General features: G+C 42.3%; 1 protein-coding gene across 6 annotated transcripts; it reads left to right on the top strand.

Annotated features, from left to right (window-relative positions):
• The first annotated feature begins 25979 nt into the window (after nt 1–25979).
• EFCAB1 (EF-hand calcium binding domain 1) lies at nt 25980–56449 on the top strand. Of its 6 annotated transcripts, XR_004435344.1 has the most exons (9): nt 25980–26155; nt 29682–29837; nt 30563–30667; nt 31335–31486; nt 32064–32168; nt 35692–35777; nt 49183–49267; nt 50507–50642; nt 55977–56449. XR_004435344.1 is itself a non-coding variant. In XM_033202978.1 (7 exons), exons 1-6 carry the CDS (start codon nt 26098–26100, stop codon nt 35749–35751), a joined length of 636 nt encoding a protein of 211 aa, XP_033058869.1. In that variant the 5' UTR covers nt 25980–26097; the 3' UTR covers nt 35752–35777; nt 36103–36180. The 6 variants fall into 6 exon arrangements, 4 of the variants coding, with proteins under 4 accessions (XP_033058869.1, XP_033058868.1, XP_033058871.1 ...); XR_004435343.1 differs by lacking the exons at nt 50507–50642; nt 55977–56449 and adding an exon at nt 50139–50455; XM_033202978.1 differs by lacking the exons at nt 49183–49267; nt 50507–50642; nt 55977–56449 and adding an exon at nt 36103–36180.
• The last annotated feature ends 15640 nt before the right edge of the window (nt 56450–72089 follow it).

The raw sequence follows: 72089 nt of genomic DNA, 5'->3' as shown, positions 1-72089 counted from the left end.
TGGAAATGTCCAGGGGAAAGTCTGCTTTACAAAGAGCAAGTTGAATTTTCCAGCCACGGATGTGAGTGAAAACTCTCTCTCTCTCTCTCTCTCTCTCTCTCTCTCTCTCTCTCTCTCTCTCTCTCTCTCTCTCTCCCCCTCCCTCTCTCTCTCTCTCTCTCTCTCTCTCCCTCTCCCTCTTTCTGGGTTCCATGGAAGAATCTCCAGAGCACAGATTCTTATCCAAGCAAGAAAAAGACAGTGTGTGAGAGGCCTTCACGAGCAAGGCCTGCGGGTTTGGGCCAGGAACAGGAATTCCCCGGACAGACACTGAGTCGGCGGCCTGAGACAGGAGCGCCGGCTCCACAGAAAGCCACTGTGTTCACTGCCACCAAGGACTGCTTGCAGGGCACACACACAGAGCTGCAGAAAGAAGGGATATTTGAAAAGAGTGTTTTTTTTCCCTAGAATACACAGTGCTCTTATTTCCTTAGGGGTGCAGTAAAAACTAGCCATGAATAGATGGCCAAATGCAGCTAAGAGTCAGTAAGGATGTTTATCTCTACAGGCTGGGGCTGCTGGGATGGGTCGCTGGGACAAACTTTGAATACGTCAATAAATCATAATGAAAGATTAAAATAAGAAAGAATTTGCTAAACATGTCTGGAAGGAGGCTTTTATGCTGCTATTTTTTCCCTACCAACTGCCACTCAGAGACTTCACTAGGCTTTTTGAATCCAACAGAAACTTTGTATGTGTTGGAGGCAGGAGGCAAAAAAAAAGGGGGGTGGGGAGGCAGTTCATACTTGGAGCTTTGGTTTACATGGATTTTTGAGGTCAAAGAAAATCCAATTGCTAAATCTCAGTGCAGATGTTATATTAAAATTAAACAAACAAAAAACAAGAACCTATCCTCAGAATTTGTGAATTCTTAGCAAAAGGATCTATTGCAATACATCATCTGTCTTCTATTTCATTAAAATTTAAGAATCTGTTTTCTTTTAAAAAAACAGGAAACAAAACCATCAATCGTTTCAAAAATTATGAAATATCCTTATGAGTACAGGAACTGTTGGATAACCATGGGCTCTAGGAAGCCTGCAGCTACCCCAGTGCACAGGAACACATGCCCCAGGCCCTCCGTCTCCTTTATTGTGAGAGAAAAATACCCTATTTGATTCAAGCAGGAGGTTGAGCAGAACAAGAGTGAGAGGCCTTCTCTCACTTAGGAGCCATCTTTTCCTGAAAACTGGCCTAACCTCCCTTGAACATCCAGCATAACATTTACCTCAGGCAGCCAGCCTCCATGGGCAACCTGGGCCTGGCTGACCTCTGAATCCAGGGGCAGCAGACAGGTAGCTTTGGTGCCGTGTCCTCCGTTGAAATAAGCTGTCTCAGAATCCTAAGTTATGAGCCAAACCCGAATTGTGTCCCCTAAAAACGCGCATGTTGAAGCCCTAACCCCTAGATCCTCATGCTGTGACTGTATTTGAGAGAGCCTTAAAAGAGATAGTTTAGGTAAAATAAGATCATTAAGGTGGGTCCTAATTCAATATAACTGATGGGTTTTGGTTTCTGTTTTTTGTTTTTTTGAGACAGAGTCTCACCCCATTGCTTAGGCCGGAGTACAGTGGTGCGATCTCAGCTCACTGCAACCTCCACCTCCAGGGTTCAAGCGATTCTCATGCCTCAGCTTCCTAAGTAGCTGGGATTACAGGCGTGCACCACCACACCTGGCTAACTTTTTTTGTATTTTTATTAGAGACAGGGTTTCACCATGTTGGCCAGAGTGGTCTCCAACTCCTGAACTCAGGTGATCCACTCGCCTTGGCCTCCCAAAGTGCCGGGATTACAGGCATGAGCCACTGCACCTGGCCAGTTGGTGTTTTTATAAGAAGATATAAGAAGATAGGTACACATAGAGAGAAGATCATGTGAAGCACAGGGATAAGACGGCCGTCTGCAAGCCACAGCGAGAGACCTCGAGAGAAACCAATCCTGCTGACACCTTACCCTTCAACTTCTGGCCTCCAGAACTGTGAGGAAATGCATTTCTGTTGTTTGAGCCCCACAGTATGTGGCACTTTGTTATGGCAGCCCTTGTAAACTAATACAGCTGCTTATTCCTCAATGACTCATACATTCACGCCTTGAGAAGAAGAGGAGCTCAAAGCCTCTTTGCTGGTATATCAGTTCAATTAACCCATGGAAAGCCAGGAAAAAGACACACCCCTCAAAAAAAATGAAAAACCAGAAGAAACAGAAAGAAAAATAAAATAGCAAGCTTAAGCTTTACCAATTCAATAATTACATTAAATTTAGTTTAAGTGGTCTAAATATATGATTTTAAAAGACAGGCAGGGCACAGCAGTCACACCTATAATCCCAGCATTTTGAAAGGCTAAGGCAGAAAGATCTGAATGCGTGTATCAAACAACAGAGATGCATGTTACACGAAGCAAAATCTGATAGAACTGAAAAAAGAAATGGCAAACCCACAATTGCAGTGGGAGATTTCAACACATACCCTGCCTCAATATTTGATAGAACAATTAGACAGAAAACCACCATGAATATGGAAGAACTCAATACCATCAACCAACAAAATCTAGTCATCACACCAAGGGAGACCATATCTTCTGTCAGAAAACAAAACACAACAAATTTAAAAGAATTGACATCATACAGCACATCACTTACAATGGAACCAAAATAGAAATCAATAATGGAAAATTATCTCCAAACTCTTGAAACTAATGACTACACTTTTAAATAATCTGTGGGTCAAAGAGGAAATCTCAGAAAAAGTAAAAAATACATCAAACTAAATGAAAATGAGACAACAACACATCATAGACATACAGTTTATATCATGGGTCATTGAAGACTCAGAAGGATGAGTAGGTGCAAGGGTGACAGGTGAGAAATTACCTCCTGGGTACAGTGCACACTATTCAGGTGCTGGTTACACTAAAAGCCCAGACTTCACCACTACAAAATATATTCGTGTAACAAAACTGCACTCGTACCTCTCATATTTATACAAATTTTTAAAAGAAGGAAAAAAGAAAAAAAAAATGTGATACATAGCTAAAACAGTGCTGGGAAGGAAATTTATAGCACTAAATGCTTTTATTAGAAAAGAGGGAAAATTTCAAATCAATAAGCTCCCATCTCAAGACCCTAGAAACCTAAACACAGAGAAAGCAGAGGGAAGGAACAGAAATCAATGAAATTAAAAACAGAACAAAAAGAGAGAAAATCAATAAAACAAACAAATAAAAAGCTTTTCTTTTGAAAATATCAACAAAATCTACAAACCTTTAAAAAGATTTACAGAGAAAAACAAAAGGACACAAATTATCAAGTATCAGGAATGAAATAGAGAATATAACTGTAGACCCTGCAGATATTAAAATGATAATACAGGAGTAAAATGATCAACTCTGCACACAAAAATTTGACAACTTATATGAAATGGACAAATTCCTTAGTACAAACTACCACAACTCAACCATATGAAATATCTAATTTGAATAGCCCTATAACTAGTAAGAAAATTCTATTTGTAACCAAAAGTATCCTAAAAAGGTAATCGTAGACACAGACAGTTTCCATTGGAGAATGCTACCAAACACTTAAGAATCAACAACAGTTTCATATAATCTCCTCTAGAGAAAAAGAAGGTACCAAGTCATTCCCAGGCAGAGAGAACCACAAAGTCTCAGCAAATCCCAGGATCCAAGAAGACGTAGGTCCCCTAAGCCTCTCAGTTTCAGAACACACCGAACTGAGCCATTACTGAAAGTAATCAGTGTGTGTTCATAAAGACCAATAATACATGTATACAACCACTATTTGTCAATTAAAAATAAAATTTTTAAAAAGAGAGCTGAAGAACAAGATACAGATCATCTCCAACTCACGATGATTTGATTTGTTGACCTTACAACAGGCTTATTGGGGTGGAGAATGCATTTTGACTTACAATATTTTCAACTAACAATGAGTTTATGAGACATAACCCCATCAAAATTAAAATAGGACCTGTTAAGCATTTTAAAATGAGTATACGGATAAAAATAATAAGAAAACAGAGTAGGCAGTGATAGGGTCTAAATAATAAATATTTCGGATTATAATACATTTTAATCAAATTTTGTGTCAGTTCTTTCAAGTAATTGCACATCTAGTAATTTGAACTGTTAGTTCACAAGAAGCTAAGGAGTAATTAATTCTACACTGTACTTAGTTACATTGATTTGGATATAAGGCATATACGGAAGAACACAAAAATGTTATCTTTAATATGTTCTATGTAAGCTTCAAACTCTGCTGGTATTATGAATTTAAAGCAAGTAATTGTTCAGGTATATTACAAATTTAAATTGTAGCCAAGCTAAGCTATGTGATAAGATGGAGTGTAACGATGCATTGCAGCTATAAACACAAATAAAATTTTTAATCGTTTTAAAAAAAATAATTCCGTGCTACCAAGAAAGATCAAGTCTAAGCATAATACTAAATGTGATAAAGTATACAAAGGAAACAAATACGCTCATACACCAATATATGTTATTTTTCAGACACTTGGGTTCTACTGTTCACCTTTAACTTCTCTTTGCAGAAAGAAGCCTGCTTTATAATGCATACAATATAAATTAAATCTTCACCTAAGCTAAAAAAAAAAAAAAAAAAAAAAAAAGGCAGTCTACAAACCTGACTCAGAGCAGAACCTGGTGCTCAGATCACAGCACATACACGTCTGCTAAAGACACCCTGCAGTAGGGCGTGTGGAAACAGAACATACGCTTTCCCCAAAAAGCCCTGTCCACATCCATCTTCCCAGGGAAATAGCTTTCCAAGGACTGCAGGCTGATAAGAAATGGCAAGTGATAAATGGAGCACTAGCATCAAAGGACAAATGGCCCCCTGAGGATGGGAAAGCCAGTACAATGTTGATGGAAGTTATGCAGGCAAATACATGCCTGCCAAAAACATCTCTCTCTCTCTCTCTCTCTCACACACATGTGCATATATGCAAGTATACGTGTGTACACACATACATGCACACACACGGCACAAAAACCATCATCAGTCCACTTGGGCAGGATACCATAGCCCCTCTGAAGTTAAAGATAGCCTTTTCTAGCTTGTAATAGTGAGCACCTTACTAATCTCTCTGAGCTTCACTTTCCTCAAATGCAGAACAGAAAAAATAATAGTGCCTACTTCTTGGAGTCCTCATGAGTATTAAATGCTTTAGTACATATAAAATGCTGAGAACAGTGCCTAGCATATAGTAAGCACTTGCTAAAAGTTAGCTTGTTCTTAGAACAAAATGTTCATTGTTCCTTGCCACCTTTCTGGTGTCTACTCTTTACCTCCAACTTTTTACCTGTTAAAACAGGAATCCGTTATTATAAATGCTGCTAAATTCCAATTAGGCAAGCTCAAAGTTTGTTCTTAGGACAAATCCTTAGCCTTAGCCTTGTCCAGTTTTTCAGCTGTGTTTTCAGATGCCTGCTCCACACTAACAATTCCAACTTTAGGAAAGGAAGAGGGGAAGCCCCTCCTGCTGCTCTCCAGGTCCGCTTTTCCCCAGGCCTGACAATCCCAGTCGCAGCAGGAATGAGGAAGCCGGCTCTGGCAGTCCCAGAGGCCGCCCTCCTCCCGCAGCAGCCCTTGCGTGTTGGCCTGGTGCAAATGCTGACAGAGCCAAGTTTCCTCTGGGAAAAGCCCCAGCTGTTTTCGAAACAAAGTCCTTCCTGGTGGCGAAGAAAGTCCATATTAGTAGAAGCATGGGAGGACCGCCTCTTGGCTCTTCCTTTAGAATCTCTCCTGGTTATTTTTAGGAGTTCTTCCTCCCTGTGGAGAGTATTCCCAGGGTAAGACCTCTGACTTCATGCCTTCTGGACTTTCTGGATCATGTGGGATCTCAGCGACCACAGAGGGTCTCGCGGACGCCTCAAGCTCTCTGGACACATGGGTGGGGTGGAAGTCCCAGCCTTGCCACATAGGCCTTCTTGGAACGCCCCTACCCCTCCTTATCTGCAGTGCTGCCCAGAATTAAGTGCAGTAATGGGTAGAAGGTCTTTCCTGGCGCCGGCAGAGTGAGCCATACAGGTTATCTGTTTAGCGATAGTTTTCTGCCTGCCACCAGAGTTCCTTGTTACATAGTGTTCATTCCATCTATTTCCAGTAATTTTTAGAGATTCTGTAAAATAGTTGGCCAAAACCTGAAGAAGGTATCTTGACTGGAATTCATAGAATCACATGGTTGGGTCCTGGTTCATTCTAACCTTGTCAGCCTCCTTTACTCTTGCAGTAGAAAGGCTGTCAAGAGGGCCACGGTGGTTCCCCCAACCCAGTCCCTCCAAAGTGGCCACTCCTACCACCAGAGGTGCAACTTCTGTACTCCTTGAGTCTAAGCTGGCTTTGTGGCTTGTTTCAACAATTAGAATGTGAGGTCTTCAGAAGCATGCCTTCAAGGGGCCAGTAGAATCCACTTGGGGTCATTCTGCTGTTGCAATGCCCATGGAAAGAAGCCGGAGCTGACTTCCTGGAAGATGAGGGGGATACCTGGTGAGAGAGACCAAGGCCAACAGCACGTATCCTGATGGAGTCATCTTGAGCCATCTGGCACCTGTGCAGCCTCTGTTCACTTGAGACCGGGAGAAGGACTACCTGGCTGAGCCCAGCCCAGATTGCCAACCCACAGAATTGAGAGCTAATAACTGACTGTGGTTTTAAACCACAGTGTAGGTGATTTGTTTTGTAGAAATAGATAACCAATACAACTGCGCCACAGGCACAAGGAGGCCTTTCCTGACCTCATCTGAAAATGCAACCCTTTTCCCTAACATTTTCATTTTCCTTCCTTAAGGCTGCTCCTTGACCCCACAGCCCTCACCACTATCTCACATTGTACATGTTTCAACTCTGGTTGTTTGCGTCTGTCTCAGGCAGGAGAATTCCATGAGGGAAGTTTTCATTGGCTAGGTCCTGGAATACTACCTGTATACTGCACTGTAAACTGTATTCGCTGGGGAGAGATCCAGCAGCAACCTAGTGGCTTAAAACAGGTAGGCAGGGCAACGGTTTGGATACTCAACCCTTCCAAATCTCCTTTTGAAATGTAACCCCATTGTGGGGCTGGTGGGAGGTGAGGCCTCATGGGAGGCATTTGGGTCGTGGAGCGGACCCCTTGTGAATAGATGAATGCCCTTCCTGAAGGTGGGGAGTGACTGGATTCTCCCTCTGTTGGTTCGTGCCAGGGCTGGTGGTTAAAAAGAGCCTGGCGCCTCCCACGCGCTCTCCTGCGTCCTCTGTTGCCATCTTAAAAAGAGCCCGGTGCCTCCCACTCTCTCATGCGTCCTCCATCGCCACGCAATCTCCTCACACACCAGCTCCTTTCACCCGCCATCAGGAATGGGAGCAACCCGAGGCCCTCCCCAGATGCCCGATCTTCCAGCCAGTGGAATCATGAGCCAAATAAACGTCTTTGCTTTATAAATTACCCTATCTCAGGTATTCCTTTGTTGCAACACTAAGCAGACTAGGACAAGTGGCTATTCCTCTCAGACCCAAGGTGAGTGTCCCAGGCCAGCAGGGAGCTCTGTGCCATGAGATTCTTCAGGAACTGGAGTTCTTTCATCTAAATTCTCCACCATCCCCTGCGTGGTTGAGGCTGAGTGACATGAGACACCCTCGTCTCAGTTCATGGGGGAATGAATCTGCTTCAATGTTTCACATCACAGGCCCTGGGATGCACAGATCCATTTGTTCCTATAGCCATCTGTACGCACAAGACAGGCTGAGCCAGGGCCTGGCAGGGCATTTGTGTGCCCAGCTATAAGCCTATGACTGGTGAGAGAAGAGACTTTGAATATCAGCAACTGACTTGGCCCCAGTTCCATCAGAAATTAATAGCTTTCCCAGGAATTGTGCTTGTGGAACTTGCACCAAAATAATTAACATTGAAATTTAAAATAAAAAGGGGAAATAGATGATATACATGCACCCCTCTTTCTAGAGCTCCTTAGGTTTAACTGAGAGACATGATGGATTAGCTGATGGAGTCTACCAAAAGTCAGTAAATAGAGGTCTAGCCAAACATCAGAAAAGAGAAAACAAGCATCCAATCTCAATTAGACAGGAAAGCAGAAAGAGACAGCCCCGCGCGGCTGGGGTGAGCAGCAGGGCCCTTCCCGATTAAAGCCCAACCCTGCCACTGGCTGGCTGGTTTGTGAACTAATCAATTCACCATTCTGATCATTGGCTTATTTCCCTAGAAAAGCAGGAAGTTGCTTCAGAGGGTATTGTTGAGGATGAAATTAAGTAATGACCAGTGAAAGCAGACTGGAACCCAGAGGTGGCACAAACGTTGGAAAGGACCTGGACCCATGTGGGGAGGCACACGGCAACCAGATAAGGGTGAATTTGGTCCTGGGGAAGTACACATTTCTCGGAATTAGCAAATTTTCCTTAGGATGGCAGTCATCCTTTTTACTATTTCGTGATAAGAAGAAAAATTAATGTAGGACATTTCATGACCGCCATAGAGGTAACACTTGGATGATTTTACGGTTTATTTTCTTTTTAATGCAACTGTAAATGTAAACATAGCTACTACATTTATTTGAAGCACTCACACACACACAGACCAGGCTTGGTTAAAGGTCTGTAAGCCCAAGAGAAAAAGAAAAGGGAATACCTCCAAACAATTATATCCAAATATGGCCCAAGAAATCAAAGGTGGCATGGGAAGGAGGAGTACTGACCATGCCCAATCCATTGTCTACATTGAAGAAACCCTACAGCCCTGTTTATGAAAAGGAAATGGTAACAGCCACTACAGCACCAACTGGAGTGAAGACACTCATCGCAGAGACCCTGTGGCTTAGTTTAAGTAACAATTGTTCAACAACTGTTAGGAGAATAACCCCCAAAGTACTGTAAAGTATATTTGTTTACACAAAACTCACAATTCTACTATTAAGGCTGGCATTATTTTGAAAGCAAAGCCTTAAAGAAGATCTTACGTGAAGACCCAAGCAAGGAAGGGGAGTATGTTAACTGTGTTCTGTTGCTCCTGGCATCATAAAGTGCTTTCATAAGTCAGTTACCCTTTGTGCTGTGTTGCTCCATTATCCAGAGCTTTTCTAGTAAAAAGGAAATACCAAAATGAGCCAATTTTTAATCTAAATAAGGTATGACTTGATTAACTGTTACCTGGTTATATCGATATATACACAGAGTGGTAAAATAAGTTTTAATATGTGTATTGTAGACATCAACAATTCAAACAAAAGACTGAAACAAGAACATTTAAAAACTTGAAATCCAGAACAAGAAACACTGTAGGATTCTGTCAACATAAGAGGCTTCTACAACACTGGCTCATTTTTGTTTACATGCACAGCTCTCTGACCACTAAAAGGAGACGATATTTAAGTTCATATATTGAATTTGAAATTACAGGATTCCCCAGTTAGCTTACTGCAGCACAGCCCAATCACAGACAACCTTTTTAATGATGAGCCATTGGTTGCTCCCAAGCAGACATTAAATTGAATCACTCTTTATACAGAGATTCACTAGTCTCCTCTAATTTCTCAAGTCCCTGCTAGTCCCATAATGATTCCTAAACTTAACAAAACCCACACTTCCCAACCTCAAAGCCAGCTTCTCAAATGCATCATCACTATCTACAGAAAATCAGCTGATGTCATAGTGACTATAAAACAACACTGCATAGGTAGGAATTTTGCCTTTCTCCCCAAAATCACCTATAGCAGTTGCCTTGTTAACTATGCCCTCTAAGATCAGAATTAGTCACACGTTGTTTCATAGAACCACGGGTCTAAATTGAATGACACTGCTTCAGGGGAATTCAAAAGACACATCCATTGCGAGGTTTCACTGACACAGGGTCAGTTGATACACATTTTCCACAGGCTGGATGCTTTGGGGGAAAGAAGCAGAAACAACATCAGCCTTTGTGCCATGACCCCTTGCCTACTATGACTCTTGAACAGTCATGTGTATGCCATCAGGGTTTTTTTTTTTTTTTTTTTTTTTTTTTTTTTTTTTTTTTTTGAGGCGGAGTCTCGCTCTGTGGCCCGGACTGGAGTGCAGTGGCCGGATCTCAGCTCACTGCAAGCTCGGCCTCCTGGGTTCACGCCATTCTCCTGCCTCAGCCTCCCGAGTAGCTGGGACTACAGGCGCCCACCACCTCGCCCGGCTAGTTTTTTTTTGTATTTTTAGTAGAGACGGGGTTTCACCGTGTTAGCCAGGATGGTCTCGATCTCCTGACCTCGTGATCCGCCCGTCTCGGCCTCCCAAAGTGCTGGGATTACAGGCTTGAGCCACCGCGCCCGGCCGCCATCAGGGTTTTAATAAGAGACTCTTAGATTTGCCAAACTAAAAACTTGACCTCAATGAGGAACTGATTTCACCAGGGATGAATGAAGAAAAAGAAAAATGTATTTGATTCCTCCTAAGCTCTCCCTAAACAAACCAAGGTCGTTGTGCGGGCCCTACAAAAGTCAATATTTTATAAAGTAAAGAATCTCTTGGCTCTAAACTGTGTGTATAGCTAAAAGGAAGTAGAAGACAAGAAGCTCTACTTCTTTTGTTTTGTTTTGTTTTTTTGAGACAGAGTCTTGTTCTGTCACCCAGGCTGGAGTTCAGTGGTGCAATCCTGGCTCACTGCAACCTCTGCCTCCGGATTCAAGTGATTCTCGTGCCTCAGCCTCCCAAGTTGCTGAGATTACAGACATGCACCACCACGCCCAGCAAATTTTTGCATTTTTAGTAGCAATGGGGTTTCACCATGTTGGCCAGTCTGGTCTCAAACTTCTGACCTGCCTCGGCCTCCCAAAATGCTGTGATTATACGTGTGAGCCACAGTGCCAGGACAAGTAATTCTATTTCTATTCATGTTGCATTCAGTGTGGAATGTGAAAAAGAAAGTGAAGGCCTCGCTGATCTTGAGGCTGGCTCAGTACTGCAGCTTCAACAGCAGGATGATGAACAACCAAATAATGGCAGGAAACTAATTATCTGCAAATTCAAACCCCACTTTGACATGTCAAATGATGTCATTATAACTAAAGCTCTAGTTGGAACTTTTTATTGTTTAATATGATATATCTTTAGTACAGGACGTGATATCACCTTACAGAATACAATACGGTTCAAGGTAGGCAGATGCTCAAAAACAATAGAAATTAAAAAATAGAAAACTGATTTTCAAAGCGTCGAGGACGTCATTCAAAAGCACACTTGAAAATAAGCTAAAACACTGAAGAGAATTTTATGTGCTTTTTGGAAACATTAAGATTATTCTTTTTGTCAGGGGGATAATACTCTTCCCATGCGTCAGGAAGGAAGGGTAAATGTGATGGCTCAGGGAGGAGGAAAAGAGGGAAGAGTTTCAGGACTCTGTGTAGGGTGACCTCTACTTTCTGTTTGAAGCACGGGGCAAGGCTATGTGCAAAGGATGTGACACCTACGGAGGGCCATGAGGAACACACAAAATGCAGTGACACATCTCACAAACTACTAAGAGGAGAATTTCTCCAACATTGGTTATTAAGTTAGAATGAGTCGAGGTTTTTGTTTTGTTTTGTTTTTGAGTTATGGGGTGTATTTTAAGGCAGACTCTCAAAATAACATGTTCTTATACATATAGAGAATAGTCATACCTGTCCTAGACCGTTAAGGCTGCTATAATGAACTACCATGGACTGGGTGGCTCAAACAAGAAAGATTTATCATTCATAGTAGGCTGGGGAACCCAAGATCAAGGCTTCTGCAGATTCAGTCTCTGGTGAGGGTCCATTTTCTGCTTCCTAAGGGTCCTCTTCTCACTGTCTTCACATGGCAAAGGGGGTGAGAGAGCCCTCTGGAGTTACTTTTATAAGGGCACAAGTCCCATTCATGAAGATGAAAACTTCATGACCTAATCACCTTCTAAAAGCCCCACCTTTTAACACTGTCACATTTCTGATGAGGATTTCAACAGATGCATTTTAGGGAAACACATTCAGCGTAAAACAGTATCCTTAAAACAAGTATTCTGAGAACATGGAGGAAGTAACGATGGCATCTTCATTCGTTTATTTGCTTTTGAAATATCATAGGCATTGCCTGGCTAAGTAAATGTACGGATTAGATTACCTGGTTTTAACTAAACTAACCCTGACAAAAAAGGACAAGTATGTTAAAATCATTCCTTCACAGAAACCCTGAGTTGAGGATAATACTGACACTCAAAGCACTAGCCAACAACAAGAGGGGTAGAGCCCTCCTCTCTCCCTCTCCCAGCATAAGCTCACTGTCAATAACATGAGGTCATATCAGTGATGATCTAGCCAGATCTGTAAGATGCTGATCAAAGAAATACAAATTTATTAGAAAGGTCATTTGATTTATGGGATTCAAGTGGAATCAATGAAGAGGAAACCTGAACTGTGCACTGTGATTTAAAATATAAACTAATGATAGAATGGTTAGTAAGATAATTAAAAATAGCTATCTAGAATATGGAGAAAAATCTTTAAAAATTTTGAAAGACGTGTAAAGCCATGAATACTCAATATTGCACTTTACAAATTTTTATTAACTTAATGAGAAATATTTGTAAGTCTTGCTGATGGCATCTCACTAGATAATAAAAGAGGCCAAGAAAAGCCAAAAAGCTTTGGGAAAACATTTGTTCTTCCTGCCACTGAAAAATTATTGAAATATAACATGGAAATGAATATGTCAATGTCAACAATGTTTAAATCGTTCATTTGTCTTAGTCTGTTTTATGTTGCTATAATGGAATACCACAGACAGATAAATTTATAAGGAAATTAAATTTATTTGGTTCACAGTTCTGGGGGCTGGAAAGTCCAAGGCATGGTCCCAGCATCTGCTTGGCATCTGCTGAGGGGCTTCTTGCTACATCATCCCATGGAAGAAGTCAGGGTCAAGAGACCACAAGCGAGAGCAAGAGTTTTAACTGGCAGCCTCAAGCCCCTTATAATTGGCATCAATTCATCCATGAAAATGGAGCCCTCATGAACTACATGCCTCCCATTAAGCACAACTTCCCAACACTGTTGAATCAGGGATTAAGTTTCCAATGCATGCTTTTTGGGGGACACATCCAAACCATGGAATTCTGTCCTCAGTCCCCAATTTTTATGTTCTTCTCACACACAAAACTAACTCCATCCATTAGACCCAGAAGTCTGTTCATTCCAGCATCAACTCAAAAGTCCAAATTTCAGAGTCTCATCTCAATCAGATATAGATGAGACTCAAGTCAAGATTCATCACAGGACAAACTCCCCTCTATCTTTGAGTCTGTTAAATCTACAAGCTGTCTACTTCCAAAATAGAATGGTGGGACAGGCATAGGACAGACATTCCCATTCTATAAAAAGAAAATTGGAAATAAGAAAGGGTAACTGGTCCTAAGTAAGGCTAAGATCCAACAGGGCAGATATTGAAACTTAAAATTCCAGAATATTCATTCACTGGGGCAGGGTTTGGGCCTCCAAGGTCTCAGAAAGCTCCATCCTCATGGCTTTGCTGAGTTCAGCCCATGCTTCAGGTCTCATGAGTTGGAATGTTTTTCCTGCAACTCTCCCAAGCCAAAGTTGAACACCAGTTCTGGGATCTCAGAGGTGGTCTCACTTCCATGATACACTAGTCATTGACCTGGTGGGGACTCAGATCTGCCTCTGCCTGGATCTTCAGACTGTAATCTTTTGAAATCCAGGTGGAATTCACCATGGCCCACAGCTCTTGCATTTTGCATGCCTGCAGAATTAGCACCATGTGGACACTACCAAGGTTTACAACTTATACCTTCCAAAGCCGTGGAATGAGCTGCATGTGGACCCACTTGAGCCAAGGCTAGAGTGGCAAAGGACCACTGCGCCAGAATGCAAGGAACAGAGTCCTGAGGAGGCACATGTGAAGATCCTGTAGGTGCCCCTCTGGAAATCTTGCCCTCAAGATCCTAACTTGCCTCAAAGATCTTTGATATGCTTTAAGGGTCATTTTCCCATTGTCTTGATGAATAGCATCTGGCTCCCTTCTATCTATACTAATTTCTTCAGCAAAAGATGACTTGGGCAGCCCGGGTGCAGTGGCTCACGCCTGTAATCCCAACACTTTGGGAGGCCAAGGTGGGCGGATCACGAGGTCAAGAAATCGAGACCATCCTGGCCAACATAGTGAAGCCCTACCTCTACTAAAAAAAAAAAAAAAAAAATTAGTTGGATGTGGTGGCACACACCTGTAGTCCCAGCTACTCAGGAAACTAAGGCAGGAGAATCATTTGAACCTAGCAGGCGGAGGTTGCAGTGAGCTGAGATCATGCCATTGCACTCCAGCCTGGTGACAGAGTGAGACTCCGTCTCAAAAAAAAAAAAAAAAATGACTTGGGCAGACCCTTTGTTTGCTCTCCCAAAGATGCCTTTTCACTCTTTACATGGCCAGAATTTGGAAAATTCTCCAAATTTTTATGTTATCTATTTAGATTGTAAATTCCATCTTTAAATCATTTCTCTCTTTTCACATCTTATATGTGATTTAAAAGTAGTCATGCAACTCTTTTAATATTTTGCTTAGAAATTTAATCTGTCACATATCCTGGTTCATCACTCCTAAATTCTGCCTTCCATAAAGCCCTCAAGCATTGACACAATTAAGCCAAGTTATTTGCTTCTGTTTAACAAAGATGGCCCTTACTCTAGTTTTCAATACCTTGTTCTTCAGTTCCACCTAAGGCTTCATAGAAATGACCCTTGCTGTCCATATTTCTACCAACATTCTGATTGCAATCACTTAAGTAATCAAAAGTACCAAACTTTTCCAACATTCTTGTCTTCTTCTAATCCCTCATCAGAATTTTTCTTAACATTCTATTCATAGCTATTTGGCTTTTTATAGCTTTGTCCCCCCAATTATTCTAGCCTGTACCCATTACCTAGTTCCAACACTGCTTCTACATTTTCAGGTATTTGTTTTAGCAACAGACCCACTTCTCAGTATTAATTTTCTTTCTTAGTCTGTTTCATGTTACTACAGCAGAATGCCACAGACCGGGCAATTTATAAAAGAAGCTTATTTGGCTCACAGTTCCGAAAGTGGGAAAGTCCAAGGGCATGATGTCAGCATCTGCTCAGCATCTGTTGAGGGCCTTCTTGCTGCATCATCCCAAGAAGGAAGACAGAAGAGCAAGAGATTGTGAGAGAGAAAAAAGATTAAACTCATAACCCCAAGCCCTTCCATAATCAGCATTAAATTTATTCATGATGGGGGAACCCTCATGACCTAAATGCCTCCTAACACTGTTGCACTCAGGACTATGTTTCCAACACATGCTTCTTTTGGGGGACACATTCAAATCTCCCAGCCAATTGGATGGTGCCTGCTACATTGAGGGCAGAGCAGATCTTTACTCACGTGTCAATCACCTCTGGAAACACCCTCACAGACACACTCAGAAGTCATGCTTTACCAGTCCTGTAAGTATTCCTTAATATAGTCAAATTGACACCTAAAATTAAACATCACAATTCGCCAGTAAATACTACTAGAAGATGCATATAAAATAAATATATTTATTTAAAGCATTAAAAGAAGAAGTAAATTTTGTTACCTGGTTGGAAGATTAGCTACACTAATTTTTTATAATACACACACACATATATATATTATGTATATATGTATATGTATATATACATGTATATATGTATATTTACTATATACACACATGCATATGTATACATATGTATATATACTATATATACGCATATGTATTGTGTGTGTGTATATATATGTATGTGTATATGTATGTATGTATTAGTCAGGATAGGTTATTGTAATACACAACCACCAAATCCCAGTGTTGTAAAGGAATGAAGATATATGAGTATTTCTTACTTATCCAGTGTCCACTGGGGACGCTTGACTGTGAAGCTATCCTGAATGGCTGCCCTCCAAGGGTTAACCAAAGGGGCCCAAGCTCCTACTGTCATGTGCCCACACCATGCAGCATCCTTTGCTTCTGGCAGCACAGAGATGGGGAGCTAAGCAGAAGATCAAGAGACATCGTGTGGGCAGGCCTAGATGCAACTTCTCTTGCTTCTGCTTATATTCCATTGGCCAGAACCCAGATATGTTGTCTCATCTTGATGCAAAGGGGCTAAGAAGAGTAATCTTCCCATGTGACTCAAAGGAAAAATAAAGGTGTGTTTCAACCTGTCCACATATATTTCTAATATGTATAAGCTTATAGTATGTGATCAATTCATTTCAGGAAGGAAATTTTGTGAGCCTCTAAGGGACAGATATGCTAAAGAAAGCATATTCTACCACAAAAGGGAGTAGTAAATAAAAACAATATTTTACCAAAAAATTGTGAAATTTTAACCAGAATGAAAACAAAAATGACTAGGTAGGGCTATCAAGTGAATCTATTCCATAAGTCATGGACAAAGTACTTTAGTAAGGAAATTAAATCCAAAGTGAACAAAGCCAATGACATAGTCAATTTTATAAAAACAAGAGCTTTAAAAAAATTGTGAAATCTTGACAATTCATAACAAGAGGGGGAGAGATTATGTGTCTTTTTTGTGCCACACGCATGTTTGCTGATCACAGTGTGGCACGGGTTCAAAAAGCTGTCAAATTTAAGAGTAAGTTATGCATCACTTTTTTTACTGGAAGAGAAATATTTGAGATTTGTTAATGCTTTCTCTAACACGTAGCTATCACCTAATAGATACTTGTGCTGCTTCCAGCAAATGGGGGTGAATGATAAGAAATTCAATATCCATTGATAAGAACTCCCAGGAAGCTTGGAATAGCGCACAAATTTCTCAATGTGCTCTGCTCTAGGACATAAATGAAAAATCCCCAGCTAACATATTTAGTGGTGAAGGGAACAAAGGAAAGATATTTACTTTTACTGCTTATCGACATTGTACTGGATGCCCTAACCAGTTCAATAAAGCCAGAAAACACACACACACACACACGTCAAGTTTGGAAAGAAATAAGTAAAATTGTAGACATATATGAACAACATGATTTCTTCTCTAAAAATCCTGAGGAACTTACTAAACAGCTACCAAAACTAGTAAGTGAAGGATATTTAGCACGTTTGAAAAATAAGAGGTCAACAAAAATCAATTGTACTTCTATATACTAGCAACAAACAATCGGAAACAAACTTTTTGAACAAAGAATTACATATATGGCAGCAGCAAAAACATAAACGTTTAAGAATATGCTTTTTAAAGCTATCAAATGTTGCCGAGAAAATTAAAGAAGGCCAAAATAAAAGGGATAGCCCATGCATATGCACGGGAAGATTTAATACAGTTATGGTCTCAGTCCTCTCAGAATTAGCCAATAGACTTGAAGGTATCCCAATCATAACACCGGCAGGATTTTTACACAAAAACTGGCAAATTGGTTTCAAAATTGATCTTGAAATGCAAAGCACATTTGATCACATTTCTCACTAGGCAATAATTTTTATCAGACACAAAAAAATAAGATTTTAAAATGTATATGCTTTTATACATTTTATAAATGTATATAGACAGAGTTTATAGATATATATGCTTTATAATTCATAAATATATTAATATAAAATACATGTATATGAATGTGCATAATATATAAGTATATAAAAATATATGCTTGAAAATATGTGCATTTTTTTCTCAAAAGGATATTATGAAACCATAAAAGTGTAGAGCTCTAGAACAGTTTTAAATGCTGGAAAGTATATCAAGGCTGCTTTTCATGTGGTTATTATATATTAAAGAATTATTTTTATTCTATTAGAAGTTCCAAAAACCTCAGGCTTCAAGCACCTAATACACAATTTTCTTTAAGGAAAAAAAAAAATACAGCTGGGCGCTGTGGCTCACCCCTGTAATCCCAGCACTTGGGAAGCTGAGGCGGGTGGATCACGAGGTCAGGAGATCAAGACCATCCTGGCTAACACGGTCAAGCCCTGTCTCTACTAAAAATACAAAAAATTAGCTGGGCGTGCTGGCGGGCGCCTGTAGTCCCAGCTGCTTGGGAGGCTGAGGCAAAAGAATGGCGTGAACCTGGGAGGTGAAGCTTGCAGTGAGCCAAGATCCGCACCACTGCACTCCTGCCTGGGTGACAGAGCGAGACTCCATCTCAAAAAAAGAAAAATGAAAAAGAAAAAAAATTACAATGGGACTTTCTCTTCTGGCTCAGATAAGGAACAGGGATCAGATTTATTCTCCTAACTTAACTAGAAAAGCAAGCAAAATACATTAAACATGACTTGGGCTTTGGACAGAAGGTAGCAGAGGATCATGGCCCCAGGAAAAAGGTAAGCAAAGGGTTGGGAACCCACAGTGATCACAGCTCACCCCTCGGAGACAGTGTCCAGGCCCAAGTGCATGAACAGGCTGAGCTTCTCACTGGGTTGAGACTCAGATAGCAGTTCATAGAGAATGAGATGGCTGGATGTTGGAAACAGCATCACAGAGGGGTCACCTTGATTTTTGGCTGAGTACTGACCTGTGAAAACTGACAGGAAATTACCCCTGACTGGGCAAACAAATAGCCTAATCATCCCTAGAGATCATATAAAGCTGAGAGTAGTCCATAGTCTCACAAGTCTGACTGAAAGAACTTTAACTGAAGCATCAGGTGGAATGCTCAGAGCATTCTTACCCCCGTAGTAGGACTATATTAGCTCTAGAAAAGAACTGCTCTAGAGTCAAAAACCTCAAAGAATCCCACTGATTCCAAGTAACATAACTGGGTGGTAGAACAAAATTCAGCTTCACTTAAAGCAACATAACAAAAGCCAGCAACAAAAAATATAAGATTCACAATGTTCAGTGTCTATTCCAATTTACAAGGAATGAAAATAAAAACACAAAATGTCAGTTTTGTGGGATGCAAATTTAATTTTGTATTTAAATCGAAATGTAGAACATTAAATGCTTCTATATAGTAATATTGAAGTTTCCATCAAGAAAACTAGAATAAGAAGAGAAGAACAGGGCCGGGCACAGTGGCTCATGCCTGTAATCCCAATACTTTGGGAAGTCAAGGTGGACAGATCACTTGAGGTCAGGATCTTGAGACCAGCCTGGCCAACATGGTGAAAAATCATCTCTACTACAAATATCAGAAAGAAAAAAAAAAAAAAGCCCCTTTGAATCCCCCTAAATGTAACCCCATGTTAAAGATTACATCAGAGCAGAGCAGGAAAAGGATTTTTTAAAAAACATTCTTGCATTTCTCAAGTGCTAGACAAAGTGTGCTCTAAGTGGTTAGGTTGGCAACATTAATTTTAATGAAAGTATGTGTGTGTGTGTATAAATATATATACTTTTATACTTGCTGAGAAATTATATATATGTGTGTGTATACATATACATATATTTACATCACCAGAGAGGTGGCAGCCCCCTAGGGCAGTGAGAACAGGGCAAGGCGTTTGCTCCAGGTACAGCCATTTGATATTCCCCAGCAACACAGGAGACAGGCAGAAAAAACAAATCCGAAATTCCTTCCTATAGCACGACATACATCTAGAGTGGAAATCACGGGGAATCTGAATGACTGATAATAACACAGCTACTTTAAATTTGCAGATGAATCTTGGCTTTGCTTAGATCATCTGAAATATTGAGTAAATATAAAAAGATACAGTCATGCATTAGGTTGATATGAAATTGCAGTTTTTTTGTAGTCAAAATGGTCAACTGCTTACATTTTCATAAGGTGGATCTGGTGAAAGGACAGTGAGAGTATATGGATATCAACTTCAGTTTTGTTTTCAAGAATCATAAAGCTCAAAGGATTCTTAATAAATGAAGTCCAACTTTCTCATTTTAAGTTTGCATTTGCAGGTCTGGGTGCAAATGAAAGTTTTTGAAAACTCCCAAATATCAGTGGGATAACTGAAACAAGTTAATTTCACATGCCTGTTGAGGAGTGCCCACAGTGTGAAAGACACAGCCTCTTCTAGTTAATGTGACACTCTGAGTGGCCCTAAGTCCCAGTGAACCTCATAGTCTAACAGGGCTGCTAGGGTTCCAGCCTTTAAAAACAGGGACTGGTCAGAGAAGAGGCATTCAAGCGTGGCAGATGCCACGTACTGGAAAACCATGGAAACCATGCTACTGGGTCGAGACTCCATCTTGCTGGCACTGGGAAGGTCTTTCACTATTAAGCAGGAGGAAGAAATGGTTGGATCACTCTGGCAACCCAGCAGGCCATTTTGAGGAGCACAAGATGGAAGATAGCAGGCAAATTCAGGAACCAGGCAGAAGCATAGAGGATGAACAAAGCAAGAGGTGCAGCAGTGGAGCGGGGAGCAGCACTTGCACTTTCTAAGAAGTGTAGAAAAGAATGGATAGAGCTCATAAGATCATGGAAAGTTGATGACGATCCAGATGATTTTGAGTTTCTTCTGGCTGTGAGTGAGTAGATTTGAAGAAATGGGTAGATTTTTTCTGGAGAATATCTCTAGTACAAGCAATATTTTCAGGGGAGTAGCACATTCAGGGAAGAAAGGTAGAGAGCTGGCTTTGTGCAAAGATGGATCTGGTAAGGTAACATTCACAGTTGAAATCAGTTTTGTTGGATATGAGTGAAAGGAGTTAGAGAGTGCAGGCTAATAAACAGAGTCTACTAAAGGGGTAAGATGATTCGGGGTAGGCGATCCTGGGTGCTTCCTTTTCATTTAGGGAGCAAGAACTATGGAGTTGGGGGTAGTGGTTTAAACAGTGGTAGCAAGTATTAGAAGTGATGCCAGTTATTTTCTGGTTGACATTGGCTAAGAGGGCCAGACATTGCCTGGTGGGGTCTGCGGGTAGGTCGGGTCCTGTTCTGTGGTTAGTGATGCTGCTGAATTCCCTGGTTAGGGCTCAAATGTTGCGAGATGCTCTGGGCTTGGTAAGAAAAAGGTGTGCGTATCGTCTCTGAGGCAGCTTTGCAGGTAGTACAGTTGCCATGACTCTGGCCACAGCAGCTCATGACCCAGTGCTGAGGGGATCAAGCCCAGCACATTCAGCAGGATTTCTTGGTCAGCTCTGCCAGGTCTCGGAGAGCCAGATTCTTTACTGAAACCATCAAACCTGCTGACATTATGGCTATCATAAAAATTAACCGTCACAGGCCACATCTTAATTTATAGCTTTGTAAATTACATGTTAAGATACAAGAATCCTATCCTTAGTAAACCTTAGGCATTTGTCTTACTGGCTGGTCACTTGATTACAGTAAAAAAAAAAAAATAGTCTAGAAATACATCAACACCAGTGAATATCGAGTGTGAATTTTGGAGAAAGGTAAGTTTAAATGAAAGCTCTTCTATATTGCCCGGCTCCCTATAAAGGTTCCATTGTGGTTACTGTACCAGGGACTCAGCCCCAGGGTGCCACAGGGAAACCTGGGGTTCATTCCTGCTGGAGTGGTTCTCCCACCACTTTCCATCAATACAGACCACACAACATGAACCATGTGGTGAAATTTCAGAGGTACAGACAGATGATAAACAAACAAATGCAGACATACAGCAAGTGAAATAGACTTAAATATATGGAGGGGGAGAGAGAGAGAGAGAGATCATGTGATTTAGTCTAGTGGGAAGGAGAGGTTAGAAAAAACAAGTTGTTTCACACAGTAGCAAGTGCTAAAAAATGGTACCAAGGAAGAGAATGGCTGGGTGGGGAAGGGTTCACTCCACATAGAGGAGCAGAAAGAGCTCTTTGAAGAGTCGCCCCTGGGAGTGGTTGGGGTGAAAAATATGCAGAAATTGTGCATGAGACAGTGTTCTATGGTCTGAATACAGAGACTCTAGCTTGTCACCACAACGCTAGAGCAAAGGGGAGAGTGACAAGCGGTGGAGATTTGGAGACTCTACCACCCAAACAACTGGTCACACGAGTAACTCTGACTTTTGTATCACTATCTCCACAAAATAAAAGTAGTAAAGTTGAATTTGTATTATGCAGGTAACTAACCTTTCTTTTTTTTTTTTTTTTTTTATTATACTTTAAGTTCTAGGGTACATGTGCATGACGTTTATATCATGTATAACTCCCCAATGCAATCCCTCCCTCCTCCCCCCTCCCCATGATAGGCCCCAGTGTGTGATGTTCCCCTTCCCGAGTCCAAGTGATCTCATTGTTCAGTTCCCACCTATGAGTGAGAACATGCGGTGTTTGGTTTTCTCTTCTTGTGATAGTTTGCTAAGAATGATGGATTCCAGCTGCATCCATGTCCCTACAAAGGACGCAAACTCATCCTTTTTTATGGCTGCATAGTATTCCATGGTGTATATGTGCCACATTTTCTTAATCCAGTCTGTCACAGATGGACATTTGGGTTGATTCCAAGTCTTTGCTATTGTGAATAGTGCCGCAATAAACATACGTGTGCATGTGTCTTTGTAGTAGAGTAATTTATAATCCTTTGGGTATATACCCAGTAGTGGGATGGCTGGGTCATATGGTACATCTAGTTCTAGATCCTTGAGGAATCGCCATACTGTTTTCCATAATGGTTGAACTAGTTTGCAATCCCACCAACAGTGTAAAAGTGTTCCTATTTCTCCACATCCTCTCCAACACCTGTTGTTTCCTGACTTCTTAATGATTGCCATTCTAACTGGTGTGAGATGGTATCTCATTGTGGTTTTGATTTGCATTTCTCTGATGGCGAGTGATGATGAGCATTTTTTCATGTGTCTGTTGGCGGTATGGATGTCTTCTTTTGAGAAATGTCTGTTCATATCCTTTGCCCACTTTTTGATGGGTTGTTTGTTTTTTTCTTGTATATTTGTTTGAGTTCTTTGTAGATTCTGGATATTAGCCCTTTGTCAGATGAGTAGGTTGCAAAAATTTTCTCCCATTCTGTAGGTTGCCTGTTCACTCTGATGGTAGTTTCTTTAGCTGTGCAAAAGCTCTTTAGTTTAATTAGATCCCATGTGTCAATTTTTGCTTTTGCTGCCGTTGCTTTTGGTGTATTTTCCTTTTATTCAAGCAATTTTATAATAGATTTGTGATATACTTGAAGATCAATTCTATGATGTCATTTCCTCAACAGTTTCCCAGGGCCTTCATCATAAAAGGTCCACATTAAGGAAAACAATTTCATCAAGTCAAGGTCCAAGCTGTTTATCATGGCAACAATCCAGTGAATGCTGAGTCAAAGAGAAGATTGTTTTGCATACAAAACTAAAGGAAACACAGCGTTGATAGTCACTTTAATGTACTTCTGTGTTTACAAAGTTATTCACCTTGAGGTTCCTTGGATTTTTGGAAAGTTATATGATCATTTCATGCACAGTGAAATTTATGTCCAATACAAATTAAACACAATCCTTTATTATTCTGTTATTGATTGATTTAATATGAAGTAGCCTCTTAGGCTTAATTGCCTTACTCTGAGAAAGCCCTTGGTGGAAAGCAGTCCTGTGGCTACTCAGAATAAGCAACTAAAACTACAAATAGAAACTTCAACTTGCTTTGAAATGTTATTCACTGACTCAATCAGGCCTGCAACTTTTTTTTTTAAAGTCTAAAAATATTAAATTCCAAAACTTCACAAGAATGTAATGGAAGCTCTGAAGTTTACCCATATGTTGACAAAACATACCCCAAATAAACACTGTGCTTTCCCTGAAAAAGATGGTAAGAACTTATTATAAGGTCAACTCTGCAAACCACTCTCTTAGATAAGTGAGATTCACAAAACAATGCATTTGCATGGATAGATAGATAGATATAGAGATACAGAGATTTTTTGGCTAAAAGAACAGCATAGAAGAAAGAACTGGAGGAGGAAAGTGGAAAAGGAGGAGGTGACTTAAAAAGTTTGCTCAACAAGTTAAGAAGTTTTGGCCTGGCACATTTTAATTTCAGCAATCTGTGATATTGCCCCTACATCTTTTTATTATTGTTTTAACTTTAAGGGAATATGGTTGATGGGCTCTGGGCCTGAAACTCGTGAAGGAATAACTAATTCGCTCAGCTGTAGCAAGCACCCAGTGTATGCGATCTCCCCAGGCCCCCAGAAATAACCACCAATGTGCTCACCACCAGCGCAGGCCTGCTTCTCAACACAGGCCTAGTACATCAGACAGGGAGCCCACAGTGTCTCTTAGTAATTACTGACAACCACTCTTTCAGTACCTTGTCTCTTGAACTGAGAAGTGCAGCAATCTCTAGGAATTAAGTATTTGCTACAGCTCCGTGATCTAACAGAAATCAATAAGGTGTCACAGGTAAGTATAATTCAAATATGTCCAGTCTTTCCCTTTTGTTCTCTATGGTTTCAGGAATTTCACTCTTCCAGACAAGGGGATATGTAGAAACACTATTTAAAAAGGCTACTGTTACAAACTCATAATCACCATCAATTCATATCAGGTAACTGTTGTTAGGTCATTTGCTTTAGGATAAAATACAGTCCATGCCTTTACCGAGCACCCTTTGCTCTAGTTTCAAACAGCATCCCAATCCTTCATTCCAAAAACAAATGAAACAGTAAAGAGAAACCAGAGGCCCTGACATTGGAATTATTTCATTTGGGATTATTATTCATGGTTATTAGAATTTTTCAGCTTCAGTCTAAAAATGCCAGTATGTGTACAATAACATAGTTTGTCATTTTCCCCTCTGAAGTTAAACAAGTAGGCACTCTGGAGAATACTGTAGATTTGGTGCTCCTGGCTGAGCCACCCCTTTTTGTTACTGCCTTAGCTGAAAGGGGTATCCCCTCTGTGGTCAGGAAAAGCAGAAAGTCCTCCCACACTGAAGATGCAAGGACTATCCTTTGTCTGCAGACACAGAACCTGTCTTTCAAATAAGTAAAGGACCAAGGTTACGGAGATATTTTCCAGAAAAGCAAAATTGGGCTGTATCCCACACCCAAGTGGTAGTTGTCAGCCCCTGTTTTCATTGGGGGGAATGCCTATTTAAGCAGTATAAAAATTCCTAGTGACTTTCTTCAGATTCCACAGACAACCTCCACCTTTAGAGAGTGAGATGAGGGCAGTGGGAAAAGAAAAAAAAAACTACAGTCACAAGCCACATAGCGCCATTTAAGTCAACGTCAGACAACATTAGGACAGTGGTCCCATAAGATATAACACTGTACTGGAACACTGCTCCTTCCCCAGAGTGCTTAGCACTCTGTCCTAGCTGCCTGCAGCATTCCGCGCGGTGACCTGCTGTGCAGGTGTGCAGCCCAGAAGCAATGGGCTGCACCAAACAGTCCGGCGTGCAGTAGGCGAGGCCATCTAGGTTTGTGTCGGTGCACCGTGATGTGCGCACAGTGATGAAATCTCCTCGTGACCTCAGAACGCATCCCCATCCTTAGACAATCCGTGGCTGTATTCCAATATCCCCTTGCTCTCAGAAACACAACTAAAAGCTTGAAGACCTCAGGTGACAGACTGCCTCCTGTTACCGCACCAAGACTGACAGCCTAAGCAGTGGCTCCGCCCAAAGAGCAAGCTCCTCGCCCTACGACTGGAGGCCCGGCAAGACAGTCCTCTGGGCAGCACCCTTGCTATTTTGTGACGCTGCTCCAGCCCCCAGGATGTCCGAGATCTTAGGCTTCCCCTTGAGGCGTGACGCTCACCACCCGAAACACCTCTCATACAGCGTGCACACCACATTTCAGATTTTAATGATTTACACTGCAATCAAGCAAAAAGGTTGTGAACTCAAAAGCCAGCAACAACTGAACATTTAAACTCCAACGTCCACAATCAGAATACAGCCCTCAAGGCGGCCAGCTGGGACCCTGCAGGCAGCACCGGGCACGCAGGACCTAGTGCATGCAGCTGTTGAGCCGATGGGCGGAGCCCAGTTGTTGCCATGGCCACGTCGCGGGCAGCCTCGGAGCCAATCCGCGGCGGGTCGAGCCGTTGCCTTGGCTACACCGTCTGTTAGGGCAGCGCACGCAATCAGTGACGGAGACCACACAGCGTTGCCCCAGCACCAGGGCTAGCGGGGGTCCCGGGAGGGTCTCGGCAGCCGTGCGCCCCGAGACCCCCGCCGCGGCCCGATTCTCTGAGCGCCAGGCATGAACCGCAAGAAGCTGCAGAAGCTGACAGACACCTTAGCTAAAAATTGCAAGCATTGTAAGTAAGAATCTAGTGCCGGACAAGTCGAGGCTCCTGGACCGAACCTGGGTCCCACCCGGTGCCAGGGTCCGCTGTTCTGCCTGCTTCCCGCCTCCTGGGCCTGTGTGGGCTACCTACCGCCCCTCCACTCCCGCCCCTTAGGCATAAGTCAGTGAGTGAATCTCCGGGGTGCTAGCTCCTTGGGTTTGATTTTAGGAACCCAGGCCTCCGCCTCTAGTGCTACCTACACTCCCACACATGCATTTACTTGCTTTTCCAAGCCTCTTATTTTACCTGATAGAAACATGTGATGTTAGCCTCAGTGAGGTGTAAAATAAATGCTAAAACCCACTGGTCTCAAGAAAAGTAGCACCACCAACGTGCACTCACCCTGCTTTCTAGCTCGCATATACACCGCAGGTACAAGTTCTGGAAGCTTACCAAGAGACCCATAGGAGAAAACGGTGCTCAACTTCTCAACATCTTTAGGAGATGTTAGTTGTGTCATCTCATCTGTGCCTCAGAACAAGATTTGTTTGGAAACCAGAGTTCAGCACAACTAAACACGCGGTAAAGAATGGATTCCCAACTTTAGACTTCCACTTTCCAGTGGCCCCTAGTGTTGAAAGATAAAGGAGACTTTGCAGGTGACAAGATGAGCCCTATTTGAAGGCACTGCTCTAATCTCGCATTTGAAAGAGTGGTCCTGGAATTTCATAGGAAACTTTGAGTTTATATTCAGACTGAAAAACATAATTGCACTTGAGCAAGGAAACCGTGGGTATGGTTTAGATGAGGAAGATATTGCCTGTCGAGCAAACTTAGAAGTTGTGTATTGATTGCAAAACTACTGGTCACTTGAAGAAACAGAAGCAACAATTCCCCAAATATCTGCGTTGCTCAAAGAAGAAGGAATAAACATATTGACGTAGTTTTAGAGATCATAAGATCTAGTGCATTCTAATTATCATTAGTATCTGATTTAATACCTGGTAAAAAATGCTCTCTTAGTGGGATGGTGACATAAATGAATGTTATGGTATGTGTAAGCATCTTAAAATGTTTAAGAAACAAATCCTGTAATTTAAGATATTATTATGACTACTATACTCTGATGAGAGTTTTGTTCTGTTATTGTTTTTCTTAAAACACTTTCATTTCTGGGAGAAGAATAGGTATTCTTCTAGTAAACATCTAGTAAACATTTCTGATAAATATTCAAAAACAATGCAATAGCTGCTATACACAATACTGATTTTGTCCCTTTCCATAAGTTTGAATTTGATTTAGTCTCTGTTCAGTAAGTTTGAATGCATTGCAAACAATCATTCTGTAAACAATCAAAAGGTGAGTGTATATTTTTAAAGATAAGTAAAAATATGGCAGGAAAAAGTCTACTCTTGATTTTTTTCTTTACTAAAAAAATTTTAATGAGTCTTACAAACTTAGATGATTATTAAAGTCTATAAAAATAGTTATAAGTCATGGACATTATAATAATTTTAAATTTTCTTTAATAGAAGAACTTTCCCCTAAAGTTAAATTTTGTTTTAGTTGCAAGACAATAAAGCTATCAAGAGTCAATGGATAAATTTTGTAAAATCAAAGAAGAGTGAAAGATCTTAAGAGAGCATCTGGTTCATGCACCATTCTACAGATATGTTCTGCAGGACACATTTAGGGCATTCCAAGAAGATGAAAATCTGTTCTTGAATTTTCTTCAGGTTCATTTAATATTGTATTCTAGAATTTAAGAAATGTTTAGCAATAAAAGTTTTCTTATGGCTAACCTTTGATCCTTTGGGTAATAAATTAAACTAACTTTTTAAAATTTTTATTTCAGCTGAGATGGAAAAATGGCTAACCAACATCCCCTCTGCTACCATTTTATATACATGAACAGAGTACATCATTCTTCATGCAGGCTTTTCTTCCCCAACCACTAACAGCTCTTGCTTTTTAAGAGGTTTGTGTGTGTGTATATGCGGTTACATGTAACATGAAATTTACTATTTTAACCATTTTAAGTGCTTACATCCACCTCCAGAACTTTTTCATCGTCCCCAATGGAAACTCTACCCATTAAATATTAACTCACCATTCCCTCCTCATCCTAGCCCCTGGCAACTACCATTCCACTTTGTCTCTATAAATCTGACTAAGTACCTCATATACGAGGAATCATACAATATGTGTCCTTTCGTGCCTGGCTTATTTGACTTAGTGCAATGTTCATAAATGTTCATCTATGTGTCAGAATTTTCTTCCTTTTAAAGGCTGAATAATACTTCATTGTATGAATACGCCACATTTTGTCTATCCATTCCTCCATTGATGGACTCTTGCATCTGTCTTTTGACTGTTGTGAATAATGACACTATGAACATTGTTGTACAGGTTCCTGCTTTCAGCTCTTCTGAGTATGTATTTAGAAGTAGAATTCCTGGATCACACAATAATTGTGTTTAATTTTTATGAAGCGCCATCATACTGCTTTCCAGTGACTAACAGTTGTTTTTAAAATCATAACCATTATATTGTTTCCTACTGTTTATTTGCTGAGTCTTTTTTCCCAAAGTTTTTAGTGTTTCTCTTTAAATGTGGTTCTCCAAACCAGATATCTCACAAAAGCCTGTACTGACCTCTAGGATGAGGTGTGATTTTTGCATTCCTAGATGCTGTCTTCTGTTATACACACGCAGGTTTTGTCCTTGTTTGTTAAAATGCTCAATCATAGTTTTGTCTGGTTTCTAAATAAATTTTCCCCAACTTCCTCCCATACTTGGTATTTGGGCTTTTATATTATCAAGACCAGGCAATAACCTTTCCACCTACATTCTCAAATGGGGATTGGAACACAAATAATTAACTCGGTATTTATAACCATGGTCCTTTATACAATAATGTGTATGAGCAAGTATCTGTGTGTATATATCCTTTAAATAAAAATGTCCTTCCTCCAAACTATTACTGAATACTTGCATGTCAATTTTTACATAATCCTCAAGAAGAGCCATATTGGGTGCTAAAATATGCTTTAAAGCTTTTTTATTGGAAAACTGGTGACTCTAGTTTCCAAAATCTGGCTTATGAATTCATGAAGCCTAAAGTGAAATGAAAATCATTACCTAGTTCTCATGAACCTGACATCTATTTCTGGGGAAAAGAAGTTGTAAATCTCATGAATGCCATAGTAAAAATACCGAGAAAAAGTTACCATTTTTTAATCTTACCATTCTTATTTTAAGTCATATTTCTACCAGCCTTGTAGAGTTTAGAATCTGACACCACTATCATTATTCCAGTAACTTGGCTAACATTTTCATATTTTTTCCCTAAACATGAGAATTCCTGTTTGGAGGATATACTACTTCTTTAATTTCTATTAAGTTAAGGATCATTAATCTCAAAACAGGAAAGTCTTCTATTGACAATTACCTATTTGATGTCTTTGATGTTGTTTGTCTGTAAACTTATTGCAAAATTTAAGTTAGAACTTAACAATTAAAGATTCACTTTTGTTATGTCTATTTTATTCTTTCAGTTAATAAATTTGAAGTGAACTGTCTTATAAAGCTTTTTTATAGCTTGGTGGGAGCAGTAGAGAGGCAAGGTCTGGTTATTGGACTGGATCGTAATGCATTTCGAAACATCCTGCATGTGACATTTGGAATGACAGATGACATGATTATGGACAGAGGTAAGAGACACGCAAGATTCAAATTAGCCAAATCCAGCCATAACTGGAAAAAAAAAAAAAAAAAGGTTTGGTGCTTGGATATCCTCTTGGTAGGAAGCTTAGTGTTTTGCATTCCCAGTGTCATTGGAATATACAAATTTAATTTTGAAAAGATCACAGAAAAGGAGGTAATATCGGCTTTGTTTTGTGTATTTAAGAAGAAGACAAAGTCATGTTGACTAACTACCTTTCTCTTACCTTATATCAGAAAACCTAAAACATTTCGATTTCTACTTAATAAACATAATAAATAGAATAGTTTTAAAAGGACATTTAAATTCTTTCCATCACAGAAAATATTTCTGTGGCAAGATATAATTCTATGCATCAAGTAATGACTTGAGTAACAAAAATATAAAGTATTTTATTTATATTAGTATATTTAACATATCTAATTAATATGATCAACTTATTTTATAGCAACATACTTATTATTAATTAATGATCAATATACTTAGACATTGAGAATTGTATTTGTTCCCACAAAAACATTTTAAAAATTGAATGTTTAATAAAACAGTTTCATGATATTATGATGTCTTAGTTTCCTCTTTCATCAAATGAGAATATTGGACTGTACAAACTGAAGTGTTCTCTTAATTTTAAAAGTGAGTGATGCCAACGTAGATTCTTTACTGAGAATTATCATGCAGGACAGGTGTTCCATTTAACCTCTTTCCCTTTAGTATTCCGAGGTTTTGATAAAGATAATGATGGCTGTGTAAATGTATTGGAGTGGATTCATGGATTATCACTGTTTCTTCGAGGATCTTTGGAAGAAAAAATGAAATGTAAGATTGCAGGTTGTCCTATTGGTTTGTACTTTATGAATAACATATCTAAAGCACTTAAATCAGTGTCCTTCAACCCAGACAGTAAAGTGGGTTTGTTGGTTGGCTGGCTAGTTGGTTTGAATCCCACAGGCCTATTTTATGGAATGAATTCAAGTCAATAAAATATGAAAGAAAGTTAATAAAAAGAAAATTCAAGTGATTCCGAGGAGTAATTTATGCCAAGGAAGACTCCATAGGCATTACTACACATGCTAATTATGTACATATACATTTATGTATTAAGCATTTGACAGATTTTACTTGAATTGTAACCATAAAACTAGAGAGTATTGATTCCAGTGTTCTTATTCTTAATTAACTCAGTTAATTCTGATGAACTCTGCTTATGAGCCATATTTCAATCAGTTTTCCAAGAGTTTCAAGGTGAAGATATTCAAGTTACTGTTCCTTGGTATGCTTTTTCATAATTGAGAGTCAGGAAATATTTTCTAAAGATTATTGTATATATTCTCGTATACGTTGACACTTACAATGAAAATCAGGCTGCACGAAGACCTGTGGAGTTGATACAGCATCAAGATAGAACTTGACCCTGAAAACTTTATCAGAGAAAATATTACCTTACTGATAGCATCAAATTCATAATTTGTTATTTTTTTAAAAGATTGTTTTGAGGTGTTTGATTTGAATGGTGACGGATTCATTTCAAAGGAGGAAATGTTTCACATGTTGAAGAACAGCCTTCTCAAACAGCCATCTGAGGAAGACCCTGATGAAGGAATTAAAGATTTGGTTGAAATTACACTTAAGAAAATGGTAAATATGGGTAATGTCAAGTTTTTTATTAAAATTTGTAGGCCAGATACGGGCTAGAAATAAGAATTTAAATTATAATAATTTTCAGTTCCCTGCTTGCTTAAATAAAACACATAAATTATGCTCCTCATTATAATATTAATAGTTCTTTTCAATTTCACCACCCAACCTCTTATTTTTCTAGCACTTTTTTTTTTTTTTTTGAGACAGAGTCTCGCTCTGTCGCCCAGACTGGAGTGCAGTGGCATGATCACAGTTCACTGTATCATCAAACTCTTGGGCTCAAGCAATTTTCCTGCCTCAGCCTCCCAAGTATCTGAGACTACAGGTGCATGCCACCATGCCCAGCTAATTTTTTTTCTAATATAGATGAGGTCTCACTACGTTGCCCAGGATGGTCTCAAACTTCTGGCCTCAAGGAATCACCCGCCTTAGCCTCCCAAAGTGCTATGATTACAGGCCTGAGCCACTGTCCCCAGCCTAACACATTTTAAAAAATTAACTCTTGACTATGAAAAGAGCATGTATTTGCAGTAATCATTTTAGGTGTTGCCTAACATGTTTCTCATTCCCCTAGGATCATGACCATGATGGGAAACTGTCTTTTGCAGACTATGAACTGGCTGTGAGAGAAGAGACTCTTCTACTGGAGGCCTTTGGGCCATGTCTTCCTGATCCAAAGGTACTGATATAACTTTCCCTGAATGGTAACCAAAGTATAATGTAGAACAACCCAGGACTTCTTGATTTAATGGGTAGTGGATTAGACAAATCCTGTCCACCCAGAAAGAATGTATTTTAAATACAGAAAGCGCACTGAATAACCTGCTGATTCATTTCATGGTACTGTTGTGGCCTGGTGCTATGTTTCATTCATTAACTCATTCATGTCAGAAACAAGTAATGAGATTTAATGTGTGCCAGGAGCACAGATGAAAGGCTCAGTGATTTTACTCAAGGGCTCATATTTTCCGATAAAAATAATTACACAAGAGTATGATATGTATTATTATAATGATACTTAATGACTTGTATGTGCTTCATCTATGCCAGGCAATGTTGTAAACACTAAGCCTCACGTTGCCTCATTTAATCCCCTTAACAACCATGTGAAGTAGGTAGTAATATTAGCCTCATTTTCCAGATGAGGAAACCAAGGCTTGGAGAGTTTAGGCAACTTGTCCAAGTTTACCCACTTATTAGTGGAATACCCTGGGTACCCTGGTGCCAGAGTCATAGAGATATGTGTAGAGTGTTGTGGAACTTGAGAAAAGGTCATCTAAACAGATGTATGGGAAGACTGGTAAATGGCTGGCAGGGCAGGGAGCTTATCAGAATAACTGGTTTTCAAAGGACAAAATAGCCAGGTCAGATGGGAAAAAATAATCTCAGCAATGGATGATGTATGCACAAAAGAGAGACAGAAAGAGAGATGGAGCGAGAGATGGAACAGGAGATGCAGATGCATCTGCACTGGATGAGGTTTTGGTGTGCTCTGAGGCTGGTGAAGAGGCTGCAGAAGCACAGCTTGTGGAGCTTGGAGCTCAGGTTTAGTCTTGAAGGTGACAAGGCATCCCTGAAAGATTGAGGCAGATGGTGTGATGTGATATAGAAACAGTATCACTCTTCCCAGCCCTAGCATGTATCTCCTGCTGCCTACTTAACATGTCCACTTAGATCTCCACAACAAATTTTTGACTTTTCCCCAAAACTCACCCCTCCCTCAGTCTTCCCTGTCTCATTAAGTGGCAAGCACATATGCCCAGTTGTTCAGTCAAAACCTAGGGGCCATCTTTAATTTATCTCTTTTAACACTATTAGCTACACCTCCAAAATATGTCCTTGAATATAGCCTCTTCTCCTCACATCTGTTCACCGCCACTCTAAGTTAAGCCACTGTCATATGTTACCTAGCCTAGATTGTTAGCTTTCTGGCTTCCACTGTCATCCCCTACTGACTTTTCTCTACAGTATCCAGTATGTTTAAAATGCAAATGTTGTCAGGCCCGTCCCTTGCTCAAAACCCCCCAGAGGGTTCTGAATTGTACCCAGTGGGCCATTTCCCTCTCTCCACCCACATCTCCTATCACCTCCCTTCTCTCTTGCTGCTGGAGCCACAGCAGCTGGCTCATGTGCTTCCTCCATGCCCTATGTGCTTGCTGCTGCCTCTGTCCAGAAGCTCTTTCCCCAGACTCTCCTGGTCCTCATTCTCTTACTTCATCCAGTCGCTGCTCCAATGCCACTTCCTCACAGAGCCCTGTCTTGACCATCTTAACAATCCTCCCTCTTCATCCCCTAGCCCTGCTTTCTTTCTTTTTCTTAGCAGCTCTTTTTATCACCTAAGTATATCTGTCTCACCACGTAGATGTCAGCTCACTCAGGCCAGGAACCTAGTCTTTGTTTCACTGTGTTTCCCCGCACCCTGTGTGTAGCACATGGTGTGTGTCTAGTAATGAGAGATAGATGGATGGATGTATGGATGGATGGATGATGTGGGTGCATGGGTGAGTAGATGGATGAGCGAATGGATGAATGGATGGTTGAGGTGATTGGGTAGATGGATGGATGGGTGTGTGGATTGGATGGATGGATGGATGGATGGATGGATGGATGGGGCAAATGGGTGGGTGGATGTATGGATGGATGGATGGATGAATAGATGGATGAGTGGATGGATGAGGAGGGTGGATAGGTGAGGTGTGTGGGTGGGTAGATGGATGGTTGGATGGATGAGTGGGTGAATGGATGGGTGGGTGAATAGATTAAAGATAGATAGATAGATAGATAGATAGATAGATAGATAGATAGATAGATGCATGGATAGATGAGTGGATGCATGGATGGGCAATGGATGGATGGATGCGTGGATGGATGATGAAGTGGGTCAATGGGTGAAATGGGTGGGTAAGTGCGTAGATGGATGGATGGATGGATGGATGGATGGGTGAGGTGAGTAGATGGATGGGAGAGGTAGGTGGGTGGATAGATGGATGGGTAGATGAAAGGATGAGTGGATGGATGGAAGGACAGATGGATGGGTGAGGTGAATGTGTGGGTAGGTAGATGGGTGGATTGATGGGTGGGTGGATGGATGGATGCATGGATGGGTGATGGATGGATGGATGGATGGATGGATGGATGGATGGATGGACGGATGGATGGATGATGGATGGATTGATGGATGGATGGATGGGGTGGGTGGGTAGATGGATGAGTGGATGGATGGATGGATGGATGGATGGAGTGTATGGGTAGATGACTGGGTGGATGGATGGATGGGTGGATGGTGGATGGGCGAGGTAGGTGGGTGAGTAGATAGATGGATGGATGGATGAAGGGATGAGGTGGATGGATGGGTGAGGTGTGTGGGTGGGTCTCAGAAGTGTAGGAGCTCTGGATCTCTCCATCTCCTCAGGAACTATTTTATCATTTACCTTTATCTTTATACCACATCTTCAATCTCTTCCCTCTCTAGTGAAACCTTCCCATTAGAATTTTAAAAGATTCAAAACTGTCCCATCTGAAAAGCAAAATGAAGGAACGAGAGAAAGAAGGAAAGAAAAGGAGAGAACTTACCTTAATTTCACACTTATTACTTCTATTTCTTGTATAATGGTTTTCCTTCTCAAAGCCTAGCTTCTTGAAATAATTGTCCACATTTAATACCTAACTACTATCACTTCTTCCCATCTACCCCTGAATCTGCTTTTGCAAGGTCACCCTCCCACCTTGTGAATAAATCCCGTGAATGCTCTTGGCTTCTTGCCTTACTGAACCACATGTCCCTCCCCTCGGCTCTCAGTACAGCCTTCCTGCTCCAGAGAGTGCCTTGTTCCCAACCAAGGCCTGACTGTGCCTTGATTGGACCTCCTGGACTCCCATAGTCCACCGTGTGCCTTTACCTACCACAGCCCATGCAGCCCTGACTGACTCTTTCCAGTTTCTGGACAGTCTCTGCCACCGGGCTGGAGACTTTTGGAGACCTGAGTCAATTGGTCTTGCTCATCTTTGTGGCCACAGAACCAAGCACTGTTTTTTGAGTGTAGTCATGAGATCTGTGAGTGAAATGCATGAACACCAGAAGTTCTCGATGCCCACTCACCCTCAGTTATCCTGTCTCTACACACTGAGGAGACGTACAGAATATTTTGTGGTGTTCTACCTTTTTTGGAAATCTATACTAAATTGAGTACCTTTTTTTACAGAGCCAGATGGAATTTGAAGCTCAAGTATTCAAAGATCCAAATGAATTCAATGATATGTGAATACCTAAATGTCTATATTGTCTCAAGTGAGTAAAAAAGGAGGCACATATGTATTGCTTGTTTTTTGTATTTAGTTCAGAAAAATGATGTTGAATTGTGTGTTTCAGGGTTAAGATGAGGTTCACTTACATATATCATTTAACATCAGTGTAAGGTGCAATTAAAATAGATGGAAGACAAGAAGTCCCTTATTAGATGATGGGTTTGGCAAGACAGTTAACTTTTCTAGAGATATTTTATCACATAGACTATCTGTCGAAGCACATAAAAGGCATAAAACGTTTGGATTCATTAAATGAATGGAAAGATTATGTAATTATGAATTGTTAATACAAATATTCTGTATGTCAGAAAGAAGCTGGATGTACACTGAAAAATCATTGAAACGACTGGATTTCCTTTGAAACAATAAATAACGAAGATGGGATCAAAAGAATAAGAGTATTCTCTTATTGAGCATTGAAACGCCTTTCTGGTAGGCACTGAGGGAGATCCAGAGAGATGGGACACATGGAAATCATATTATATTGAAATATAATACAATTTGAATTATTATTTGAGGCTTTGGCTAAATAACCTTACTGATTGTAAGTGCCTGAAGGCAAGGGTTTTATCCACACACATCTTTGTCTGTCATAGCAGTTAGTCCTCTGCATACAAAGGTCTGTCCATAATTACTGTAGATTGGAAAACCAAAAAGTACCACAAGATAAATGCAAATTCTTGGTGAGCAGAGGGAGAACATGTACTGAGTTTCTTAGGTTTCATGGCTAATACATTGGCACAGCTTTCAGTTATCCCTGCAGTCCTTCCAGACAGTCCCTGCCCCGTGCGTTGCAGTTGGTTGCCAAAGCCCCCTCTGTCCTGGCACCAAGTATTCCTCCATTCTGACTCCACGTATTGCCCCCTTGCCACTGCCTGAGTGCACCATAGTGTCCCCATCCCCCCACTGCCTAGAGTTCCCCTTGTGTTCCCCTTTATCAGGGCACATCCTAACTGTACCCTGCTGGCTGTGACCTCCTGAAGACAGACCTGGCTTCTCCCTGCATCTGGCTACCCAGCACGTGCTGTGGGCATCCTGAGAAGCCTGAGAAAGACAGGGCCAGGTTAGGCTTGTGTGAGCTGCTTTCTGCCTTCTTGGTACACACAGTAAGCAGTGGAGAGGGGTGTCACACCGTATCTGTTCTATCCTCATGTAAATACTTAGAGGCTAGTTGGGATAGTAAATCTTTCTTACTACATATGCATTAAGTTAAAGTAAAAGAATATTGTGTGGAAAAAATGCACTATTACTAATAAATGGAATAAACAGATCCAGGAAATAAAAGAAAGCATACTTTACTGTGCAAGTTTTTTTTATATTTTAGATTCTTACACAGATGAACTTTGACACAATTTTTCTATTTGCAATAAATGTAAGTAATGCAACACACAATGCTTTTTTATCTTTATTGAGGGATAATTGATAATTTAAAACTATATATTTAAGGTACACAACTTGAGGTTTTTATATTTGTATGCATTGTGAAGTAATCACCACAATCAAGTTAGTTAGCACATACACCACTCACATAGTTACCATTTTCTTTTTGTGTGTGTGAACCACCCTTATAGCAAATTTCAAGTATATAACACTGTTAACTATAGTCACATTGCTGTTTATTACATCTCCAGAACTTATTCATCTTTCATAACTGAAACTTTGTAGCATTTGACTAACATGCCCCCATTTCTCCCCACCCTACTATCCCCAGCCCTTGGAAACCACCATTCTACTCTCTCCTGCTATGAGTTTTGCCCTTTTAGGTCCCTCATATAAGTGAGATCATGCAGTATTTGTTTTTTTCTGTATCTGGCTTATTTCAATTAGCATAATGTCCTCCAGGTTCATCCACATTGTGGGAAGTGACATAATTTCCTTCTTTTTAAAGGCAGAATGATATTTCATTGTGCGTGCGTGTGTGTGTGTGTGTGTGTGTGTGTGTAAGGGGGAGACAGGGACACTATGATGCACTTAGGCAGTGGCATGGAGCGAATTGTGGAGTTAGGGTGGAGGGACACTGGGTGCCAGGTGGGGCTTTGGCAACCAACTGCAATGCACGGGGCAGTGATTGTCTGGAAGGACTCTAGGGATACGCTGAAAACTGTGTCATGTGTATATACACACACATATACATATATGTACTTCATATATTCATTTATTCATTGACAGTCATTAGGGTAGTTTCCATATCATGGCTACTGTGACTACACTGAAATAAACATAAGGACACAGATTTCTCTTTATGAGACTGATTTTATTTTCTTTGGTTATATACCTAGAAATGGTATTTCTGGATCGAATGGTAGTCCCACTTTTAATTTTGTGAAGAGTCTCTATACTGTTTTCTATACTAGCTGTACCAATTTACATTCCCACCAGCAAGGATTCTCTTTTCTCCACATCCTTGTCAGCCCTTGTTATCGTTTATCTTAGTGATAATAGCCTCTGTAAGAGGGGATATCTGATTCTGGTTTTGATCTGCATTTTTCATAGACCTGTTGGTCACTTTTTCATAGACCTGTTGATCATTGCTGTTATCTTTGAAAAATGTGTAGTCAGGTTCTTTGCCCATTTCTAAAACAGGTTTTGTGGGGTTTTATGTTTGTTTGGTTTTTATTGTTGCTATTGAGTTGTAGGTATTCCTTATATATTTTAGACATTAACCACTTAGCAATATATGATTTGCAAATATTTTTTCCAGTGGTTACCTTTTCACTGTTGATTATTTCCTTTTCTGTGCAGATTTGTTTTTAAGTTTAATTCAATCCCACTTATTTTTGCTGCCTGTGTTTTTGTCATCATATCCAAAAATCATTGCCCAGACTAATGTCATGAAGCCTTTCTTCTGTGTTGTCTTCTAATAGGTTTACAGTTGCAAGTCAACATTTAAGTCTTTAATCCACTTTGAGTTGATTTTTGTATATGTTATGAGATGGGGTCCAATTTCATTCTTTTGACATGCAAATCCAATTGTCGACACCAACACCATTTTGTGAAGAGACTCTCCTTTCCCTTGTGTATTCTTGGCACCTTTGTGGAAGATCAATTGACTGTAGATGCTTGGATTTATTTTAGGCCTGTCTTGTGTTCCATTGGTCTATATGTTTGTTTTTATACCAGTACCATGCTGTTTTGATTAGTAAAGCATTGTATTTTGAAATCAGGAAGTATGACAGCTTCAGCTTTGTTCCTCTTGCTCAGGATTGCTTTGGCTATTTAGGGTCTTTTCTGGTTCCATATGAATTTTAGGATTGTTTTTTCTATTTCTGTGAAGAATGCCATTAGGATTTTGATAAGGATTGCATTGAGTCTGTACATCACTTTGGGTAGTATGAACATTTTAATAACATAAATTATTCCAGTTCATGAATATGAGATGCCCTTTTATTGGTCTGTATTTTCTTTAATTTCCTTCATCATTGCCTTTATAATTTTCAGTGTATAAGACTTTCACCTCTTTGGTTAAGTTTATTACTATTTTTTATTTTTTTTTGCTGCTATTAGGAATGATATTTTTATTAATTTTTTTCGGATAAGCTCATTTGTGGATAGAAACATGACTGATTGGTAAGTTGATTTCATGTCCTGCAGCTTTATGAAATTCACTTATTAGTACTAACAGTGTGTTGTTGTTGCTGTTGTTGTTGTTGTCATTGTTATGTTCGTAGGGTTTTCTGCATATATGATGATGCTGTTTCAAAATGGAGGTAATTTTACTCCTTCCTTTCTAACTTGGATGCTTTATTGGGGGAACCCGCTCCCAATATTTCAACATAGGTTCTTTCTGTTTTCCATAAATGTCAGCTGGCTGAGAAATAAAGAGAGACAGTATTAAGAGAGGAATTTTACAGCTGGGACACCAGGGGTACATCACATATTGGTAGGACCGTGATGCCCGCCTGAGTCTCAGACCAGCAAGTTTTTATTAAGGGTTTCAAAAGGGGAGGGGGTGTAAAAACAGGGAGTAGGTACAAAGATCACATGCTTCAAAGGGCAAAAATCTTTGCCAAAAAAAGGGCAAAAAAGAACTACTAATAAGGGTCTAACAAAGATCATATGCTTCTGAGGGAACAGGACAAAGGGAAAAGGCAGAACCACTGATAAGGGTCTATGTTCAGCGGTACACGTATTGTCTTGATAAACGTCTTAAACAACAGAAAACAGGGTTGGAGAGCAGAGAACTGGTCTGACCACAAAATGACCAGGGCAGAGTTTTTCCCCACCCTAGTAAGCCTGAGGGTACTGCAGGAGACCAGGGCGTATCTCAGTCCTTATCTCAACTGCACAAGACAGACATTCCCAGGGTGGCCATTTATAGACCTCCCCCAAGGAATGCATTCCTTCCCCAGGGTATTAATATTAATATTTCTTGCTAGGAAAAGAATTTAGTGATATCTTCCCTACTTGCACGTCCATTTATAGGTACTCTTCAAGGAGAAAAATACAGCTCTTTTTGCCCAACCCCACAGGCAGTCAGACCTTATGGTTGTCTTCCCTTGTTCCCTAAAAATTGCTGTTATTCTGTTCTTTTTCAAGGTGCACTGATTTCATATTGTTCAAACACACATGGTTTACAATCAATTTGTACAGTTAGCACAGTTATCACAGTGGTCCTGAGTTGACGTACATCCTCAACTTATGAAGATAACAGGATTAAGAGATTAAAGTAAAGCCAGGCATAAGAAATTATAAAAGTATTATTTGGGAACTGACATGAAATCTTCACAATTTATGTTCCTCTGCAGTGAGTCCAGCTGGTCCCCCCATTTGGGGTCCCTGACTTCCCACAACAATGCTTTAACTTCTTTTACTTGTCTAATTGCTTTGGCTAGAACTTCCAGTACTATGTTAAATAGAAATGGCAAGAATGAGCACCATTTCTACCAGATATTTGACAGAAAGTTTTTTTATTTTAATAATGACGTTAGCTGTGGGCTTTTCATACATGGCCTTTCTTGTGTTGAGGTAAGTTCTTAGTGTACTCATTTTGTTGAGAGATTTCATCATGAATGGTTGTTGAACTTTGTTAAATGCTTTATTTCTGCATCTGTTGAGATGATCATGAGGTTGCTTTCCTTTTAGTTATTGTGTTGTATCACATTAATTGATTTGCATATGCTGAAGCATCCTTGCATCCCAGGGATGAATTCCACCTGGTCATGGTGTTATGATATTCTTAATACACTGTTGAATTCAGTTCACTAGTGTTCTATTGAGGATTTTTGTTCCAATGTTCATCAGGGATATTGGCCTGTAGTTTTCTTTTCTTGTGCTATTATTGCCTGATTTGGAATCAAAGTGATACTGGTTTCAAGAAAGGAGTTTTTGAAAGTGTGCCCTTTTTTTCTATTTTTTAGAGGAGTTAAAAAATTAAAATAATTGGTATTCATTCTTCTTAGAATGTTGAGTAGAATTCACCTAGAAAGCCACCTGGTCTGGACCTTTCTTTGTTAGGAACTTTCTGATTACTGATTCAATCTCCATATTTGTTATTGGCCTGTTCAGACTTTCTGTTTCTTTCTAATTCAGTTTGGTAGGTTATATATTTCTAGGAATTTATCCATTTCTTTTGTTATCCAATTTGGGCATAGTAATTTTTCATTGTCTTTTATGATCATTTTTATTTCTCAAGCATCCATTGTAATGGTTCTTCCTTCATTTATGATTTTGACTCTTTTTTTTTTCTTAGTCTGCCTGGGAGTTTGTTAATTTTGTTTATCTTTTCCAAAAACCAAGTCTTAGTTTTGTTAATTTTTTTCTGTTCCCTATTTGTTTTATTTCTGCTTTTACCTTTATTATTTCTTTCCTTCTGCTAACTTTGGGCTTAGTTTGTTCTTTTCTTCTGGTTTTTTGAGGTGTGTAGTTAGGTTTTTTCACCTGAGATCTCTGTTCTTTTTTAATGTAGACATTTATCATTGTAAACTTTGCTCAATACTACTTTTGCTGCATTGTATAAGTTTTGTTGTGTTCTGCTTTTGTTTTTGTCTGTCTTACTATAATTCTTAAATTCTCTTTGATTTCCTCTTTGAACAAATAGCTGTTCAAAAATGTGTTTACTTTCTATATATTTGTGAATTTGCCCGTGGTCTTACTTTATTGGTTTCTAGTTTCATTCTGTTACTCTTGGAAAAGATACTTGTAATGATTTCTGTCTTCTTAAATTTGTTAAGATTTGTTTTGTGGCCTAACATGTGATCTAACTTTACATGTGTGCTTAAGAAGATTGTATTCTTTTGTTGTTGGATAGAAAGTTCTGTACATGTCTCTTAGGTCTTTTTAGTCCATAGTGTGTGCAAGTCATCTGTTTACTGATTTTCTGTCTGGATGTTTTATCCATTATTGTAAGTGGGATATTAAAGTACCTTACTATTACTGTATTGCTATAAATTTATTCCTTCAGATCTGTCAATATTTGCTTTATATACTTTAGGTGCTCTGATATTGGTTGCATATATATTTAAAACTATTATATGTGCCTGTTGAATTGACCATTTCTCAGTACTTTGTCTTAAGATAATTTTTTACTTAATATCTCTTTTATGTGAAATAAGCATAATCACCTCTGCTTTCTTTTGGTTACCATTTGCATGGAATATGTTTTTCCATCCTTTAACTTTCTTCTTATATGTACCTTTACATTTAAAGCAAGTCTCTTGTGGACAGCATATTTCTGGATCTTTTTAAAATCTGTTCAACCACTCTATGCCTTTTGGTTGGGCAGTTTAATCTATAATCATTTAAAACAACCATTAATAAATATGTACCTATTATTGCCATTTTGTTTATTGTTTTCTGTTTGGCAGTTATTTTCTCTTTGATTTGATGATGTTTTGTAATGATTGGTTTTGGGTTTTTTGTGTATGTGTCAATTATAGGGGTTTTGGTAGTTATTTCAAGGCTTGCATAAAATATCTTGTTTATTTTAAGATGATAACAATTTAACTTTGATCATAAACAAAAGGTATACTTTTAATCCTCCCACACATTTTGTGTTCTTGTAGTCAGTTTGCTTCTTTGTACATTGTGTGTCTCTTACTAAATGTTTATCTTTTAACTTTCATGTTAGGGTTAACAGTAATTTACATACTACAGTGTTGCATTATTCTGTATTTGTCTACATATTTATCTTTACCAAGGAGATTTATGCTTTCATGTGTTTTCATGCTGCTGCTTACCATGTTTTTATTTCAAATTGAAGAACTCTCTTTACCATTCTTGTAAGTGAGGTTTAGTGGTAACAAACTTCCTCAGTTTTTGTTTATTGGGGAAAGACTTTATCTCTCCCTTTTTAAAGTATAATTTTGCAGGTATAGTATTCTTGATTGGCAGGGTTTTTTATTTTCTTTCAGTACTTTGAATTTGTTATCTCACTCTTTCCTGGTCTACAGGGTTTTTGCTGAGAAATCCACTGATAGTCTTATCCACATTGCCTTATATGTGATGTCACTTTTCTCTTGCTGCTTTCAAAATGCTCTTTGTTCTTGACTTCTGACAATTTGATTATAATGTATCTCATTGTACCCTTCTTTGGGTTGACCCTATTTTAGGCCCTTTGTGTTTCTTTTTTTGGTTTTTTTGTTTTTTTTTAGACATAATTTTACTCTTGTTGCCCAGACTGGAGTGCAATGGTGTAATCTCAACTCACTGCAAACTCTGCCTCCCGGATTCAAGAGATTCTCCTGCCTCAGCCTCCCAAGTAGCTGGGATTACAGGCACGCACCACCACACCCAGCTAATTTTGTATTTTTAGTAGAGATAGGGTTTCTCCATGTTGGTTGGTCAGGCTGGTCCTTTGTGTTTCTTTAATCTGGATGTTCATTTCTCTCACAAGATTTGGAAAGTTTTCAGTCATTAATTATTTAAGTAAACTTCTTGACTCTTTTTCTTCTCCTTCTGATACTTTCACAATACTTATATTGGTTCACTTGATTATGGACTATAAATCCTGTAGGATTTCATCATTCTTTTTTATTGTTTTTTCTCCTTTTTCTCGCCTGACTGGATAATCTCAAATGACCTGTCTTCAAATTCACAGATTCCTCCTTCTGCTTGATTGAATCTATTCTTAAGGCTGTCTGTTGCATTTTCTGTTTCATTCACTGTACTTATCAGCTCCAGAAATTCTGGGTTTTTTAATGACTTCTGTCTCCTTGTTGAACTTCTAGTTTTGTTCATATGTTGTTTTGCTGATTATGTTGACTTGTCTGACCGTGTTCTCTTACAGCTTACTAAGCTTCTTTAAACCAATCATTGTGAATTCTTTGTTGGGAAATTCAAGGATTTCCATTTCCTCGGGGTTGGTTACTGGAAAATTAGTCATGTTTCATTGGTTTTATATGTTTCTTGTAGCTTTGCATTTATATCTATACACGAAGGAGCAGTTACCTCTTCCAGAATTTTATGGGCTGGCTTTGGTAGGGAAAGACCTTCACCTATTGGTGAGTATGAAGGCACCAGCTGGGGTGTGACAGCTCTAGCTCCAGGTGGATACAACTTGGACTCTGGGCAGCTTAATCAGCTGGGGTCAACATCAGTGAAGACTGTGGGCACCATCAGTCATAAAAACTGTGGGTGTCCATGATGGTGACAAAAACTGCTGTGGTCCTCAGTGGTGAAGGCTGCTAGACTTCTGCTCTCCTTTTTCCCCACAGAGAGAGGTCACAGCTAAAAAGATCCCCTTTGTTGCCAAGCTGTGCCAGGGTAGAAGATGGGGTGATGCAGATAAAATGCTTCCAACACTTTTATATGCAGCTGTCCTTGATTTGGGGTTGCTTTAATGGGTTCCTACAGTTTCTTCATTGTACTCTGGAGTATTCCTAGAGCTATTTTTATTGGCAAGTAGTTGTTAAATTCTTGCATTTGTTGGAGAGACAAGAGCTGGGATCTCTCAGTGCATCATCTTGTTGATATTACTTGCCTGCTTTTATTTTTTTAACTAATTTTTCTGATTACAAAGTAATTTAGGTTCCCTGAAGAATATTTCAGATATTTAGGAAATTATTTAAAATAACATGAAAATATTGGTTAATATTCTGGTGTAAATCCTTCCAGACTTTTACAATGCATTTGTAAGTACACCTACATTTTTGCAAAGAGAATACTGTATTTTTCAGACGATCATATTGAAAATGCACTTTTGTCTTGTTGTACTACTATTTTGTCAACCTTTTTTGAGGTCATTGTCTGTAGCTTGATTTGTAATGGCTGCCTGGTATTCCATCATGACTGACTTTATTAAACCACTTTCCTGCCATTGACATGTCAGATGTTTCCACATTTTTGCTATTATAAATAATTCTAATACTGAACACCTCCTATAGATAAACCTTTTCACATAATGCAGTGCTTACTTTCTTGGAGTAAGTTTATAAAAGTAGAATTATTGGGTTAGAGTCTCTGCATAATTCTGAGATTTCTAGCACATGTTGCCAGATCACTCAGCAGGAAAGGCTTCCAACTGAACTGTCATCCCCAATGTATGAGACTCCCTTTCCCTGCAATATACATTCTTTTAATTTCCTTACCAGTATCACGGACCATCATGAGCATGATTTTAATTTATCATTTAAAGTACTAATCTTAGACATCTGTACCTAAACTTTTTACTGTATGTTGAGTGTATACTGACCTCCCTATGAATAACCCTCTTTTATTACTTGCCATTATTTAAACCTAAAAGATGTTAACAACAAGAAAAATCCTAAATAATTTTAATCCAGCCTAAGATGATAATGACACTTGACTCTAAGAATTCATAAGCTTTGTCCAAGAACCTCTCAATATATCTAGAACACGTCTCCTCTGCTGTTCATCATAAACTGCCAAATCACTTCCTTGTGCTGCTATATCTAGATTGATCGATTCTCTTTAATTTCACTACTGTACCAACTCAGAAATGATTGTAACGCTGAAAATTCACTCACCACATAATAAGGGTATCTGAGTACCCTTGGGGTAGCTTAAAGGAAGAGCTGTCTCTCCCCTCTTGGCCATTCTATGCCCTCACCTCCGCACTGCTAGGCTTTGGCCTGACTTTTCTCCCCTCTAAGTACAGCCAAACTGGCTGACCTTGGTCTTTGCCTGGGTTTGCAGGGGGCTGGGTTAAGAATGTAGATGAGCAGCTATAATTTGGGGGATTAGTGATAGTCTTCCTCTAACTGGCTCCTCACATTGGCTTCCCCTTCTCCTCCCAGCATGCTGTGTGGAGTACCAGAAAGCCAGGCTAGGCCCCTTTAGAAGAGGTAGACATCACCTCGCAAGCAGCATGGAGAGATTCTATTTGGGAAACAATTAAGTGCTTTTTTTTTTTAACTGCAGGATTTTAAAACCACCACTGAAAACTGGTAGTCCTGCATTCTTAACCTGCAAATATCTCTGTGTACAAGACTGCACTTGTAAGAAACCAGGCCTGCAATTGCTTGCACCATAAAATCATCCAAAACATTCACTAAGTTCCTACTTTGTGCAACACCATGAGGGTTAATATAGTCTAAGTCAGTTGTCCCTGCCCTAACCCCATTTACCATGTAAAGTGATAATTCCATGTGCCACTTGTGTCGTCACCTGTCACTGCTTGGATTCATGGTAATAGCACCTCTCCTGCCTCCCCTCACAAAGTTGTATCATTTGTATTAAAGAAGGTTGTTAAAGGGGATTCAAATCAATTACCTTGAAACTATGAAGACAACCATCTGAAGAAAGTTCCTTTGAGCTGCTCTGTAGCTCCTGCGCTTTTCCTGACCCTGTGTCTTATCTCAGGGGGCCGTTTCCTCCCAGAGTCACCTCTGACGCTCACCCAGTCGTTCACAGCTAGTGGTTAGTTCTCACCAATCTCACCAAGTGCGACCAAGGGAGGATTGTGAATTGCATTAGACATAGACTACAAAAGATATATAGTGAAATAGAAATTTAACCCACATATATACAAATTACAATTTAGCAAGTTGTGGGGATGGTGTGGTTATATTTCCAAAAGAGGTAGAAGTAATAGATCTGCATTTTCTGATGGAGTGACTGCCCTCTCTGTCAGAGATTGAGGCAGATGGTGTCTTGCAGTGTTTTCCAGTCTAAGTTGCCATTGAGGGAGAAGCCCTCCCAAACACGTAGCACGTAAATCAAAGCACACTTCTCACAGATATAGCTCAAGTAAACTTGCTCAGTTTCTTTCTTTCTTTCTCTTTTTTATTTTTTTATTTTTTTTTGAGACAGAGGAGTCTCACTCTGTCGCCCAGGCTGGAGTGCAGTGGCATGATCTCGGCTCACTGCAGCCTCCACTTCCCGGGTTCAAGCGATTCTCCTGCCTTAGCCTCCTGAGTAGCTGAGATTACAGACACGCACCACCATGTCCAGCTAATTTTTTGTATTTTTAGTAGAGGCAGGGTTTCACCATGTTGGTCAGGCAGGTCTCAAACTCCTGACCTCGTGATCTGCCCTCCTTGGTCTCCCAAAGTGCTGGGATTACAGGTGTGAGCCACCACATCTGGCCAAACTTGCTCAGTTTCATGGGAAAGTAAAAACGGCAGGAAATCTAATGAAGGCATCCTCAGTGAGGCTGGGCACATGTCAGCATTTGAAGTACCTTTATCGGCACCACTGCCCGGGCAGCAGCTCACTAACCCAGCTCCACCACTTGGTCATTTGTGGCTTTCTGTGGACCTCAAGCTTCCTACCTAACCCATCAAGAAAATATTATCCGCCTAAAACACACATTCTCTCATTTCTTTTTACTTCCTTCTTTTCCGTTTTGCTCCACACTGCCCCTATTATGTGGTCCCAGCTAGGCTCACAGAGGTCCCTGGGGTGAGATCTTGTCAGCATGGGGGACATTTGGATGCACTGGCTGAAACCCAGGCTGCCTTCTCCTAGCCTGAGCTGCACCTGTCCATCTCCCATCTGCATTTCCAAGGCCTCATGTGGTTGAAGGGTACCTGAGCAGCCTGTTCCCTGAGGGAGGACACCACCACTCGGAGCCACACAGCCCGAAGACAAAGAACTGTGGAAGTAAGCGGAAGGATTTAGGAATCTTCTGTGAGTGGCATTTAGAGCCTGAGTCACTGCCTCCCAGCAGAAATAATTAGCCCAAAAACACTGGGAAGTCTGGGAGGTTAATTAAATCCATTTAGTCATGTCTTTCTTCATGAATCCTTCAGAAACATGATAAAGTCAGAAAATGGAATAAATGAAATTTTTAAGATCCCCATAATCTCAGTAACATATGATACAAAAATCCAATGAGCACTTTTGTTCCAAATATTGGCTAAGCATTTTACATGCATTATCTCACTAATTTCTCCCAATTATCCTAAGAAGTAAACATTACTTACTATTTTCAACCTACAAACTGGATTTAAGAAACTCAGGAACCTCCAATGTGTCTCACCTGGAAAAGGGCAAAAGCCAAGAACCTTATCTAGTTCTAATGCTGAAGACCTTTGTCTAAAGCAAATCCTTTCTCGCCACATATCCTCCACTTACTCCTGTGGAGTGAGTGAGTGTCTCCAGCTCCAGAATCTGCAGGCAGAGTTGCTATGTGAGATCATCGATTCCTCTCCTATCCACTCTTCTCATCTGAACATACCTTGGGATTTGCTTTCTTTAGTGGGAGTTTCCGGCTTGGATGTAATGCCTTTCATATTTGATGCTAGTAAGAATCTGGATATTAGGCTGAGACCTGGCGTTACCAAGAGTTTAGATGTAGTGGAGAACATGGAGTGGTCACTAGGCTGGAAAACTCTGTTGGCACCAAGGGAGGCAGAGTGAGAAGAGTGTCAACAGACTATGCTAAGAGGGAGGAGAGGCGGAGACCACCACCTGTTTGTGAAGAGAATGGTGGAAGCTGGACTCCTCAACTAGAAAGGGACAAGGAGTGCTTCTTTGAGCCATTTTGGATGATGTCAGGGAAAGGCTTCTACCTAGAGAAGAAGATGCCAATGATAAGGGATCATGAGATGAAGTGGCAAACATAATAAATTATAATGTGGTGCTTTCCAGGTGCCAGTCCCTAGCCCAAGGATAGACAGCTGGGACATGGTAGAGCTGGGATTTGCACCAGATCTGACCTGCAGCCCAGGCCCTTATCCGTGTTCTAGCCCTGACTGCCTCTTACTGTCACAAGATACCACCTGGCATGGCACAGGTCACATGAACTTTTAAAGTCTGATATAAGTGAAAAGTGATTATAGATTGGTAGGAACCATGGCATTTATCATCCCAAATGGGATGCTGTCGTGAAAGGAGATGCTCATAGTTACATAAGCACAATGTAATCTGGGATTTTCCCAGGCAAAGCAGGACGTATTGTCACCCTATTTATAGGTTATGAATTACTCCACAGATTACATTTTTGTAAAATGGGAATAACACCTGCTCTCTCTGCCTCTACCTCACAGGGTTTCTGTAAGGCAGGATTGAATGAGATAATGTGTGTTACATCATGTTACAAAGAGGGAAGCTGTTTCCCCCTCTGAACAAACTGTAAGTATGATCTGAATGCATCGATTATGGTAGGTGTGTCAGGACAGTGACATGTGTTCCCTATCTTGGAGTGTGCTTAGGTTCTTCATAGGTGCTCATGTGTAATGATTAAGTATGGGCATCAAAAGTCTGGAAATGGGGAACCCGCATGGCATTGCTTAAGTCTCTTACTAGTATAAGGAAGTTGTAGGATATTTCTAAAATATCTTTAATAATTGAATTTAGAAAACTGAATTTCATGAAAGTCGGGTAAAGTGCTGGTGTAAACATCACAAGAATGCTCCTGAATGCTACCCTCTTGGAGTCAGCATTAGTGCAACTACCCCCCCCCACACACACACAGAGACACACACACACATCTCCCTCACAACACACTCAGAACATACAGACATACAAACCGTAGTGTATCCCGTTTACCACACGCAGTAGAGTTTCTCTCTCATCCCATCAAGAGTTCACCAATTCTAAAGCAATTGGCATCATACTGCTCACGTCTAGGATTCTGATTAACCACATGCAAGATTTAATGTGTTTGTTATCCTGGCTCTAACGTGCTAAAATATCAAAGGGAAATTAATGAGATATGATTTGTATGCAGACATAAAAGTCTAAAATCCCATTAGATAAACATGAACTTACATCCAAGTTACCTGAGCTCCAACAAGCCAAATTCATGCCGTGGTCCACTTTCTGTGTTCTTAATTGGGATAGTGTGAATCTGACTAAGTGCAAGGCAAGTTGCTTCCCTCTTCATATCTCTCATTACTTGGTACTGTATTTTGATCCATGTAAACAGAGAAAAGAGCATAGCAGCCCCAGGAATTCAAGTTAGTCGCTAACCAGGAAGTGGGTGCACCCTCCGTATTTCCAGGGACCCTGGCGGTTATACCGTGGGATGTGTGCGTGATGTGTGCAGCCCCTGCAGTCAGCGCTGGCAGACCCCATCCCAGATAAGGACAGCGCTGCGCAGAAGCGGTCCTGCCCCTACCTGCACGGAGCACTCAGTCCAGGAGAACAGAGTTGCTGTTTGCTGTCTTGAAAACGAAAGGAGGAGGAAGAGGAGGGGAAAGGAAAAAAGGACGAGGAAAACAAAACCACAGAGCGGGGCGAGGGGGAGGTGGAAAAAGAAAAAGATTAACTGAGTGGAGAAAAAGTTTTCATGCCATGAATTTTTTAAAAAAGGAAACAGGTAAGCAAGAGTTAAGGGATTGGTGTTTTTCTCTTCTTTCATGGCCACAGAATGCTAGAAAATCAAATGGCAGGTCTGGGAGGGACAGCCTTGCTCCACAGAGTCTACTGAGAGGTGGTGCAGCGGGGAGACAGAACTGCAGCAGGGCAGGATGTGGAGCAGGCCAGGGCCTGCACCAGCGCCCAGGTATGCGGCTGACAGGCAGGGCGCTGGCCCGCGGCAGGTGCAGCACCGCCAGTGCCCGCGGCCCCAGGAAAAGAAAACCTGCAGGTGCCGTCAGGACATGTCCTGAGCCTCCCAAGCCACGCGCTTTTCTGAATAGCTGTCCTATGCTCATTGTCTGGCTGCAAGATGATGGTGTGCATTGGGAGGGGACGAGAGGGAGGGAGTGGTGTGTGGAGTCTCCTGCTCCGGTGGCTTTGATGACACACAGGGACAGCTTCAGAGAGAGGAGCAGTGGGAGGAGGTGGGGCAGGCACTGGGGATCCTGGGGGGCTGGTGTGGGCTGGCTGAGCCTGTGCCAGAGGAGCGAGGGTGAGGGCTCCCCTGCCAGTCCTGGGGCTGCTCCTCTTCCCCCAGGAGTGCGCCCCTCCCTGCCCTCTTTCCCAGGCTGCATGGACGTGGGCAGTCTGTTGGCTGCAGAGCACCCCTGTGAGTATGACCTACTGTCCTTACATGCCCGGGACTCTCCTCTGTCCAGCTTCAGCCATCTGCAGCACAGTGGCTCTAAGCATTTCAGTTCAGTGCTCACAGTCCCAAGAATTTCCAAATGCTGCCTGAGTCCCTGCACATCCCACGAGCGCACATGGGTCAGCACACACTGTGGGTGCTCCAGAGCTTCTCTGTGGAGTTACCTCTCAGCCTGCTCATGACCTGTCACCAGAGGCAGTTCTAAAAATAAGCAATTATCATGCTCAGCTGGAAGCAGGAGAATGCAATGCAGCCACTTGTCTTTTGCCAGCTCTGGATACCTGATCAAGGGGATCTCCCACACCCTCCTCAGAAAGGGCTGGCGTACATTTTGGGGGAGTGGGGAATAGAAGGGCATTTTGCCTTTGTAGAAAGTTAACTCTGTGTTGTGGCAGTTGTCCTACTGACTGCAGCCAAGGAGCAAGGAGGCAGGCATGAAGGCAGGGCAGTGCTTCCGGCTGGGCCCAGGGAAAGGAGCAATGCTCCCTGGCTAGACCCAGGGAAAGGAGCAATGCTCCCCAGCTAGATCCAGGGACAGGTGTAGTGCTCCCAGCTAGATCCAGGGAAAAGCTGCTCCCCAGCTAGACCCAGGGACAAGAGTAGTGCTCCTGGCTAGACCCCAGGAGAGAAGCAGTGCTCCCAGCTAGACCCAGGGACAGGAGCAGTGCTTCCCGGCTAGACCCAGGGACAGGAGCAGTGCTTCCCGGCTAGACCCAGGGACAGGAGCAGTGCTTCCCAGCTAGACCCAGGGACAGGAGCAGCGATTCCCACCTAGACCCAGGGACAGGAGTACTGCTCCCCAGCTAGAGGTGCATCCAAGCCCTTCTTTCCTTCTCCAGCCTCACAGGGCCACTGCTGCAGCCCCCTAGAAAGGGGCTCTGAGCCCTGCACCCTGCCGTGTGCTCTGAACCCAGCTCTCACAGCTGATCCCCCTGGATGGAGCAAGCACACCTCTGCTTGGACCACTGAGCAAGAACTCAGCTCCATGTCGGGGATCCCTCCTCCAGAACCCACCATGCCCCTGAGTGCACCCTACACATAGAGGAGGCGGCCAGGTGGGACTGCAGCCTGCGTGCCTGGAGCACTCGGTACCTCACTTTACACAGTCTTTGGGGGGTGAGGGTTTCCTCAGAACACCTGCCATGCAGGGTGGGGAAGATTTAAGTGAATAGACTGAAAGCACCTATAGTAGTGCCCAGCACATAGGAGATGTTCACTACTTGCCAACTCTCGTGATTATGACATAATGCAAAAGTCTGTATGCATTGTTGTGTTCTCCTGTTCAGTATCATGCTCTCAAGAACAGCCATGCTGATCCTGCATGCCACCTGGGTCACACCTCCCAGTGTTCAGGCAACGCTCAGTGCATGCTGCTGGCTGCCAGCCCACCTGCGGCTATTCCAGGGCAGGACTGGAATTCCTCCAGAGATCCGCGTCCTAAGTGGGCAGGCCTGGCAGGAGCCAAGGTGCAGTTCAGCTGCCACGAGTAGATGATTAAGAGATTCCTCATTGTATAATACACAAATACCTTCCCTGCAAAACTGCCAAGCTAAGAATATAGTGTCTACTTCCACAGAATGCTGACTCTTGGTCAAATCAGTATCCCTGCTGGCTGAGCATCCAGGATTGTTCTCTTTAGGAAAACAGTGCCCCATAAACTCACAGCTTACTGTGAAGAAATCTTTTCCTATACCTGTTACTAACCACCCAACTGAAACCTATTGCTATGTGAGTTTTAGAGCACTTTGTTATCTAGTCTTAAGTTCGGGTTGTGTGTGCATGCATGTGTGTTGTGTATTCCTCCATGCACACGTACATGCATGCATGAGCTCACGCACGCAGTGAAACCTCCTCTCTGGATCTCCCATGTCCTCAGCTCCATTTGGTTTTGCATTTACTTGCATGTCCTGCTGAGGAAGCCTCTAGATTAATGCACATGATTTTCTACTCACCCTGTGACTATTTCAGTCACTTCATGGAGGATTATGGGAAAATGGAGTTCATGGTAAAGGTGAGCTGGACAGTCCTGGGATCATGAGCAGCAGATTTGCCTTCAGGCCTTTGACGACCGCCTCAGGCCACAGGTTGCTCCTGCCCACTGGCTCCTGAAGGCAGCCCTGCTCTCGGCTCTGATGGCAGCAGGTGCAGGTGGGCAGGTGCAGGTGAGCAAACCCAGGTGAGCAGACCCAGGTGGGCAGACCCAGGTGGGCAGGCACAGGTGAGCAGACCAGCTGGCTGATGCTGACAGCTGAGAGGGTAGAAAAGTAACGCCCTAGTCTCCTAGGCCACAAAACCTCTATGTGGTCATACTAAGTTGGTTCCTTATAAACAATCAAGAAAGAGTGCAAATATAGAACCACAGTAGCACTCACTATACAAGCCCATCTAGTGGCACCAAAACGGCCCTTTGATGGACAGCATCAAGCTGGATGAGCATGAGCAGAAAGCAGGGAAAGTAAAGCAAATGGTCTTTTTGGCAGCTAGAAATAAAGTGGCCAGTCACAATGAGGAAGAACATTGATGGGCCCTGCCAGCAGTAAGGCAGACCACCTTCCTCAGCATCCCTTTGCAGCAGTCGTGGAGGGCTGAGTGGGTTTGCTGGCTGGGAAGAGAAGACTGATCTGCTTTGGAAGGCCTGTCAGCACATCTAATATTAAAAAGAGATTTATCCCCACTGTGCCCATCAAGTGGACAGAGGCCTCCTTCGCCACCTTTCACCCACACGTGCACTGCCACACATGGGTCTCTGACTAGAAAGTTCAGGGGCAGCACGGGGAGGGCCCAGGACTTGCCAGACCACCCCCCATGTGTTCTCACATCTGCACGCCAACGCCCCAGCATGGGTGCTACACGGCGTGGCCCCTTCCTCTGTAATTTATGGCTTGCTGTGCACCTCATGCTGCCACTTAGTACCTGAAGAAAACATTCCTCCCCCTAACACACATCCCCTTGTTTATTTCTGCCTCCCTCCTGCCTGTTTTGCTCCACACTGCCCCTGTTATGGGGACTCAGCCACTCACACAGAATTCTGGGCCTGCGCGGTTTGCCAGGTGAGAGGACATTAGTCTACATGGATGAAACTCGAGCGCCCTCCCCGCTGAAGTGCACTGTCACCGCTTCCCTCCCTTTGCCACTAGACATCCACTGACTAGACGATGGTCACTTAATTGCCTGTCACCTGTGCAGTGGACAGAGCATTTCGTACCCTACATGAAATGCACAGCCTGTGTGAAGAGGTGCAATAAAGCAGAAAACGAGATTTTTCACTCCTGTCATTGGAGAATACTGGAGTATTTCAATCACTGCTGTGGTCACAAAGTCAGTGGCACCTGCTCCACCACTAACAGGAAAACTTCCTCCTTGTTCCAGCACCGAGGAACAAATCACAGGGGTGCGAAGACTGCAGACCCTGGAGTCCAGCCTCGTGAGCCAGACGCAGCTCCCGGGGCAGAGGACAGGCCTCCCGCACCCGCAGGGATACCCCTCCTCTGCTCTTACCAGGCCCCTGCTCAGGAGTTGTTTGCTGCCACTTACTTCTGAGTCTGCCTCGCCCTGTCTCTCTGAACAGGCTTATCTCTGCAGACATCTCTTACAGCTTGAAAAAATTATATAAATTTTTCAAGATCCAGTAGCACACAGCCTTTGGTTTTATAAAAAGCTTACAAGTTGATTCTGGTGAACACTGGCCTTCTCACGTCAACAAATGCCTGTTTCACCAAACGATGGGTTTCACCTCTCTTCCGAGACACCCACTAGTATAAACACAGCATGAGCCCATATATGTGAGATGAGTTTATTATGGTCTTGAAACACCATAATAAGGAAAGAAATTGACTGACAACAGATTGAATGAAGGCAAGCAAGGTCTCGCCCTGGCCTGCGGCCGGGAGGGAGAGGCAAAAAGGGCGGTGTTTTTCTCTCCTTTCATGGCCACAGGATTCTAGAAAATCAAATGGCAGGTCTGGGAGGAACAGCCTTGCTCCACAGAGTCTACTGAGAGGTGGTGCAGTGGGGAGACAGAATCGCAGCAGGGCAGGATGTGGAGCAGGCCAGGGCCTGCACCAGTGCCCAGGTATGCGGCTGACAGGCAGGGCGCTGGCCCGCGGCAGGTGCAGCACCGCCAGTGCCCGCGGCCCCAGGAAAAGAAAACCTGCAGGTGCCGTCAGGACATGTCCTGAGCCTCCCAAGCCATGCGCTTTTCTGAATAGCTGTCCTATACTCATTGTCTGGCTACAAGATGGTGGTGCGCATTGGGAGGTGATGAGAGGGAGGGAGTGGTGTGTGGAGTCTCCTGCTCTGGTGGCTTTGATGACACACGGGGTGGTTTCCAAGTGAGGGGCAGTGGGAGGAGGTGGGGCCGGCAGTGGTGATCCCAGGGGGCTGGTGTGGGCTGGTTGACCCTGTGCCAGAGGAGGCGAGGTAGGGACTCCTCTGCCAGTCCTGGGGCAGCTCCTCTTCCCCCAGGAGGGTGCCCCTCTCTCCTGATGTCTGGGAAAGTTAGACGGGGAGCCCTACACACCTTCAGATCCAGTCCTCACTGTCTGCAACAGGCTTCAGTCCTTGGCCGGTATTTAATATTTCCCTCCATTATTTTGTGGAAAAAAAGGAAGACATGTTAAGTTCGCAACACTTTAGAAGATAAATGTGACACTAACAGTGCCATCACCACAGTTTGCTATGACAAGCCATGTCAGTGTGGTTGCAGGGAGGACCGGGTCTGACCCATGCCCACAGAGGGGACTGCGCATGGCTGGCCTCAGTCATGCACCCCTGATGCCATGCCCTGCTGCATTTTTTCTGTTTATGTTTCTCTCTTTTTCCCTTCTATAGAATGTAAATCCGTGAAAACATGGCCCTGGCCAGTCCTCTTCAGTGCTGTCTTCCCACATGGCAGTGGGCACTCAGTCAATATTTGCTGAATGAGTGAAGGATCGAACCCCACTGTACAGCATTAGTGGAAAACTTATTTTGACCTGGATGTCAATGGAGTGTGTGTGCTCAAGGCAATGTTGTTTTTCAAGAAAGCAGATGTGACGCCATTTTACACCCAACAAATATAAATTACAGGGCTTGGTAGCTCTCCACGGCCTACACCTCTGACAGTTTTTGATGTGCTGTGTGAAACCAAGAGCAGAAATGGATGTCTCCATTCTACTCATCCATGCATAGCTGCAGTAGCAGCCCATTCGTTTTGGTCATGTTTCATTTGGTATTAAAAATGCCCCTGTAGGCTGGGTGTGCTGGCTCACACCTGTGATACCAGTACTTTGGGAGACCAAGGCTGGAGGATTGCTTGAGACCATGAGTTCGGTCTGGTCAACATGGTGAAACCCTGTGTCACAAAAAAATGCAAAAATTAACCGGGCGCAGTGGTGCTCGCCTATAGTCCCAGCTACCTGGGAGGCTGAGGTGGGAGGATCACTGAGCCTAAGAGGTCGTGGCTGCAGTAAGCCGAGGTCATAACACTGCACTCCAGGCTGGGTGATAAAGCAAGACCCTTGGAGAACAAAAGGGAGTTAACCGCAGACACTCGCACACCTGGCAAAGTTACTGGAATAAGCATGTCTTTGCCTGGAGAACAGCAAGGGCTGATTCAATGCCTTTATTTGAACTCTGCATGTGAAATTTTATTACTTTGAATATATCCTCCAAAAAATGGAACTAAAGTAAACAGACTATCTAACTGAAGTGTATCATAAGTTTGGTTTGATTTAAATAGATTATTATATTGATAAGATTATAACAAATTATGACAATGCATTAAGAAATAAACATCATGTAAAACTTAAAAATTAAGCTATGAGATAGTCTATGATTCCTAAGATGGGCCCCTGTAGGCACAGGTAACTGAAGGATTTCACTAGGGTGATGATTCTGTTCATCTTCAGCCTCCTGGTAAAGTTGATGAGGGGTTTGAAACCTATAGGTTTTTAGCACTCGGCTAACCACAAAACCATAACTTTCAAAGGAGGCAAATGTGCAGGTCAACAGGATAGGAAATTATATGGTAAACATTACACTGACTGAGAAACTCTCTCCCTTCCTCAGCAGGCACTGTTATTCTTAGACAGGATAGGTTCTGAGCTGGTCAGGAGGTTAGGAGAGAGTGTTAGGGCAACTTGGTGCTTCTGAAAGGCTGTTCAGGTTCTTGGCACACACTACAACTCTCTGAAAGACAATGGATTTCTGGAGATCCTTTAAGTCACCTTTGCCATGATGCTGCAACCCTAGGCCTGTCCATGCTCCCACATCTCCATGCCTCTTGCAGGAATGGACTTCCTTCCCTTTATCTCCCTTCTGCCCGGCAAATTTCTGCTCTCCCTCCCCTGAGAAGCCCTTCCAGCCTCTGCCAAGAAGTCTTACCACCCTGAATGCATTGTCCAGGCATCTCTTACAGCCTGGGAGAGCATCACACTTGCTATCAACTTTGATGTCATGAAACCTAGGACTCACATTCTCCATAGTGCCTTTTTCTGGTATATAATAAGCCCACATTAAACTGATGACAAATGAAGAGCGTCCTCAGCTCAAACTTGTGATGCTAGAATCTCAGAAATTTCCCCATATGTCCCCAGAATTCAGCTCTTCCTTTGCAAATGACAAATGTCCTGTAGCAAACCATCTGTGGGAGCCTTACAGTGCCAGGGCCTCTCAGTAAGCATGCACCCCATGGACCTGGCCACCTTTGGAATGCGTTCCCCTCCACAATCTGAATCTTCATTATTTTAAACCTTGAACACCATCTCCTCAATTTCTTCCTCCCAAACTGCACTTTGTCTTCCATGTCATAATCACCCCCACTATCTACCTCAGTCCTGACGTTTTCTCCCAGTTTTCCACCCTGCACTGGCCTCTTTCCCTCCTCCCTTTTGGGCATTCCTCATGCCTTTTCTCCATCTGAGTGACTCCTTCTCATGCACCAGACATGTTCCTGGTGTTGTCTTTTCCCAGAAACTCTCTCTGGTGGCTCTTGGCGTGCTGTGTTCCCTTAGTAGGGTTAGCACACTCCCCAGTTACCCTATTGCTGTACTTGGCCCTGTAAAGAGCAATTTCCTGTTAGTGTATCTTTATACTCTACAAAATATAAACTCCTCAAGGAACAAAATAGATCTCACTTACCTGCAATTTCCATGTCAATAAATGACAGTTAAGCTCCCCGCGATGTGAAGATTCTACAAGCCGCTGGGGCGGGTCTGTAAAGAGGAGGACTTTACAGAGGCTAGAGAGCTGTCTGGATCCTTGGAAAGTTAGAGCACTCCAGGAAGATTGCTAAGTAAAGAAAAGGAAACCCATATGTGTCCTTCTCTGCAGGCTTGAAATTCAAATGGGAGAACCCAACACATCTCCATTCAGAAGTTGGTGTGAAGAATTTACCCATATTTCCCCTTTCGCCCACAATGCAATCACTGCTCCTTAAAGACTATGTCAGATTAATCTTGGGTTTTCTTACAACTGACAGCCTGTAGGATTCTCACCCATCCATTGTGAGAGGTGTGCCACCCAGGAAAGCAATGGGTGGCTGGGTGTCTTAAGGCAAATTCCAAAATATGATTCCCAGCTGAACTCTCAATGAATGATGTTACAAGTCCATCTTTCCTTTGTCGACTAAGAGTGTATCCCTCTTTGAAGGTGTACATCAACTTCCACTTCTTCCATGACACATCCCCAACCTGAGACTCATCAATTAAAAAAAAAAACAGAACTTGAAAATAAGAGAGGGATGAAGGAATTCCCTTCTCCAAATCCAGAGCCATCTTTGTCTTTATCACCAATTTGGCACAACTTTTTCAGATAAGAGATTTGAGAGATTTGTATTCACCACTGCCCTCACACATGTTCATATTGCAACATTGACTAGCACAGTATCTTGTTTGATATAGGTGTTACAAAAATATTGATTAATTGGCTAATGAAAAGAACACACTGATCACTGAGAGAAAGGAAACATCTCCCAGGAAGCTGAAGGCCAGAGTTTCTAGTGAACATGACCATTAGTCTTTAGGGTTATCCTGACCACCATGAAAATGAGGCCTAATTTCCAAAAGCTGTCAGTGGAAGGGCCACATGCCGAGTCCCAGGACTGGTGACTGGTTAAATAGTATCCATGTCCTAACTTGAGTAACGGTAAAATTTTTATTATTTGTGTGGCATTTTTATACTTTGCAAATCACTTTTATATCTATGACTTCATTTGATGTTTACAACCATCCTGAAAGTTGATGGGGCAGATATGGTGATTATCAGATTAATAGACTGAGGCACAGAGAGGTCAGGAGACTTCAGCCCCAACATCTGCCTAAGGGAAATGAATGTGAGCAAGATGCAGCACTGGGCCCAAGAGACAACAGCCTATGGGACCAAATGGAAGCGTGCAGAAGGCCAAAGCAGAGGTCTGCCATGAGTGCTCAGGAAGCACAGAGGAGACAAAAAGACAGACTGCCCTGATGCCTACACTGCACCCATTGGGCCAGCTCCGTGGGACCTGAGCAAGAGACTCAGATCCTCCCGATTCTGCAGTTTCCGGAGGGATGAAAGGGGCTCTGAATGTGTGAGCTACAATAATTATGTTTGCTTTAATGGAGCAATGCTGGCTTTTGTTGTGCTATGGTGCAAAGGCCTAATTATCCAAATGCAGTCATGAGTTCTCACACAGCAGAGATGATGGCAGACATTATAAAGATAACATCTCTTGGCCCTTTGCCTGCCAGCCCCAGCCACAGGGACACTTCAGACAGGACAGCAGCTCCTGCCAGGAGCACCCAGCACATGTCCCAGGACATCAGAGCCCAGAGTTGACCTGAGACATCTGGAGGGAAGGGGGCCGCGTGAGCCCCTCCCTCCAGGGCCCCCAGGTGAGGGAGGTACAGGCAAGCCTGCTAGGACCCCTGCTGCCCGGAGCCCTCTGTGTCCTGCTGGCTGTCTTCATACAGACAAGCAGCTCCCATCAGGGCAGACACCGTGTCAGGAACCCATTTCAAACATACAAGGCTGAAAGGAAATCATTCATTTCACCACAGGACGAGATGTACCCAGAAACCTGTCCAACTTCTTGCCGCCACCACCAGGAAAAAAAAAAAAGTGACGAGCTGAATTTGTAGGGTATATGATTGCTCAAACGGGCATTCAGGAGCAGGCGCTGGCCTGCCTGCATTTTTCCTATCCCAGCCCTTCTATGAGTAACTATTAGGAAAACACAAAGGGCTTTAAAAAGTTCAAAGAATTTATTTAAAAAGTGACTGCATCATTATCACCACGAAGCTGCTTAATATTTAGACTTCTGTAAACTAAAACAAAACAAAAAAAATCTAAGTTGAGAGGAGAACGGGGGTTATTTTTCCTTTGCACCAGCCACAGCAGGGATTTCCTGGAAGTCAGTTCCCTCGGGCTTTGTTCTCTTTCCTCTGCATGCACACACACACCTCCCTTTCTCCCATGCAACCTGCCCGGAAACTGGAGACCTGGAGAGAAGAGACAGGGCTCTCAGGAAACATTTCGCTTGACCAAGATTTTTGCCACCCTGTTCTTTAATTACATTTTCCTCTGGCTGCTTTTCACACATCCACCCAAGGTAGAAGGAATATCTCCCATAAAAATTGTAGTGAGAAGAATTCTCCATTTTACAAAAGAAAAAAGTGAGGGGGAAATCTGCCGTAATAATGAGGGAAGCCATATTCTGTTCGTTAGCAGGGACTTTCTTTGAACAATGCCCCAACCTGCCATCCAAGGAAGACTTGCGTGGGAGCGACGGGAATGGAGAGGTGAAGGCTGCCCAGGTTCTAAGGACGCCCCTCCATGCAGCCTGGCAACAAATCCTCCTGGGTGAGGCATTTCTGGCTCAGTGTGTTGCTTTTTTACCATGTGGAATTGTAGAAGAAAACCTGGGAAGCAATTAAGTCAAGCATTTGCTTCCCAGCTGAAGAAAAGGAACATGGACCTCAGAAAGACTGCAGAAGTTGAGAGCTCTGGAAGTGCATCGGTTTTTGAAACCACACACACACAGTTTAAAAAGAAAGTTTTTTTTTTTTTAATAACAGTTAAAATATTAACAATGAGAAGCAGCAGTGCGCACACAGGCATGGCTAGCTTTGTGGCTGAAACAGAGGAAGGTGGGTCATGGCCTGTTACGAAGAATGGAAAGAATTGCACAGGTCTGGAAAAGATCTGGAAATGACACTCCCATCCATATTTTAATGCCAAAGCAAGAGAACATCAAGAAATCACCAAATGCCATCCTGGGAGGTCAGAATCAGGATTTATGAGGGGACACCTCATAAATCAAAGGCTAGTCCTGGAGACAGGAAAATAGGGCCAGCAGCTCCCCGGCCTTGTGGCTCGCTGGTGGCTGCAGGACTGAGAAGAATGAGGGTATGGGTTGTGCTAGAATCCTGGTTTTTCAGAGAAGGACACTGGGGCTGAGGAGCGAGTCTAGAGTCAGCACACAGGCTTTTGGACCCAGGGCTCGCTACAGTACCTCACTCAGCTTCTGCACAGAACAGTTCCAGGAAGCGGTGTCTACAGGTGCAGGTGAAGATGGAAGACAGACTAATTGAACTGAAGGAGGCTCTGAGCAAAACAGTCACCCCCTCCTCCACCCAACCACTGACACTCCTCCCATCCAGCTCACACTTCTACAAAGTCAAACCGTGCTTGCTTTTCCTGGTGAGTTTCTTCTAAATGAATGTACTTATCTCTTTCTACATGAAAAACACTAAGGCAAAACCAGGCACCTTTGGCTTTTGCATGCAGCTCTGTAGCCATGGACGAGATTGAGCCACAGTTTTTTTACAGCCTCCTTGAAGACAGACTGAGGAAGACAATGCCCCATCCAACACAGCCCACCAGGGCTTGGTATGTAGACCCCACCCCCACTATTCCTGCAGACTAGAGCGCTCAGCCTCTGAGCGACATGACCACAAGTAGTCATGCAGCCATCTGTTCAGACCCAAGGCCAAACCCACACTCCTGTGAGGGCCACGGGATTCCCTTGGCAGAAGAAAACATTTTCCATTGTCAGTATTCCCAGAGAGAGGCCAGTCTTGGGGCAGGTTGAAGTGGGCGAACATGCCCTCTGCTGTGGGCCTAAGTGCCAGGCCTGAGATGTCCTGGGGTTGGGGGAGGCAGTGGCCTGAAGAGATGCAGGGATTAATGTCAACCCTGGGGACCCTGGCTGCCCTTCCAATGGCATGTTTGGGGGTTCTTGGCCTGTCTTTGTGCGTGAACCATGTTGGCTCCTATGAAACCTACAAACTTCCTTCTCAGAATAATGCCGTAAGTACACAAAACTAAATAGGATTAAATAAAAATATTAAAATAAGCCATATCCATGTACTCTCTGATTAAGAAGTCACTTGAGACCTAGATTTTGGTATAAACTGTAAATGGGGAACAGCCATGGTGAGATCCGGTTCTGCAGTTGCAGGCTGCGCTGGGCCATGCAGGCTGCCACTGTGATGAAGGACACCTGGCCCTCGCAGAGCACACAGTGCAAACCTCCCAGGGCCTCTGGGTGCTGGCTGGAGCCACTTTCATTTTGTTTTATACTCAAATGTCCAAGGATTCGCTAAGAAGTTAACTAAAGTGTCATTTCTAAGTACAAAGAGATTTCTGTAAAAGCATATGCTTTATACATTGTATTGAGTAGATTCACTTATATAGGACATCAACACATTATTTTCTATTTTATACTACTTTTCTTATGAAGTACTCACATCATAAATAAACCCGAGGATGTTCTCTTAGAGACAGATAAACATAGGGTACCAAGGACTTGGTTTTCATTTTGCTTTCCATCTTCATAGTGACTTTTCAGTGGCTAAGCTCACTGCAAGCTTTTCACGGAGCCTGAGAGCCGTGTGCACTCTGGGCCTTGGTGCTCTGCAGGAACGATGGTTAGCAGGTTGCAGCATTGGCTCACCTGCTGCTGCGGAGTTCTGCGTCTCCAACAGGCACCTGCACACGCGGAGGTGTTGTCATTACCCTCAGTGCTATGCACACAGGCGAGTCTGGGCCTGTTGCGAGTTGCCTCCGGTAATCACAGACCCAGACACACGGTGTGGTGGAGAAGCTGGGGAGACAAGCAGCACCCACACCCTGTGCCTCCCAACCTCTGTCAGGACCCCACATCCCCACCACTCCCCTCTGCACCCACCTTACCTGGGCCTGAGTCACAATCCAGAGTCCACATGCCAGGTCCAGCACCTACTCCTCTCACTCTGCCAGCCACGCCCTCACACAGACATTCCAAGACAAGGGAAAGGGGCTGTGGGGAAGCCTCTGACCTAACATGAAAGGCCCCTCATGGCTTCCAGCCACAGGGAGAGGGGGATGTGGGGGATGCTGAGATTTCCTCCAATGACCTCTCTGCAGCAGCTCCTTCAAAGGAGCCCTTCTTTTCCAGTTGAAGGCAATACTTTTTCACTTTTTTGTATTCAGACTGGTTAACAGGCAGCTCTGATGGCTCTTAAGACTGAGGTCCTAGGAGAGTCTGGGAGCAAACTCACTTCCTTGTGGCATTGAGGGAAGACACCTAGTCATCCTGAGCTCTCTACCTGGGACATGCCTTACTCAGGCTGCTGGCCCACACTCTACCACACAATGTCTTATTTTCAGAGCACACTCAAGTTCAACTTCCTCCTCTCCATGACTCCCCACAGACTGTGGCTTCTGCTCCGTGGGGGAGTGCAGCACAAGGATTTCTGCTCCTCCCGTGAGTCTGAAAGGTTTCCACACCCAAGCAAGCTCTGGATGGGGTTCATTTCAGTTCCTGGTCAAAATATGGGGGCCGTTATACTCAACTACCCAGGATAAGGTGCTGGAAGAAAAATTCTCCAGATTGTAAAGTTTAATGTTGAAATATCAAGTAAGGCATTTATTTTCTTTGGGATCATGCAACAGATCCAAAAGCAAGAGAGTAAACTTCTCATTTCTATGCAAATCAGTTTTCCAAGGGAAAGAAAAAGAATGATGAATGGAAGGACCCTAAGATCAGGGAAGCTCAGGGAGTTATTTTACCTCCTGCACTTGATTCATCTGCAAAATGACACGTGGCATCCACTTTCTCAGGAGAAGACAAACCTACAGAGAATACTGAAGTCTCACTTTCCTATGACTAATGTTTACAATGCAAGAACATTTGTTCAAAGTAAGCCTACCCAAGAGCTGGAGTAGGCATTTACCCATAGCTCCCAACATGGCCCTACAGAAATCACAGGTGGCTTCAGGTGAGCTCCAGACACCTGGAGCTCCTTATGAGTAGTGTGGCAGGTAAGCCTTTGATAAAACCCAGCTCTAAAACCTTGGCAAAGGCCACTTGGCTTTCCAACATTCTTTTGTGTGTCAAAGCTCCAGCCTGATGCTTCCAAAGACGCATGCTCTATAGGCTTTGTGGCAATTCTCATGGCTGAGCACTCTGCAGCGCATTGGCAAGGAGGCGCTCTTCCCCTCCCAAATATGCAGGCCAGAGCATGTGAGCGACAGCTGCCTAGCCTGCCCTCCTTAGCCTGGCAGAGCGAGAAACCTTGCTCAGGCAGCTCCCCATGGCTGGAAGGCCCTCCCTCCCTCCCTTCCAGTTCCTCTTCTACACTGGTGAGCTGCATGGGCCTTTATTGCTCTTCTACAAATATAGGGAAACTGAGGCTATCACTGCTATGTCCCCAACACTCATCTCTCACATCACCCTGAAAGGCAGCATCTCAGCCTCTCTGAGATTACAGACTCTGGTCTCCCACTTGGGATGATGATGTTGACTCTAGAGGAGCAAAGAAGTACTTTTCCGTCAGTATGTTAGGTACTTAGAGCAGTATTAAGTGTTCAGCTATTCTTTGTATCATGTTTAATATTATTAGTGCAACATGTCTTAAAAGCATTTTTTCTGATACTGTTTTGGTTCCCTTAGACACTTACCCCGCTTTTATGCTGTTTTTCATAGAAAGGCTTAGTTAATTATTATGTTTGGCCAGAGTTTAAATAATCTAACTTCCTTTTTATCAGATCCCCTTAAAAGCCATAGCGATTTAATGACATTTGTTGAAATATATCAACCACCCTGTGAAATGGGCACTGCAGAGTTGTCATGGCCCCACATGTGTCCCTGGTGCTGGTGTGGGTATGCATGTGTGATGATTTTGTTTGTTTTCATGGGGTGTTTTGTTTCTGGCTGAGGGGAGGAGCATGAAGGGGTAAACCATCAGGATCATTTTCCAGCAGTCACTTGTTCTAGAATGGGAACCTGTTCCTGTGAAAGATTCCAAGCTTCACCTCCTATTACCATAAATGGCTTATGTATTCTCTGTATAGACAGAACAATAAAAGTGAACTACAGGACTCACTGGAGTGGAGGAGATCTGGGAACTCCGCTTACAGCATGGGAACTGAGCAAGCCAGCTTTTCACAGTGATTGATGCTGCAGGTTTAAGAGTGCCAAGGAGGACTGGGCCCAGTCTCCTCCTGAATTCATTAGCTGTGTTTGCTGTACACAGGGCTGGCTACCTGTGTCTTTTTGGCAGGGGATCATAAAGCCAAGTGACAGCACCTGCTCTGCCCTGCCATTGCTTCTGCAGCCTAGGTCAGAGGGGATTCTGCCATCTGCACAACTGCTGGAGTCCCAAACCTTCCTAACAGGCTAACAGCCCCACGAGAACCCACACTGAACACAGCGGCACCCATTCCACCACAGACCAGTGCATCCCACCCCACTGGGGAAATCCAATTTTGTAAATACAAGTGGCCCACCAAAAGAAAAAGTTAGGGACAAAGCTATTTCTCTTTTTTAAAAAAAGAAAAGTGGGTACCTGTTTTGCTTAAATTTGACTGCAGGCCACACCTGCACAGATGAGCCTGCGCAGGCTGGCTGCAGAGCAGTGACAAGGTGGCACAGGCTGGAGGAGGGGCTGCCCCACCCCAGCGCACAGGACTCACCCCACACACACGCAATCCTGGCCCCAGATTGCATCTGCAAGGGGACTGACTAGGTCTGAGGCGAAGTCTCTGCTCCAGAGACAGGGCTCCCCTTTCTATCTCCTCCAGCAGATCATTATTGGAGTTCATCCACTTTGAACACTATCTATTCATCATCCTACACTTCCTGCACTCCAAGCACCTGGGGCATTTGTACTCCCAACACTCACGACCATCCTAATTCCTAATAAAGTAGCAAACATCTTATAAGGAAGCAGAACAGAAAGAAGTGGGTACTGAAAGCACTACTTAGTGTTAATTTCACTTGAATAATTAGACAACCTCCTAGCAAATCTTAAAGTAGGCCAGAGACTCAAAGATTTAATATATTGTGTATTCTTTTCCTATCTACATTCATTCATTGAGTAATTACTCAGTAATCACTATGTGCCAACACTCAGTCAAAATTCTGCATTTTTCTTTTTTGAGACAGGATCTCACTCTGTAGTCCAGGCTGGAGTGCATCATAGCTTGATCACAGCTCACTGCAGCCTCAGCCTCCTGGGCTCAGGCCATCCTCCTGTCTCAGCCTCACCAGTAGTTGAGAGGACAGGTGCGTGCCAGCACACCCAGCTAATTTTTTAATTTTTTTGTAGAGATGATGTCTCATTATGTTGCCCAGGTGAGATATTTTTTGTATTGGCCTCATGATTAATTTTACCTGTGTTAAGTGGCTTAAATCCGGATTACACATTATTATGATAGACTATAATAATTTCAAATGCATTACCAATATATATATATATATATATTTTACAAGAACTTAGAGGAGTCAGTCCTTACACTCATGGAATTTGCAGTCTATGTTTAATGTAATTCTATGTTCACTGAATATAGAATCAATATATAATCCCTGATATGTACTATTGGTAATTGGGTCAAAGATTTGTCTCATTATTGCATTATTGTCAATATATGATCCCCAATATTACCATTAGTAATTAGGTCAATGAGTTGTCTCATTATTGCAGTTTTGTCAATATATAATCCCCAATATGAACTATTAGTAATTAGGTCAATGAATTTTCTCATTATTGCAATATGTAGATTTACATTGATACAATAAGAGTCACCAGAAGCAATATGAGTTTCTAAGGTAATTCCACGGAAAAAATACACACAACATATCTTGTTGGGAGCCATTGTGAATATTTCAGCAAAAAAAAAAAAAAAAGTTACAACTTTTTGAAAGGTTTTTCTCATTTTAATTGTTGAGCCATTCAGCAAACTCAGCTCAGTAATCACAACATCAGTAGAAAATATATATTTGGCAAAGAACAACAGTATGCTGAAATCAGCTCATAATGGCTTACAAAAAAAAAACCTATTAAAAAGTCAGGAATTATGTAAGCTTTTTATTAAACTCTGCCATTAATAAGTGTCAAATTATATAGGCCTATAACTTAATGACTTATATTAAAAGCAAAGTTAGTAAGAACTCAAAAATCACAACTTTCTCCATATTTTACTCCACTTTAGCATGTTCTAGGTCTCTGGTATCAGTGTGGTAGAAGTACAGCCTAACAGCAAGCTACTGCACATCTCGTTCCAGCTCTGAGCTCATGGTGTCTCATTTGTATCATGAAACCAGCCATGGTGGGAGTATTTACACCAAGGGAATCAGCAAATACCACAGATCAGAGCTTTATTTATAGCTTCATGCATTGCTCAGACCTATGAAAGTGAAGAATAAAATGTTTATAACGCAGATTAAACCTAAAAGTTTAGGTAGCTGTTACATTGTGAAATAGCACAGCAATTGAGAGAATATTCTTCCTTGGTTAAGAACCCATTATCCAATTCAGTAAATAAGTAGCTCATACCATTGAAGAGCAAGCGACGTTCCAAAATACATCTTCATTGTTTCCTTTTCACCTTCCTTGTTAGTATTATTATGAAAATATCAACCAACATTCATGTCGAAGTCACATCTGCACATCAACTGCAACACTAGGTTGGCTACAGAAACAAGATTTCAGCAAAATCAACGAAAGCATTCTGTGAGGATAAAACAGAATTTATGATAAAAACATACGTTTTATCATTATGTATGCTATGATTGTTTGCAACTTGTGCACAATACATCTTTCTACATAGATGATGGTTAATAAAATTATGTGCATATATATGCACACTTTCTTTCCCTGAAGTCCTGGTTGTTATACATTAACCAGCACACCACTGGCTACCTGTCTTTTTCAGCTTTTCTCTATGTATGAAAATTCTAGCCAATCTAAAGGAGATCTATTTGCCTAAATATTTCTCCTCAGGAAACACATATTTTGTGTTTGCAGAAAAAACACTGCCAATGAAGAAATAAATTTCTTCGGTGATATTTACCAAAAGATAATTTACCAAATGCTGGGACTGTGTTGAAAAATATTTTAGATCTCACTATTCCAGTAGTATGGCTCATCAAAAAATATTATTCACGTATGTCCATTTAAATTATATTCTTGGGCCGGGCACGGTGGCTCATACCTGTAATCACAGTACTTTGGGAGGTTGAGGCGGGCAGATTAACTGAGGTCAGGAGTTCGTGACAGGTCTGGCCAACATGGTGAAACCCTGTCTCTAGTAAAAATACAAAAATTAGCTGGGCGTGGTGGCCCATGCCTCTAATCCCAGCTACTCTGGGGTGGAGGGGTAGGTGCGGCTGAGGCAGGAGAATCACTTGAACCTGGGTGACAGAGGTTGCAGTGAGCCGAGATTGCGCCACTGCACTCTAGCCTGGGCAACAGAGGGAGACTCCATCTCAAAAACAAATAAATAAATAAACAAAATAAAATAAAATAGATTATACTCTTGTCTAAACAATTACTGATCTTATATATCTCATTGTTTCAATTGCTTAAATAAGGACTTTTTCTCCTAAAATTTTAGTATAATTTTAAAAAATTATACATATATGTATAAATACACCTACACATCCTGTACTATTTCAGCAGAGAGAGCGCAGGGATGTTCCAACACACTTGGCATCTACTTCTTCCCAGGAGCTCAGACCGCAGGGTCAACCCAGTGGAGCAGGGAAGGGTTCAAGTTCTCACTGTCAGCTCTAGCACAATCCTACAGGAGCATTGCACAAGAAAGCCCAAAGCAGGTCCCCAAAACAGAAACAAGGCTGCAGTGAGGGGTCTCATTGAGGACTCATTGAGTTGAAGCCACACCAGTTGAGGAAATACTCAAAAGCCAAAGGATCAACCAAAGTGAAATCTTGAGCAAAGAAAGGCTTTTCGGGCACATCTCTCGGGACCAATTAGGAACCTGAAGTTCTAGCTTGGGGGTTGTTTCTTTTTGCAACTGGGAAAGCACTTGGCCATGGGAGGGCCCAGAATCATTTAGCACATGAATGAATGAATGATATGTGGAGCCTGGCCCCAGGGTTAGCATAGTTGCTTGAAGGCTTTATGTTTGGAACACACGTAGTATGGAAATTTTCTTACGGCACCAAGTTTAAAAGCTCTGTGGCAACCCTTCCAATAGAAGTAGGCAGACTCCAGCCTTTGTGCCCAGTGTTTGTGTAAACTGAGTTTTGCAGGAACACAGCAGTGCTGGTGCATTTACGTGTGTAAAGGGTTGCTTTTGCATTGCAACAGCAGTGTTGAGTAGCTCTGACAGAGACTGGATGGCCTACAGAGCCTAAATATTTACTCTCTGGCCCTTTAGAGAAAAAGTTTGTGGATCGCTGCCTTGAAAGAATTAATACAATAGGCAGAAATCTTCTGATGTTTCTCTCTTTTACATGGTTTCACAGGAACAAAGAGTGATTGAAACATTATTCACCAGTCCAACTAAGGTTTACTGAATGCCTGCTATATATGTCATTGAGAATAAATATCTCCCCTGCCTCCATCCACCCAGGAGGCCTGGTTGGAGAGACAGAGACATGGATGTCTACAATAAACAACACTCCACATCGGATCTGGGAGCAGGCATTAACTAGAAGGATCCACGTGCTCCTAGGTGGTGGCCAGTGCAGGGGCTGCCCAGACAGGGAGTCTCAGGCTTCACGGGGCAGACAGCTACCCCTCAAGTCTCTGCTTGTTTGATGCTACTGGGGTCCTGCCATCTCAGAACAAAGGGGAGGGACCAAAGATGACTCCCACGATCCTCTGCTGCATGAGGAGGTCAGGCTGCCTCATGCCTACTTTCTCATTTTGACCAGTGACCCTCGTTCTTACCCCCTTCCCCCAGGCTGGGAGGAATGAGTGCTCCCGGCACTGCAGGGTTCACCAGGTACTGTGACAAGCACACCATCCAGTCCTTGCAGGGACCTCTGCAGCAAGTCCTGCTGTTTTCTCTTGTTGCTGCAAGGAGAGTGGGTGCAGAGCTGTAAGGTGAGACAGCATCCCCGGGAACAGGTGGGGGCCGGGACTGTCAGACTCCAAAGCCAAGCTATTGGGAATTCTCTTGGCGTCTGAAGCCCGGGGAGGAGGGAGTTTCCAGGATTAGGAGTAGAGAGTGGCAGATGCCGTGAAATGTAGCGAAGTGGAGGAGAGCAGTCAACAGACCAGTGTGGAGCCATGCTGGCCTCGCTGATGACCGCAGATGTGGGAGAGACCACTCATCTTCTGCCTACCCCACAATGCTGCCTTCAACCAGGTGGTTTTGGACAGGAGGATTTTATGGACTGTTTGTCTTATTCTTTGTATCAAGGTCAGTCTTAATGGGAAAAGGCGTCATAAATGGGCAGCCAGCATGAATGAGGTCTGTATGTTCAGATAATAACTAAGAAAGGAAGAGTCACTCAAAGTTATTCAAAGACCATATTTTAGGGCAACTGAGTGTCTGTGTGCTTATTTAGATCTCCCATTCCTTAATTAGGTAATCAAGTGGACGGGGTGCAAGACTCAACTCTATTGCTTAGTGATTGCTCAACCTTGAACAAGTGTCACCTCCTTTTAGAAGCTCTATTTCTTAATCTACACAGTAGGGATAATAAGGCTAATTCCCAGGCTGGTTGTGATCATAAAATGAGGTCATGCTTGTAAATTAACTCCATATGACGCTTGGTTATCAATAATGCTGTCGTTCCCATCATTAGTTATTAGGACTGATAGGATTAGCATTATTGAGATTACTAAGGGTTTATTATACTAAGAAATCAAGACAGAAAGGTGGCTGTAGCCCAGCAGTTGGCAGAGTAGTAGGCAGCAGGAGGGTGTCTAGCCGGCACAGTCTCTCCTGTATTTCTCCTTTACTGATTCTCCCCTTTGGTCACACATGTTTCTGCCTGGCTACAGACCCTGCCACTGGGCCACCATACACAGCTCCCCATCTAGAAGCCACCACATGGGATGGCAGCTGCATCCCCACCAACTGCCTCTGCATCCCCACCAACTACCCCACCAACTGCCTCTGCATCCCCACCAACTACCCCCACTACACTCAGCTCTCTTGTGCATCTATCTGCACAGATGTTCTTATGGGTAGCACTGGCTCAACAGCACACATTTGCTTAACCGTGGAGCTGCAGGTGTATGAATTTCCAGTAAGGTGCTAAGCTCCATGAGAGCACAGAGGGTAGATATGGTGGCCCCTTTTTTGTGTAGCCATCTCAAACGGACAGATGAAACAGCCTCAACTCCAACAGAAAGCCTCAGGCAGTAAACGGAGAAGGCTGACTTTCATTCCAGCCCAACCAGCTCCCTGCTCCATGAGGACCATCACAACACTTTTCCTTCAGTTCACCAGCCTATGTAATGTGAAAGACTAGATGACTCAGCACATTTGTGTTTCTTCCATTTGTTTATCAAGTATCAAAAGGGAAGGATAGTAATATTAATCACAAGAGTATTCACCACAGTAAATTCCAAGGAGTGCTTGAAGCTGCCCAGGGAAAAAGTGCTCTGTAACTAACACCTATGATGATACTACCTACAGATGTAGATGAATGTTTTGTGCACATCCTACACGCCCTTTTGTGGAACTTGCAAACACCACCTCCAAGAAAGGCAAATTGTGAATATTAGGATTTTTATTTTA

This window comes from Trachypithecus francoisi, unplaced genomic scaffold (genome assembly GCF_009764315.1).
Source record: "Trachypithecus francoisi isolate TF-2019V2 unplaced genomic scaffold, Tfra_2.0 Lachesis_group7, whole genome shotgun sequence".
Taxonomy (NCBI): domain Eukaryota; kingdom Metazoa; phylum Chordata; class Mammalia; order Primates; family Cercopithecidae; genus Trachypithecus; species Trachypithecus francoisi.
Note: the sequence above shows the minus strand (reverse complement) of the source record. Positions and strands in the feature narration are given on the sequence as shown.

Bases quoted from the DNA above. Each gene is read 5' to 3' on its own strand.
- EFCAB1 (XM_033202977.1), top strand. From the start codon at position 26,098: ATGAACCGCAAGAAGCTGCAGAAGCTGACAGACACCTTAGCTAAAAAT. The intron at 30,668-31,334 runs GTAAGATTGCAG...TTTTTTTAAAAG, and splicing joins TTTGGAAGAAAAAATGAAAT to ATTGTTTTGAGGTGTTTGAT. The intron at 32,169-35,691 runs GTACTGATATAA...CTTTTTTTACAG, and splicing joins CATGTCTTCCTGATCCAAAG to AGCCAGATGGAATTTGAAGC.